This window comes from Lathamus discolor, chromosome 4 (genome assembly GCF_037157495.1).
Source record: "Lathamus discolor isolate bLatDis1 chromosome 4, bLatDis1.hap1, whole genome shotgun sequence".
NCBI lineage: Eukaryota > Metazoa > Chordata > Aves > Psittaciformes > Psittacidae > Lathamus > Lathamus discolor.
Genome location: NC_088887.1, coordinates 63,889,953 through 63,962,041, shown reverse-complemented (window position 1 = coordinate 63,962,041; position 72,089 = coordinate 63,889,953).

Sequence of the window (72,089 nt, the reverse complement as noted above, 5' to 3'; positions counted from 1 at the left end):
TTGCTGATTTCCAAGTTTTTGATTTGGCAACTTATGCTGAAGAGTTCTTTCACTGTGAGGCTTTGGAGCTAGTATAATTCCCTCTGTTGTTTTAGTAGGAGGTAATAGGAAGCATAGCAACACAACAGCACCTATCATCATCTGAACCTGAATTTTCCAAATAAACTACTGCCATCTGATATTAACACTAACCAAAAGAGGAACCACCACCCTGCACCATGCCAGGCTGCTGAACCTCATGTTCCCAGAAAGCATGCTGCCGTGCTGGGCTGCTCCTCCTGACCTTTCCTTGGTGGCTTTGTGGACCCTGAGGAAGACTGGAACATTTATGCTCAGCTTCTCTTTGCCATGAGTTGGGTTCACAATGCAAACAAGACAGATTCTACTTATTTTTTCTTAAATATTATGCGGCAGCTTAACCTGAAAAGAATTTCACAGGGTGTTCCCTGGGCACAGAGGCTACTTGCTGGTTTTGAGAGCTCTGCCTAATGCCGGCAGTAGGAATTTCTCCAGAAAATGTCCTGAGAATGTCTTAAAAAAATCCTAGGCAATTATTATTTATGGCTTGTAACCATCTTTTCAGTAAGAAATATGCTGTCAAGAAATGGAGTTATCCTGGTGTAAAACTGGAGGAACATAGTGTCAAAGAAACTATTTGTGATCTTGCTCACCACTGATGTATTACACTTTCGTAAGAAATATACACTGCAATCGAAACTAAAACAAATCAGTAAATACTCCTGTCTAAGTGTGAGGCTTAGAGCTATGTTTTCTCCAGCAGCTGTAAGTCAAACCCTCTTATGCATATGAGCACTTCCTATCATTGCAAAGCGTTAACTTTTGTGCCTTTAAATTTTATTTTTCAGCTATTCAATTTTCAAGATATGTATATCTAAGCTTATGAAAACAGGTTTATATGAACACCTGGTTCCACATGCCACAGTTAAAAAGAGAAACACTATTGCACTGGACAGAGAAAAGTCTCCATCCAACATTCCCACAAACCCAAAACACATCCTTTCTAGTGCTGTGATTTACCCAGTCATCTTGCCTCAAGCAAAGGCAGAAAGATAAAACCTTAGTTGTGTCCTGAAGGTCAAGATTTATCATTGCTAACATTCAGCTAAAATAGATTTTTCGTATCTTTCTGTTTCACAAAAACTAGGTGATATCTTTTAACCTTGGAGATGGTATTGGATACAATGCCCTACCTCCTGGCCATTAAAGATTGCTATGTTAAAATGTTTGGATTTCTGTACTTGCAATTACTATATAAAATACAAGCCTCCACAGGCTCTGTCTGGATGACAGATTTTTTACAGAAAGTATAACATAGACAGCTGAGGTAAAGTTCTGACGCAGTCCTTCATAGACTTATGAACAACAGCTTAATTTTAAATTCATAGTAACCAAAGTTGTTAATTGGAAAAGCATTGGATTTTAGATGGTGTTTAAAATGGGTAAACAAACTCAGTATTCAAAACAAAACAGAATAAACCAAAACAAAGCAAAAAAAAAAAACCAAAACAAAGCAAAAAAAAACCCCTCTTGCTAGTTTTTAGTCTAAGCAAGGCTCAGTGGAATATGGCTCTATGGTGATGTAGATATATCCAGATTACAACTGGAATTAGCAGAACTGTAGCATACTAAGACAACTAGTTTGCTTGCAGACTTGCTGGCATTACTGCTGCTGCTATGATGCCTTATCTGAAGTTTCTCATTCGGATCAGTGCAGATGTGCACTGGTGTGCAGTAGCTGCATTGCTGAGTGTAGATATCTTTATTGGTACTACTTGTTTCAAATAGTTATTCATGGGAGTCAAAGTATTATAATAGAAGATGATCTGTCCTCTGATGCACTGACAGTATTAGTTAATAAAGGACATTAGAAAGTGAATAAATAATAGCAAAACACATTAAGCTAGATGTATGCATATCAGGTTGAAAAATTCTTTGCATAGGAAGTAGGCTTTTTAAGGAGATTATTTTTGTTACTGTGACATATGTTGCCAAAATACAAATGTGTAAGACCATGTTTGTAATATTCATTTTATTGTATGTTTAAAGGCAAGGTTAAAAGACTTGTCAGGGTCTTGAGGACACTAATATGCTTTACTGGACCCCAGTCAGCCTCACCTGGGGCTTTCATCCCTTTTTCAGACCAGAAATCCTTCAGCCTTGGGCATTCATTCTCTGTCCACTGTGTCACAGGAGTGTTGGTCTCCTTAGCCACAGCCATGCCTCTGCTTGGCCATGGGACCCTCTGATCTGGACTCTGACCCATGGAATGATATCTGATATATCCCTTGTCACTATGAGCTTCCCTGGGAGATGACTAGGCTGTGTCTGGCTCTGTTTACCGTCTTCAGACCTGATATCAACCTTTTAATTGACTTCACAGCTTGACATGTACCTATCTCATCACCTCAGCTTGCCTGATGATCCAGACTCTTGGTCAAAGTTGTCTGTTGGCTCTGGACTTACCCTGCTCACCTCCATTGGGTACCTCAGTAGGCTTTTACAATACTAGCTGTGTTGTCAGCCTCAGCTCCCCAGTCCTTAGGGAGCATCAAGCCTCCCTGACAGCATGTCGGTCAATCTGTGGTATTTAAAAAATGGTAAATAGTAAAGAAATTTCATTTTACAAAATTGGGTTGTTTTTTTCCTCATGACAAAAGTATTTGATGTTAGGGACGTGAAAGTGAATTTTCAGTCACAATTACAGAATCAGTACTGTGAAGTTATAATCACAATGAGAGCAATTGTTACATAAATCCTATTACACAGGAACTCATTTGAGCCAATTAATTGAAGAAAACTGTTGAGCTGAAGAATCAGAGCTTCTGTTACGAAGCTCAAACCAATCAAATGTTCAGAGTTTCTCTGTTTACTTTCAGCTTGTGTAGTAGTTTGGACACAATATGAACCTAAGACATTATATGAAACATCCAGGCAGGATGCTTGGTCATTATCAAAGTGGGTCAGACTTCAGCCATCAACCTCATCCAGTCTTTCTAGCTATTCCTTCCTCAAGAGTATCTTCAGGATGAAAATTACTGGTGTTTTTTTTCAAGCTAAAGCTGACTCTCAGCACTACCAGGTTCTTACCATCCAAACAGCATTGCAAAGCCAGCTGCAGAACCCATCACACAGCAGTCACTGCTGACATTTTGAATGAAAGATCTAACAGGTTTTAGTTATTTTATGCTGTGGGAGTTACAGAAAGAGAACCACAGCCCACTGCTCAACGTTTGCCTGCCTGTTCCCAAAAGGCACCTAGATTATATTTTTTTTAGCAGCTGAAGTTAAGTTTTCATAACATCTTGAAGCTAAAGATATTCCAGTTAGCTGCAGAGCAGTGGCTGTTTATCAGTCCTACTCCTTCTCTCTGCTCTAGCTTCTGGCAAGATCACTATCTTCTTACAGTGATGAAAGAGAATATTAAGTACATGTATCAAAATGAAAGACATGATAAGTTAGTTTTATCTTAGCCTTTATTAAGACTCTTCATCCCTGATTTATTAAAAGTAGTACTTTTAATTGATAGCAGTGAAAATTAAAGCTCTGTCATAATAGATTATATCAGTATCTCCTTGTATCCAGTACTAAAACCTAAAACCCAATTATTTACTTCTTGTAAGGAACACTGCACTGCATGTTTTCATATGGGAAGCCAGCCAGTCCCTTAGGTTGTACTTGCAATCCTAGAGCAGCAGGTAGAAATGTGGGGTGATAATTCAGATATTCTGGTACAATGGGAAGTCATATAGCAGTTTAAGAATTAGGTAGGCTGATGAAGGAATGCTGTGAGAGAGAAAGAGACATAATTATCCGGCAGATATACAGAGAAGCAGGTGAAAGCCAGCGCTCTGTCTCTTCACACCCCTATAGGAGCAATCCCACTTCTTTCTGTTAACACTTCCAATATTCTCCCCTTGGATTTTAAGTTTTGAGTCTGTCAGTAAGAATAGTGCATTGAGAATAGGGCTTGAGGAGGAAAAAGTGCTTTGAAAAACATCCAAGATACTCAGGTATCCAAAGATTTGTTTTGGCATCCAAACTGCAGTCAAAATTCCGAGCAGTAGACCTGTGTTCCACATGTGAAACCTCACTTCTACAGAAATGGCAGGTACTTCCACTCATACTCACCATTTGGATGCAGTAAAATGACCTTGTGGTTTCCAGCATTGCTCCACTGTGCCTGCAGCTCATTTGGACTTGACTTGCTCAGTGTCCAGCCCTGGATGACAGCTGGCTAATTTATTTTTTTTGGATAAGACAAAGGTGGTTTTCATGGGCCTACTAAACATTTGGACAAAATGATGAAAGTATCACCTCTTCCCTGGGAGATCAGGGAAAGTTTGTACCTCCCATTAAAAGAAAGCTAGGTGATATCATGTAATACATCTTTAAGCACTAATTCATTTATTCCCATCTTTATCACTTCCGCACTACCCCACCATTGAGCCCAGTCAGTTTCCTGAATGCTGCTTGCTCCCTCAGAGGCTGAAAGCTGTTTTATATTAAATATATTTTATATCTGTATATTTATAATTTCTTTGTGGGCATTACCATGGGACTTTGCTAAGCACATGAAGATACAGGAATACAGCAAACTGCAGCTTCGAAACAGCACTCCCCCATACATTTTAAGGAGCAGCAATGTGCATTATTCTGGATGACTTTTCTTTGCTTTGTTAGATACAGGCAGTTCTGAAGAAAGACTCAACTTTTATCTGAAAGCAGATTTCTGTCCAAGTACTCAATTCTTAATGAAGGGTAATAACACTATAGGAGGAATGAATAGTTGCTAGTGAAAGTTATCTGTCCACAGGAATAGAGCAATTAGAATTAGAAGTGAGGCCCTCCATCACCACATCTGCTGCCTTGCTGTTCCAGAAAACTATGTCATTGAAAGACAGGTGTGCAGTACAGCAAAAGTGGCACAGTCCCACTGATGGTTTTACCTATGTGTGGCTTAGAAAACCAGATTCGTTTCCAGTACACTTGCTGCCATCAAGAAATGGAGTTAAAGTATTTGGCTCTGCTACAGTATCTTCTTGCAGAAGCAGAAGTTTTACCTTAACCCTTTTCATTTCCCAGCAGGGGCAAAGACAGCAAGCCTTTCCTCCTAATGACTTCTTCCTTTCTAGCACATCAAGACCCCACCTTGTGGTTGTCCAAGTCCCTTATTCCTAAACAGTTACATATATATTTGCTTACCCTGCAGAGCAAACTCAGCTAGGCAGGTGAGATCAGGTACCTTCCCTATGAGCTTTCATGGTGTAGGATGCATATTTGGTTCCAATACTAAGTACCAACCAACAGATGTTTTCTGGTCCTGCTGCTGCTATTAGCAGCCATTGCAGGCAAAAAGAGCCTTGCCTTGTACAGTTTTTACTTCATTTAATCTTTCTGACACAATTAATTATTGCCTTCAATTAACACAAACTTCGATACCAATTGGCTCTAGCCAAAGACAAAAAAAAAAAAAAAAACAAAAAAACAAATGAATGCAGTCAAACATTTAAATAAAGCTTTCACAGGCTCAGCTTTAGTCCTACACTTCTCTCCCATCCTCATGTCAAATTCCCTTATTTTTGCTGTGGTTACACTAAGACTTTCCCAATTCCTCTATGAAGAGGCACACAGCACAGGAGGTTTGGGGTTGTGTGTGTGATGGTTTCTGCTTGCTCCTCCATGCTTTTTGGTTTCTTTTGGCTAATTTCTGTTTCTTAATGGCTTTCCTCTGCTTTGTTGTGGGTCACCAATGGCTGCAGTCCTTCGGGGCTATCCTCACCTTGGCATATTTCACAATGGCGTTGTCACTGGCTGGACACAATATGAGCATCCTGGCCAGTCCCCAGCCTCCTCTCCCACAGGCATCTGCATCTCCTGCTACTCAAACCTGCCAGTTATACCCAGCAGAGGAGGTTATTCCAGAACAGCATCCTCCTAAGGGGTGCTTTTTTGCTTCTCCTTTTGCTTAGCTTTGTTGATTTCTAATTTGTTCCTCTACCAACATTGCCCTTTAGCTTTAAAAGTTACCCACCCTCCCAGGTGTTCAGCTGGGACTAGAACCAAAAGAAAAAGATTACCAGCAAATACCAAACATTATTTGTATGTCAGGTCTCAGTGTTAATGGCTGTTTTTTAAAGTATTCACACACCGTGATATCTGAGTCATTAGCCATTTTCTGTGCCCGATATTTAAAGTAGGTATTTATGGTAACTCTATGGTAAGAACTTTTTAAGGCTGGCCTTTAATGAACTGGTAGGGAGGCCACAGTGGAGACTACTGCAATACTTGAATGGTTTTAAGAGCAAGTACTTATGATGGAAGGATCTCCAGTAAGAACAAGTCGTGCACAGAGTCCTTGTGGCTTGATATAAACTGATTGAAGCATTATCACAGCCAAAATTTGAAAAAGAAAATTCCCAAAGAACAGATTACATAAAAACATGCCTTTATGAAAATTGCATGCTGACAGAAACAACCCATGGAATGCCATGACATTTCTCCTTTCATTCTTTCAGCTTTTCAAAGATATGTATTTACACATTTTGCTTTTTACCAGTGATTTCTTATACATACTGACAATAAGACACAACTTATGTGTCCCTGTCTGCCTTGGTTTTGCTTTTGTATTTCATTTTGCCGTTGTGTTTGAAGTGGAATAATATACACTGGCATAGATTGTGTTTTCTGTTACTTGTGATTACCCACCAAATCATTCTGAAGTGTAATTTATTTTTTTTTTTCCTAATTACTAGTTTTGATCTCTGCTTTGGGAATAGGGCATTCTTTGCTGTGTTGTCCTGAAAATAATTGTGTTTGCAGTGATTGTTTTCTAATAACAGTTCTGTAGAATAAGTGCTCTGGGGCCAAATCCAGCTTTACTTATGAGAACAAAATAATTTTGCCTGAATAATAATTGAGTAAGGACTTTGTGTGTTGGGTCATTATTTGTAAAATATTTATACAGCCCATGACAGATGCTATGTATCTCCAGTGCAATAAAGAACAACCATCATGTCAAAACAACTATTATAACATCATCCACTTTGGGCAGCATAGTGCCTTGATTTGGACATGAGGCTTTCACAAATATTCATGAGAGCTGATGGCTCAGTCAGGAGAGAGGTATTTAGAATAAATGTCATTGTGTAAGATATGCCTTTATGTTTTTTCTTGTAGTAACAAGAGAGCTAGTTGAGGGCTAGGTTGTGACCCTTTTGGCAGCAAATAAAGAGCTACTTGCTTTCCTCAAAGTATTCTCATTTGTTTTATACTGGAAAAATTCACGCTCATATAGAAAGCTAATGAAAAAGAATGAGAGTATATTAACTGGGTCCTCAGCAATTATTTCGGTTTTGAATAATGCCCAGTGATTATTCAAGGTATTCCAATGGCTGGTGTCTAGGTATCTTGCAGTGCTCCTCTTTCTGACATACATTTCCAGCACAGTTCATAGCAGCAGCCAAAAGCTTTCCACTGATACTAATAGTGGGTCTGTGCAAATAAATCCTGCATAGTACAAAGGCATTATCATGCATCAGCTCCTTTTTATTCTGATACTGCAATTAATATTGAAAGGAATATTTTCCATGGTGTAGTCTTATTTTTTTTTTTTAATTTACACTTTAGGGAACATTGAATATTGTGAGGCATGCTCTTTCCAAGTTTTTTTTCTTTACCGTGTAAATCTAACACACAGCTCTGTCCTCAATAATTTATGTCATTCCAGTGCACCAGCATAATTCTTTCAATATACCCTGTGGGTTTAATTCGTGCTTTCTGTATTTCAACTGTAGGAGTACAGGTTCAAAACTTTAAAAAATTACGTCAAAAAATAGTTTTTGCTTCTGTGAGAAGACAAGAATCAAGTATTATGTTGAGTATTATACCTGGAGAATTACAGTTCTGGAGAATTATTGTGACATGCTGTAAAATAAATTAGTAAAGATTAAATACCTGGATTTTGAATACATGAAATAAACCCCATGCAAACAGCTGCAATGGCTCAGTTCTTCAGGTGGTGTCAATTAGTCTGGACAACTACAGTTATTTAATTCTGCACCATGTGGAGACTGAGTATCCTCACGCTTTTAGGTAGTGACTGTCAAATTAACATGCGCATACGTACATATACAATAAAGAAGTTTACATCCCCACATTCACATTGCAGCCTGAGTCGAAATGTAATTGCGGTTGAGTGATTCTCAGACACTTCAGTGACAAACCCATTCTGAATGCAATACAGTGATCATTACCCTGACATCTACTAACTCATCTTCCTGCACATCCAAAATCCAGAGATGTCATATTACGTGGATTAATGTGTCATCGGCACTCTTTATTAATGTGCTTGTTCAGGTTATCAGAAACCCAGAGAGAAATATAACTTAGTACATCATTAAGGTTTAATGTTAACCATAGTCTGTGTCTTTTCCTCTCCCCCTCGATAAATTTGACCAGTCCTTTTGTTTTGTTCTACCATCTTTTACATGTGTTTCTCTCCCTCTTGCTCACTTCAAAAATCTATTTTTCTCTCAGCCAGCAGGAAGTTACAGTCTGTAATAAGAGCTGCTAGTTTGATCATTTGATAAGGTAACTCTGACTAATGTTCATAGGTGTTCTGCAAAAAGGAAGAGGACAGAATATGCCCCTGCTATTAGGATAAACAATTAAATGCTCAAGTATTTAAGTATTAAGCAAGTAAATCTTCCACAGACATAATTTATTACTGAATAGATCAACCGAACACAGAAGAAGAATATGAGGGCTGGATTCAACATTAGTTGTTTCTCCTGGCATGACTTATTACTGCTGTGGTCAGAGCTCTGCTCATGCTTACTTATTGATATTCACCAGTCTCCTGGGTTTGGGCCCTGAACAGCGTGAAACATGATTGTAAATTCCCTTAATTGGGGCCAAGGTCTTCTTGGGCTCCTTTAGCACTTCTCCTTTAGTTATCAGTCCTGCATGGAGCTGAGATCATAACCTCAGCCTTTTTTACCTCCCAACTTCAGTCGTAACTCCTGGAGACTCCCCAGGATTGAAAGCATCTTTCTTTTACTGCTTCCTCCTCCTTTTTGTAGCTATCCTATCAAGAGGGATTTAAATAATGTAATACAGAGAATTTGTAATGATTTCTAACATGTTTGTTCTTCAATTTAGACAAAGCGAGAGACTTAAAGGTCAACCAAAATAGCAAATTTCTGTGTGCTTTTGCTTCAATTTCCTTATGCTTTGAGCACTCCTTGGGTTACTGTGGGAGTAATTTGTAGTATCAGCCTTCATTCAAAGAGAAATGCCCAACAATGGGCATTTTCCTTCTCTGAAGAGATTATACATGTCCTCATATGTGTCCTCAAGATTAAAGAACCCCTAGTACATGAATACTTTTGTAGCCGAGTATATGGGGGTACAAACTCCTTCTTTGCTGAAGAGGGCTTTGGTTTGAATAGCATAATGTTGGAGTGTAATACTCTATTGTAAGCAATGGCTAAGTGTAAACATGTCTTTCCAGATCTCTTGCATACTGCAAAACAATATGACAGGTTTCAGCTCTACACTCAAAATAGTATCAGAAAACAAAATGGGGTTTGAAATGTGAAGAAATACTGAGAAATACACTAATCCATGAGATGACTTATACTGAAACATACTGAAGAAACAAACATACACTTTCATGTACCTCAACGAAAAGCTAAAATACACTGCTCGTGAATTTTTGCTGTTGCTGTTGTTATTGAATATTGTAATATATTCTGCAAATATTTCTGGTAGGTTTTGACCATCTCTCTACCTGTTCAATTGCTATTCACTGAATAATTTAATCAAAGATTAATGGCAAAACAGATCAAATTAATTATGTGATTAATATTTTTTCAGTGTAGTCAGCTGGCCTAAAAACCTATTACAGGCTTTCATTTATAATACATACAGTTCTCTATATAATAATTTAACAAGCACTGCAAATTACAGAGCTATAATTTTATCAAAAGACTGTGGGGACATCATAAACTTTGAAAATGAGTCTCAAACAGATAAGAGAGACGCAGGTATTCCGAAATGGAGTGATAGCCCCATAACTCAAAGCACTCTCGTATTTTAATTAACACTGGGATTTGGTGTAATAGTAAATCTTCCTTCTCTGTCACTACATCCCCTTATCCCTCCTCTTTCTACTTCAGTTCCCTTCTGCATAACCACTTCTGTTCCTCCTGGTCCTGACACTGCTCCCACCTAGCTCCAACTTCACCCTGTTAGTAGCCTTCAGCCTGTGCTGGAACAGAGATAAGTTCCACCAGAAAAATGCTCAAATTCTTGCTTATAAAGCAGTGGAGTTGTCCTGCTGAAGCATAAGAGACAATGACACACTTAAAGGCCAGCAGTGCTGATGGGACTTGGAGACCACCTGAGGGTGGATGCCTGAGCGACCTTATTGTCTTGCCTCTTTCTATGTCCCTTTCACAGCGTGCATACACTAGATTCCCAATGTTATTTACTCATGTGCTATCTTATTACAGAAAAGGGGGATAAACATCTCTCTCCTACACCTCTCAATGCAATTGTTTTTTAGTAAGTCTGGCTGATTTTACCTTTGGCTAATAAAAATGATTTAAAAATGGAAGGTAGCTGGTGTTTTGCTGTTGTTCAGAAAGGATTATTTTCTCCACTCTCTAAATCATTTTAGGTTTCTGAATATCTGCCATTTTTCTCCTAACTGTCCAGGAAACATTGCCATGCTCAAGTTTTGATTGTTTACGTTGTCATTGTACTCACAGAATTGTGAACAAAGATTGGAAAGGAAATCATGTGCCCTGAAGCCTACTAACTTGAAAAGACAACGCGGTTCCACCACATAAAGTATACCTGTCTTGAACACATCAAGGAAAGCACTTTGACATTACTGACTTCTGAAAAATTGCACTAGACATTTCCTCTCGTATCCTTGTGTTGTTTTTTTTTTTTTTTCTAAAAGAGGATTTAAAACTATTTTGTGAATGGAAAGTCTGAGGCACAAGAATGAGAAGAACGTCCAGATTCTAGCAGTTGCTTTTGGCACTCCCTATTTTTCCTCCTCCTGCTCCTTTTCCCTAGACTTTAAACCCATGGTTGCTTCAGCCTCTCTTTTCTTGCAGACTGAGGCCGAACATGTTGGGGAATCAACACATGGTCTCTTGACCACAGGTACAATGTCGCAGGCCCAGAAGACACTTCTTTCCAGACTTAAAATATCACTTCAATGTTCCTGCAAAAGAGAGGACTATCTAGAGGTCAGAACTGCCAGAACAGTTTAATTCTGTTTAGAAAATGTGCTCTTTGTACATTGAGTTTAACCACTAGCTGGAGTAATGCAGACAGTGATGTGATTGCTTCCCATGTTTTTTGCTGGGCTCATTTTGTAAAAGGTTGTACATAGTTGATGCTGTTACTTTGAGAGTGTGTCAAGTTGGCAAAAATAGCATCTCAGGTTTCTCTCCTTCATAGCTTTCTAGTTAGGAGAATTCATCTTCCAATTAGCAGATTTTAGCAGTACTTGAGCTCCTGTCAGAGAGTGGCAGATTCTTAATATGACTCAGCTTCCAGATTAATAAAATTACTGTTTCTAATGAAGTTTATCTTCTCTTTCATTCTTCAATATTCCAATTTTGCTTGCAGTTTTGAGCCCTTGGAAAGTGTCAGACATTTTCTTCTTGACTATTCTTAAGTTAATTCTTATTCTTAAGACACATATTTCCTTTAAAAAATCTGAGATCTGTCTAAGCACTGTCCAACGTAAACGTAAAGATAAAACAGTTTTGGGTGATGAACCTTCCAGTGTTTGAGGGAGGGCAATGTTCTGATCTAAGTTAGACCTACCCTGAATGGTTTGAGCCAGGTGACCTCTCAAGTTCTCTTCCAAGCTGAGCTGCTCTGTGAGTCTCTTCCCTACTAAGAAAACTGCTTCCTTTCAATGACAGCAGTCACCTTGAAGCTGGCTCCTGGGATGTACGAACTTGAATTTTTTTCATTGTGGATGAAGCTCACAGGTACAACACCACTCTGCTTTGGAAACAGATAAAAATCAGATAGCCCATTGTCTAAAGAATATGAAAAGAGTTCTTTGTACCACCAGTACAAGAGAATATGAATAAGGTACCCTGCATTTGTGATATAAAAAATTAAATGAACAGTGCTTCATTTTCTAAAGAACAAGATCCAGTAAACTGAATAGTACCAATACTGACTGAAAAGATAAAAAGATGCATATGTCTGTCACAGGGCTCTGGCAGCATTTTATCAGTTCCTCTATCCTGCCTTTTCTCTGCACAGGAAGAAGGACTTTAGAGGGGAAAACTATAGCAAACTTATTTACAAGCTCTAAACAACAGCAGCGGGTCTTATTACTACAATACACTCCAGGATCACTGCTGCCTACCTTTAGGAATTTGTGATGGTTGACATTTTTAAAAATAGCCAGAAGGAAGGGTGTTGTGCTTTGCGGTATCAAAGTTCGTCAGCACCAGGCACTGTGAGAGTAGGTTCCAGCTGCAAAGGTGTGAACCTAAATTCTTCTGAAATTATTTTATCTTCTAATGGATTTTTCTTCTCTTTATATCCCTTTGCTCAGTCCTTTTCTTTTTTAAAGCCTGTTTCCTGTCATATGAAATGTAATTTCACGAACTGACTGGCAGCAGCCATTGAATCCTAAGGCTCTTCCACCCAGAAAGACAAAAATAAAATGGAACATTCACCCCAAAGCCCCTAAACTGCCATAAAAAGATTGTGACTGTGGCAGCTGTCTCTTATCTATTGTATCTTTACAATAGTATGCTGAGTTATTTTCTTGAATGTGTAAGAAAGCTCTCGGGCATTTTAACCTTCTTGCCAAGGTAGCGTTTGTTGCCATTACTGGAAGTTTCAAATGAAATTGTATGTACCCTCCAGCAGTGAATGGGGTGCTTGAGAGAAGACCAAGATTACAGGGCTGGCTGTCCCAGTAAACCTTCACCGTGGCTCCTGGCTTATCTAAACACCAAGAGCTCCCATGTAAGGGTTGAATTGTGATTTCTCTCCTGACAAAAGCAAGGGGGATTGAGTTTTGATGAAAGCCAGAAGACATTCCATTGTTACCATTAAAATCATGTTAATAACATTGTCAGAAAAAAAGTACACCTGCACTTGCAAAAACCCTGAAATAAAACAAGCCCAAAAAAACCCCAAACCCAAAACTTTTAAACCTTAGCAGTATTCCAGCTGTTAAAGAGTTCAGGAACAGAAAGTGGTTTTTTTTGTGGGTTTTTTTGTTGTTGTTGTTGTTGATGGTTTTTTTTTATTTTTTTGATACAGCTATAAAGGTGCAAATAAATCAAGAAAGGCACACTGATAAATTAAGGGTATGGGACATCTGTGTATCACCCTCCTCAGAGCCCCTTCTCAAAACCAGACTTGCCAGCCTGTTCCATGTTATGAACTCACAAGCCTGTGTTAGGAGACTGCTTCAGTTCAAGACCCAGAACACTCTTAAGGGACAGAGTCGAGGTTTCTCTCAACAACTTAAAGAGGGCCTTAACTTTTGCTCACGAGGACAAAAAAATACAGCCTAGGCAGGCCTGAATGTGTTGTCTGCCAAAACCAGCAGATTTCTTAAACTGGGCTATTCCTAAATACAACATAAACACTTTCAGGCTGAGTGCAGGCATAGGCTGAAAGCACCTGGCCATGGGGTCCTAACGCTCACATTGATTCTTGAAAGCCTAGTCACAGGTTAGGGATAGAAAGGGTAGCATCCTTGAAGGAAAGGGCAATGTCCTCAGAGTCAGGATGAGAAAGGCACTATTGGACCACGAATCTGCAGACACTAAAGAAATTACTCTAAGGGATTATTACTTAAAAGTTCATTTTCCAAGGCTGTAACCTGGTCTAACAGCATCAAACTGTAGTCACAGCTAATTCCTCAGATTAGCCTAATGGGAGCAGGCAGCAGTAAAGCTATATGACTATGATGCCCTCTGAGTGAGGATCCAACAGGAGGAGTGAAAGTTCGACATTTGCATAAACATCACATTGAAAAAATTGTAAATATGAAACTGGTTTCATACAAAGGAAGTAAAATAGTAATTTAAGAGATTTGTGATTCAATGAAGAACTCTGCAAATTACTCTATTAATGTTAAATTGGGGTGAAAATAGATCTCATACATAGTAATGAAGTTGAAGTTTAGCCTGCAGAGTTAAACGGGCAAGCCCATCATTTTGTGTTAGTGCGGGTGAAAATCAGGAGACAAAGGATGGGCAGACAAAATTATAGCATTGGCAGACAAAAGCTGTGGCAAGCTGTTTACCAAAATTTCAATCTCTGCTGAGCAAACTCATCATTGGCTTGCTCTGAAAAGCTCACAAATTCCCCGCCTTTCACCTTTTGGATCGGATGAAAGACATGCTGGCTACCCTCCAGCTTCTGATTCAAACGTTTTATCTAGGAGTATGGCAGCAATTCAACCAAGGAGAGACAAGGAGTTTGTGTGGATCCAGAAAAGAGTCTTCACATTTTTCCAGGAGATTTCTCAGTTGACCCTAACTAATCTCTTCTTACTGGATTTGCAACCCTAGAAACCTTTCTTTGAAGAAATTTGTTCAACAGAGAAAACTGCCCAGACTGTCACAGATTTGAGACACAGTCACTGAAGGGAAAAAAGGTCTTTGCTGACCAATGAAAATTCATGAAAGCTTCTCTAATGCCTTATAACAACACGTCTTTTTAGTACAGCAATGCTCATAGCATGCAGGGCCAAATCTGGTCATCCTCATCAAGGGCTCCCTGGAGAACATGGAACATTTTGCTGCATGTTTGCTCAGGCTTTCCTATTCCTCCTTAACTCCTTTTGCTGCCCAGGGCCAGCATTCAGTTAGGATAAGAAGGCAGCCAATTTTTACCACAGATAATCATCCCCAAAGGTAGATCACAATGGAGTGTCAGTGATGGGCTGTAAGCTCCAGCAACAAGAGTACAGAGACCAAAAGGAGGCAAATGCTACCTCTTTCTGGTGCCTGAGGATGGAGGGAAGGAGCTTTAAACCCTCTGAAGGGTTAGGAAGGGCCTGGGATTAAGTGCCTCAGGTTTGAAATCACTTTATTTTACTTCATGTTTTTAATTCTGAGGGGGGTAGTGGGAGTTGTGCTCCTTGATCCTTGACTTCTGTTTTTGCTTTGAACTTTTTCTTAAACCTCAGTGTGAGCTGGAAATGCTGATGCTCAGATGTTTTTGCATGAAGAAGACACCCTCCTCCCTTGCCCCAGTTTTACACATTTTGTACACAAAGCAGTTGACTGAGTTTCTATAAAGCTGGGACCTACACATTTCCTAACTTTCATAAATCATCAATGGAGCAAAACCTGGTGAGCACTGTGCTTCAGAAGCACTATTTTCTGTTGCTCCATTGACTTTGTAAACAGCCATCTGCAGCAAGCTGACTGCAGCCTTTTTCTGGCATATTGAGGAGAAAAGGGTTCTGGGCAAAACAACCACCATTCCTCTATGTTGTATACTTTAATTTGCCTTGGAGCTAGTTCCAACCTGTTCTCTGCTTTGTCTAGGCAGATATGTCTGTGCAGAGAGTGCTTATCCACTGACTGGTCAGAATGTGCAGAATTTTGCATCCCTTACATATGGCAGATTTCACATCCCCTTTCTTTCTTTACTCTTTCTTTACCTGCCTTTCCACAATTACCTGCAGTGCAAGTTTGGATGAAATCATAAAACAACACATCAAAATAAATACAACATATCAAAACAAATATACTCTTCAAGCGGCAAAACAGCCAGATGTGGCTTTTGAGTTAATACAGAGCACGTTTATGCTAACCAACTAATTTGCTTGTTCATCTTATGTTATCGTCCTGGTCTGGGTAGATGAACAGGTAGTATGAATTATTAAATATAATTTTCCTTCCAAACTTCATGCCTTGTTCCTACACTTGTACTGATGTGCTGTGTTTTCCTGACCTTGCATTTAGAACTGACAAAATATGAATATTAAATTTGTATGACCTTTACTATCCTGAAACACAAATTAGGCTCGTGTTCTTTCCTCGTGCTGGCATTTGAAATGGGTTATTTTGTCTGCACTGACAATTGCATAGGGAAGAGATAAGGCACCAGTGAGGTACTGATGTAAACAGAAGCATAATTGTCTTTAAAAAAATTCAGATAAAAATTGTTTTAATAAAAATTTCAAATAAAAACATTGAGTTCATGTTTTAGGTTTTTGTCCTCCCTGAAAGTGGTGTTTGGGAGCTGTAATCTCCAGTCATTGTTTTCCAGTCCAAGAAGGATGTAGAATAAGAGAAAATAACAGGTCAGCAAACAGAAAAGCACCCCTCACACCCCCTAAAAAAAAAGCCCAAACCTACAAACCCCACCTCTAAATACATGTAATTGCATGCATGCACACCAGTAGAGCTTTAAGTTTATTTTAAATACCCACATGAAAACTTAGAGGGACTCTGTGTGTTCATGCTGTCCCTCAACAGGAAGGTGTATTGTGACATCATAACTGCAGCTTTCAAGTAAGTTAGTCAATGTCTCTTGCATCTTTTTACAGTGTTCAAGCATTTCAGTGACCTCTTGGAGTTATGATTATAATTTAGCAGAGCTGTAGGCTGTCACATCTCTTGGATCGAGTATATATGTCTCTTATGTCAAAGGTGAGTTTCTGAGTCTTGTACTTTTTTTAGTCTGATTTCCTAAGGAAACACAAACATGTTCCTCAGGCGCATGTGTCTACAGACTTTCTTTCAAATCCATTAGTTCATTTCAATCAAATTTCACAGAGGTAGATAGTTGTCTCAGACATGCAAAGCTGATCAAGGTGAGTGGTTGCTTAGAGGAGAGACACTTAATAATTCTCTCACTGAGGTAGGATGGAGAGCACTTACTGTTTCTCTAGGCTGCTCAGCTCAGCATCCTGCATGCAGGACTGCCTGGGCACCCACAGCACACACGTAACCCTGGCTAGCAGAGTTAGTCAAGTTAAGGTTGGATGTGGAAAATATCTGGGGATAGCAAAGGGGAAGGCGTAGGAGATGTAAAGTGCTTCCTGAAGGAAGTTAGAAGAGGTCTGGAAAGCGTAGGAGTGCAGGAGGAAAGGTCACTGCTCAGTGCTCAGTTCTCCCAGTTTTGCTCCTTACCGAATAACATTTCCTCCCCATCTTTTCACTATCCTACCACTCCACAAGAACTTTCCTGTGGCTGCCTGAGCAGTTGCCCCTCTGAGATCTGTGATTTATCTCTTGTTGTGACAGAACCCAACCATTTATCCTCACCTGATTTTCTAAGGAAAGGTTACCTATGCCCTTATGCTGGCTGTGTGAACACAGTTTTGTTTACCTTCATCTCCTTTATATCTTTTGAACTTCATGGCTGATTTCAGTGAAAGGGTGGAGGAAGAAAAAAAAAATCCTCAAAGATTTTAGTTTCTTATGCCTTTCATGAAATTTAGCCATAAGGGAGAGGAGAGACATCTTTGAGATGTCCTGAGCAAAGAAAGGGACTAGGTTTGTCATCTAGTCCCTCAGGCAGGGGGGAATCTCTGTTATTGAACGAGACTGTAGGAACCTCTCCTATGAATGAAGGGTGATAGAGCTGAGGTTGTTCAGCCTGCAGAAGACAAAGCTTTCAGTACCAAAAGTGGGCCTACAGGAAAGATAGGTAGGGACTATTTATCAGGGAGTGTAGCGATAAGACGAGGGATAATGGTTTTAAACTGAGAGTAGATTTAAATTAGATATTATGAATAAACTCTTCACTATGAGAGTGACAGATTGCCCAGGGAAGCTGTGGATGCCCCATCCCTGGAATTGTTCAAGAGCAGGTTGGATGGGGCTTTGAGCAACGTGGTCTAGTGGAAGGTGTCCCTGGCATAGCAGGGGCGTTGGAACTAGGTGATCATTAAGGTCCCTTCTAACCCAAACCATTCTATGATTCCATGATTCTATAATTCTATATCACTTTCTGCTGCAGAAAAGTTCCCACAAGAACTGAGGAAGCTTCTGTGGACCCAGTGCTCAGACGACATAGTGTTTCTTCAGTTAAAAATCAATGCTGAGGAGATCGTTTATTATGGAGGAGAACACACATCTTGTTCTCATGGCACTTTTCTTTCTCAGAGCACTTTTCTTTCTTTCTTGTTTTGTTTCCCTTGATTTGAAATGAATCATTCAATCTGTGTCACTTGTCCACATTAGATTGTACCAGTTTGATTTTGTTTGATGCAGCAGAGAGGGAAAGGAGCGATGGGATGTGACATGCACTTTATCTTGAGTATTATTTGTCTCTACAAGAGTGCAGTGAGATGAAACCTCAGAAAGGCCAGTGCGAAGGATAGTCGTTACTTTGTAAGTGCTTATGCAAGCGTGTTGGAAGATTGCATTTGGGAAAAAGCTTTTCAGGCTTCACACACATTTTCTGTTTGAGAGATGAGTTAGTCAGAGCACACAGACAGATGAGTGGGGACGATGCAAATTTACAAGTTAGAGGCTTGATGGCTGACTGGTATAACACATAATACATGAGAGTGCACAATATGAGAGCAGGCTCCCCAAATTTGCAGTACTTTGGCTAGGGATGAGAACATAATTTCAGCTTTATTTACTGGGAAGACCTCTCGTAAGGGATTTTAGTACAGTGTTGCTTATTTTATTGAATGAGACAGAAAATATTTCTTTCTGTCTCATTCAGAAATGAGGGGAGAAAGGAGGGAGGGGACTGCCTGTTTCTTGGAAGGTGTCAAAATCCCAGGTAGAACACAGTACTCAATATCACCATTATGCAGTGACTGAGAAGTCACCTTGGAAAAACTGGAAGACAAAGTTAAATAGGCGCACAAGTATGAAAGCATAAAACCTGACATTTTCTATTTAACCAGAAATCTGTACCAGACCTAAGCATGGCAGGAATAGGGGAATCTGTAGGAGTAGCTTAAGTAGATCTGCACTCTAAGATTCTTTTGAAACTTATTTGTAGTGATATTTACAGTGTTTTGCACCATTTACAACATTTTCTCTGAGCACTAACTTTTTCTAGGGAGCTACGAGAGTTTCCTTCTGACGCTGACTCACAATAACCAGATCCTGTTAGCAGGTGTTACCTATAACACTTCGGGTTTAATGTTAAATAATTTCTAAAAAAGTCCTGAAATTTAGGAAGGTTGGACTTTATTTTAACAAAGAGATAAATTGAGACAGAAGTAAAATGGTTAAATGGACAGTTAAGTTGTTAACCCTATTCTGCATTATACCTACACTTTGTCACTTCAGGTCTTAAAATTTCCTGGTAAGTCTCCATAGAATATTCACATTTCTCCCTGTGAAAGTCTCAGCACTCTAGTATTTTCTTTGGCATGTCTCCACTTTGTAAAGGAGGTGTATTTAATCAAAGAGTAAAAAAAAAAGTACTATATGACAGAGCTGACAGGATGAAACCAGGGAACTTTAATAGCAAACACTTGAAGAAGTACTTGCTACAGTCAAGCTCACATGTGTTTGGAAAAAGCTCTTCATCAACCAAATAATAAAAGCCACGATCAGTTCACAGATACTTCTGCAGCAGGAAAAGGGTCAAATCTGACAAATGAATTGTTCATGGAGGCAGTTTTGATGAACTATAATTGTATGAGCAAAATCCAGTCGTCTTCTGTCTCCTGATTGCATGATAGCCACACAAAAAGAACAGAAAGGAGTTTAAGTTCTCACAGTCAGTAAGAAATGTTGTATTGATTCTAAGTTGTTGCTAGGTAAATAATTAAACGATGATTTCTGTGTTGATTTTGTTTGTCTGCTGTGTGTAAAGGCTGCTTAGATTCATCAGTGAAAAATTAATTAATATATTTCTACCACTGCCCAAATAACGGAAATCCATAAAGATGAAATTACTGTAGTGGTTTGAAACCACTCATTAACGATCCGTCTCAGCTTTGGAAAATCTCTGCAAAATCTAATGGTCCTGACAGATCAGACATCTTTTTTTCTGGGTTTTGGGGGTTTTATTTTGAGTCTTCATTATAGTTCCTGCAATAAATAGATATCAATGAATGGAAGATGTATCTTAACCAGCCAGATATTTTTTTTCTTTTTTGTCTGCTGATTTTCACCAGGGTTATATACTCACCTAATCTGTTCGTTGTGCTCCCCCACCTCAACAGAGCTCTTGCGTGTGTAGATCAAAAGCATTAGCTGGCAGCATACACTGCATCAAGCAAGGGCAATGCTAAACAAGCTGAGGATAGCACACAATGGTTATCGATGAGATCTGCCATACTCTTTCTTTTTCCACAACAAAACTTAGCTGCAATATGTCATGTACCTACAAATTGAAGGAAAAAGGCAAATGGCAGGGAAGGTCTGAATAATGAAGCTTCTGAGTAATTAGCATGGTAATACCTGAGGCATATTTGTACGCACCACATCCATGCTAATTGCCCATTTACTAGGCTAATTTAACATCAGTTATTTCTGGGTTCATTCCATCATCAGAATATTTCTCTTGTTACTAAGCTACTGTAATTTCAGCCTCAACTGTGTTTTGACTGACTTACACTTGTAACCCTTCAGTATCCACAGGGGAGCACAGTTTGCGCTGAGCTTTTCAGCTTAAATGCCTTACAGATAAAAGTTGGGGAATTTGCATTTCAGACCCCAATGTGCCCATTTCAGACCTGCATCTTTCAAAGATGCCTGGTGTAGAAACACCTGATCACCACATGGTCGCCCAGTTTTGACAGTTCCATTTTCTGCAGATTTCATACTATTCAATTTTGCCCAAAGTTCAATCATTCGCAAAGGTCTCTCAGTCATCAAATTGATTAGTTTCTTCCATACATCTGAATGGTTGTAGCAAATAAAAATTAGAAAATACGAATTATATTTTACAGGGAGTAATAGCACCTCATTTGCAAGGAGGTTAACTAATTGAGCTGGTATTTATTTTTCATTTTTAATGTGTATGTTTCTGTGATAGATATAGATATTTGTATTTTTCTTCATTGTCTACCAATAGGACTACAAAAATAATTGTTATTTTTATTGAAAATGTTTTGTAGGCTGTTGAGTTTTGGGTTTACTTTTCTGTGAAGATAAATGGCACTCTCCACATTTATGGAAGTAAATAAGGGATTTGTAATGATTTTGATGCTAAAACCTTTGCCATCCTGAAAACCTGAAAACATGAAGAGGCTGCTGGATTTCTTGGTAGATGTGTCAGGGAAAAATGAACAGTGTACAGACTGGGTGGACTCACTGGACATCATAACTGCTCTGGGTATTTCAGTACATAAGTAAACATATGGTGCTTCAATGTAGTGTAAACATGATAGCTTATCTTACTGTTAGTTTCCAGTGCTGAATTTCATGCCTGATTGTAGCACTTCTTGCTGTAAAGAGTGATCAGTGAGAAATACCACAAATGCATGCTTAATATTGATTACATACCAAGAATCAGGAAATGTATTTCTTACTTGTATGCTTAAACATGAACAAGAGATGAAAAGCTCAGAATGGATCAAAAAAAAAAAAAAAATATAATTGATTTAGATAGTTTACTTACATATCAAGCCACGTACATGCTCCCACAGGCACAGAAGTTAGACTTACCCTGTTCAAACGCTGCCTGTTCCTGGAGACATCAGGAATTCAGGGTGTTCTCATTTTTGTTAACAGAAACCTATGCACTCTTAAGCACTCACTAATGAGGGACTCTGAGCTGCCAGCCTGGAGAGCATGGGGAAACAAAGTGCCTGGTTCAACCTAAGGTAACTTTTCTATCCTCGAGAACAGTGGATGGTGGAGCTTGTTGCAGCCCCCCTGAGACATTGATAAGACATGGGTTTTGTCACTGCTTTCCACAAGTCATGTTTCCGCAAAGTTTGTCAAACCTGCTGGAATTCAAAAGTTACTTACTCCTGTAGTTTCCATACGTAACCAGATGAGTCATTCTGTAGAGGTTTAGGGAGCACTCCTATCAGACAGAGGTGACTACGTCTTAGAACCCCCACAGGAGACCCCAGGCTACTTGAATGTCTCACTGTATTATAGCAAATGGAGCAATTTTGACAGAAAAAAAAAATGGAATGCCTGTGCAAATCTGTCCTTTACTTGGCAGTGGAGCACTCTTTTGGCAGCTGGAAGTCACTGGTTGTCAGCTGCACTTTCCAAAGGCAAAGGTGTGTAACCTGTCCCAGGCACATACAAGAGGAATGTTCTTAACTCCTCAGCAGAGTGGTACAATAATGAAATGTCACTGTTACATTGCACAGTTGCATTTCGTAAAAAATGAGTTTTGTGTCTAACTCCAGCTTCAAGAGATGAATCCTGAAGAAGATGGGCTTTGTCCTGTATATCTATGTTTGTCTATGACTTTCCAGTGACGGCTTCTTATTCAGCAACCTACAAAATGTATTACCTTAATGTAAAGTATAAAGAACTATTAGATATTAGGAGGCTGGAAAACCCCAACAGAGAGCAAGGTACTTTGCTGCTAATCATAGAATCATAGAACAGTTAGGGTTGGAAAGGACTTTAAGATAATCTAGATCCAACCCCCCTGCCATGGTCATCTTATTCTGTTTAATGGACTGTGGGCAGTAGGCTTAACTTTCTTAGCTTTACGGAAAACAGTGGTCATTACTTTCAAAAAGAACTAAAACCTGAATAATTCCCTTGTATCATTTTCTCAAGTGTTTGAAATAGAAGAATGGGGAGTAGGGTATGAAAGCAATTAATGACAAAGACAGACATTTTTGAACTATTGTTTTATCTGCTCATTTATATTCCTGACCCAAGTTTTCCTTTGTTTTATTAATAGCAGCTTAATTTAAGAAAAGCTGATGTTCAGCTGTGAAACTAAAAACTGAATATAGAACAAGCTTCAAACAAACAAACTGGAAGGGATCAGTTGGCCACAAAAAGAACCTGAAAAGTAGAAACCAAAAAAGTTACAACCTTTTCCTGTGTTAACATTATCATCAATACAGCACAAAAATGAGAAATGTGAAGCAATTATTGTAGCAGCAAAAAGGCACAGAGATGTATTAGAGAGCATAGAATCTGTCTCTACATCTGCATATAGCTATCAGAAGTGTCTTGAAATTTGCTGTGAGCATACGGAGGACTTGATCAAAACCAGAGCATATATTTGACACAACAAGGGGCTTCATACAGATGCACTAAATTTACAAAGGCAACTGAAGGACATTTCAGACAGCCTTGACAGATTACAGGCTGCTGCTGTTACTGTCACAGTCCCCGTGTAAATCTGTTTTAACAACAAGGAACTGACATCACACAAGGACAAAACTGAAAAACAATTTAGAGGTGTTGTAGAACTTTTCCTATTACAAATACCAAGGAAGATAAATACAAAGGTCCTTAAGTACAGGGGTCACATACTACATCTAAAACTGGGAAAAACCTACATCCGGCAAAAAGTCATATTTTGCACTATGCTTTTTATGCATGGAAATGGTGGATACATGGAAACATATGACAGTTAAGATTTCCCCTCTCTTTTTAAAGGATTTATTTGTCAGCTCAGAATCACTTGAGTGATTTCAGCTATTTTGACTGAAATTTCATAGTGGGTGAGAAGATGAAAGATAAAATAACCTGGCAAAAGTATAACCAATATCAAAGAAGTGGCAGTGACAGAACTGTGAGGCTAAATTGGGCAGGGACTTAAATATCCTGTTCTTGTCATTGACTTGGTTTGAAGTATAAAAGCACATTTGGAAGAGATTACAACTTTAGTTACTGGAGGATTTTATCTGTCATATTGCATGAAGGCATGCATGGAAGTGTCTGAAGACCTTAGACTTTATAAGAACTTTAACAGCAAAAAACACAGTCCTTCTCCTCAGCTACTGAGCTGCATCTGCTCATTTTAATTTGTCACAGTAGCACTTCTGAGAAGCAGCGTTATGTGTACTGGACAGTTGTTTTCCTTCTAGGCGGTATCCACCACCCCCAAAGCCTGTGACAGCCCTTCTGTCTTCAAATCTCTCTTTTCCCTGGGAATCGTGGTGCCTTTCCTGAGTGCTCATCTTTCTAAGGCATGGCTTCTTGAACAGTGCTTGGTACCCACAGCCAGCCACAGCCTGGCAATGTCAAGAGGTCACGGAAATATTTCCATTTTCCCACCAAAAAGCTTGATTACAAGTCATCAGCATGCAAGGGTGCTGAACAAAAGACTGGAGAAGCAGTGTTGCTGAAGAACCTCACATGTTCGCTCCCTAGGTGGAAAAGGAGATGGGCGGTGGTGTTAGAAATAGTACTGGACAAACCAGGGAAGCAGACTTACCTGTGTGAGTCACTGGATGGACTTGAGGCACCAGCAGAGGAAAGCATGGTGGTGTCAGGAAAGAAGCTGATGGCTGAACTGTGACTGAGGGTTAGTTTCAGAATGATGGATGTAAGAAACTTCTGAAAACCTTTTCTAATATCTCCAACAGTGGTGGCAGTAAATAGGTACCATGCTCAGTGCAAATGCCAGTGGCTCCTCACAGCATTAATTTCGCAGGAGATTTTTCTGGTTTGTTACTACTGCACATGGATTATCACATGCCTTTAAAGATGAATTGATCCAGTTCCCTGTTGGGCCAGGCATTTAGAAGACATCAGCATAACTTCACTGCCTTCAGGAGGGGCAGTAACTTTATAACAGCTAAAGATTGACCAGCAATGTATAAACACACTGTATCTGCAGCCTGAAAAAACTCGTAGGTATTTGCTTCCCCCTCTTTCCTTCACCCCTGCTTCTTCAGTGTGTTTTAGGAAACAGTTGTACTCAGACACATATTATATGAGTGCAGAATAAGTAAAGGGTGTCCCATTTATTTATTTTCTGATATTTATTTTGCATTCATTATTGGAAAACTAATCTGAAGCTAATCTATAAGCCTTCTGGTAAGAGTTATATTCTTCACAGGCCATTTACACAACAAAAGGCCCTAGTCCATACAATCTCTATCCTCTGTCCCAGGCATTTCTTATAGTTACGGTATTTTACACATTAAATACAGGTAAAACAGTCAAGATTAAATGAAAGTTGTAAAAAATATTAACTCTTTTCCAGACACAGTAGCAATAAAAATGTGTGGGAAAATACTTTGTAGACACCATTGTCTGTTGCCTCTGCAAGATGAAAAGCATACCAAACATCTCAAAGTCTTCTTAGGGGCATTTCACTAGAATAATTTCGCTTCATGCTGTTACTCTATGTGGCTCTCCAGTATACAGTACAATAGACCAATTGGATCCTGATGCAGTGTTTGGTGAGTAATTTCTGGAAAATGAAAATGTTCTAAATGGAGGCTAGGAACCTCTCTTGCCAGTTTACCACTTCATAATATTATGCAGATTTTTGGTTTCCAATGGATGTGCATGACAAAAATGCTGACATCTTTCAGGTTTATATGAATATTGCTACTGTGACAAAACATTATTGGAGTTCAAAATTCACTCTTCTTTAAGCAGCGCCTACTCCTCAACATTTTGGGCAGTTTCAATGTAACACTAAGGCTTAAATTTCATGTTGCACAGAGTTTTGTTAGCCAAGATATGACCCTACTGACCGATGAGATCCAGGAAAATAGCAATGTTGGGCTGCAGTGATACTTCAAATGACAGAAAAAAAGAATCAAACAGATCTTCCCTTAGTTCCACTGAGGTAAGTCAAGAAAATGCTTTTAATCCACAGATTAAACCAAGCAAATGACATTGAAATGGATCTTTGTTATTTATTGCCATTTTGCTGAAAATTAACACCGTTGCACTATCACTTTTGTTCCCTCACTTTTATCATCGAAGGCACTTTGCAGTTCAGGAGAGAATTTTGAGTTTCCTTGCACTTGGTCTCTACCATGTAAGTGCTCAGCAACTCCTTAGCTTATAAAACAGGGCACCTGATTATGAACCTCTCTTTGACTATTTATATATTGTTTTCATTCCACTTTGCTTGTCCAGAAACAGACTGTGCAAAGAGAAATTTTGCCATGTTCCTGCATGCTGCAGTGAAATTCCACAGAAGGTCTGAAGAATCCAGCAAAAGTCAGGAATGCACCGTTGGCTTTCTTCGGCCATATACAAACCCAGCTAACTCATGGCCAAAGACTGAATATCCTTAAATGAGATATAGTCATGAAGATTCACTAGATCCGTGAACCATGCTGAAAGTTGCCTCAAATCTCAGCTTCAGAAGCAGTGATTTCACTGGAGCTGACTCTAGTTTCATTACTGGTATGTACTGCAGACAAATATCCCAGTGAGCTCTTTCATAACTTTCATAACTTTCATAACTGATTGTTATTCCTAATGTGCTTCATCCAGTAATGACAAGATCCAGGCTTAGTGCACAAGAGTGACTAGGAACTTTTCTTTACACAGGTTTTATAAAGAACCTGATCTACATTTCTGCTATTAGCTACCACTGCACATTGCTGACCTTACCAGTTGAGCTCAGACTGAAAAGCAGCTTCATTAAATAGATGTTTGTTCACTAAGAATTAAAATAAAACTCTTGAACTCATCTGCAAGGGTCGTCAGAATGAGCTTTGAACCACAGGACTGCAGAATTGAAAGATCAGCCTTTTACCTTATTAGCTATCTATATTCTATTGATTTCTGCCCTACCTTCTCCCCCACCTCCAGCAAATGGACTATGCAAATCAATAGAATTGCTCTGCTGTTTCCAGTGATGTATCTTAACCATGTTCAGCAGTGTTCTACCTTCCTCCCTGAAAAAAGACAGTGTTAATTTTTATAGCATAAGTAGTAAGCACTAAACACATCAGCATGCATAAAGTTGCCCAACAGAAAGTTTGACATAGACATTGTGGTCATGTAGGGGAAGAAAGAGGGAAGAATATGGAAAAGAAAGAGAATAAAGTTACAGACACTGTACAGACCATATGGGATACAGGATAAATACTACTTCAGAACAGTCTGTATTTCCAAAACAATCCTTACTCCCTCATTAACTGTAGAATATTCACTTATAGATAAATATCTTTAAAGGATGCTTGCATTGTAATGCCACACAGTAACATTTTGGATACTGGAGACCACAGTATCTCAGGAGCAGGCAGCGATGAGCCTACTGGCAGGGTTTATTAGTCTGAGAACCATTATCTCATCTATCTCCCTAGACCACTGTTGGAAGCAAGCTAATGTATGGCTGTGTTTCTGTGTGCTGCACAGATCCAGCTGCTCTGATTGGTGGTAGCTCTCAGCATGGTAGTCCACCACACAAGGCAGATAGTCTCTCAATGATCCTCAATCCACATTTCCAGTCACTTTCTTCATCTTCCCCCACTGGCCCATATTATTTCATCCATGAAGAGTTTCTGAATTGCACACCTCTCCCTCAGTTCATGTTCCACATCCTACATTTCAGCATCCTTACTAGCTCTGTTTTTAAGTTCTGGAATTCGGTTGCCAACCACATGAAGGCCAATTGTTTCTCAGTATTAGTAATTAGCTTTCTTTGGTCCAGCTGAGAGTTATAAAGGGCTAATGCCTAACTAGGAGCTGGATAGATCAATAACCTGTTGATATTCTACATATAATGGTAAGTCACTAATTCACACACTTGGAAACTTCATGAAAAGATGTAGAAGCATTTGAAGTATTATCAAGCTTCAAAAACCGGGCTTTCAGCTGGGCTGAATTTGGGATTTAAATCTATGTAGTTATTAAGGATTTCTGGAGTGTATGAGCAGCTTCTAGCCAGTGATAGATGATTTCTGCAGCTTCCCTTCTTGCTGCCTATGAAGAGTGCATATTTTTGGTAACTCGTGCTAATGATTGATGAGACCAATTTCCCAGGCATAACTCTTTTAATTCTTTTTGCAGTGGCTCAGTTTGCATGCCTATTACCAAACTCCAAAGTGAAGAACACTGTGTGCTTGAAAGCTTCTCTGCTGTTTTTCACAATGACCTCACTGGTCCAGTTAAAGCTGTTACCTCCCTCTGTAAACCTAGCATGGCTTATATGCTTAAACTGTCACCATTATAACATTATTACTATACTTCATGTATATCAGGCACTTCACATGAATAATTTTATTTTACCATAAATTTCCTCCAAAACTTCATTTGTTCTTTGTTTTAGTACACAAAGGGTGACTGTCTGTGTTCCCGAGATAAATCTGAAATGGCTTCACCAGAATTAGTGCTGCTATCTGATCACAACACCAACGTAACTGAATTACTAGACTTTAAGACCACCTGGAAAAACATCCTGTTGCTGGTAACAACTTGCTCCTTAACTGTCTGTAGGTCTCAAAGCATGTAATGGATGAATTTATGGGGGGAGGAATATCAGATGATTGACTTCGATGCTGAGATCTGGTAACAGTTGTCTAACCTTGTGCTTGTCACTGGAGTGTGAGGACTCACACCACCTCAGCATGCCTCTTCACACTAGTCAGTGCAGCACAGGACTCAATTTCCATTTTAATTACACAATCATTTATCAGCGCTTGCCCATAATAAGCAGATAAAGTCCTTCATCTCTGCTTAGCAGTGGATAATTCACTCATGTCTGCTAGCACTGATACAGTCTTTTCCAGGGGCCAAATCTCAAGGTCTTTACTCAAGTTCCTGCTTAGTTCCCACACTGAAAAATTCCCTGGAAAAACAAAGGAAAAGAGTGAGTTTAAGTCAGTTAGAGGTTGCTAGTGTTGTTCCAAGTCACCATAAAAAAATACTTTTCCCTCCTGAGTTGTGGGGTTTTTTTTCATCTTTGTTTTAATATCTGGTTTAAAGGCTGTTGTCTTCTACAGTTACCCTTTTCATGGCCATCCTACAGTCAGCTTATTATTTTTAAGGTACATTGTCTGGTCTGGTATTTTTCACATGTGCTTTTCTATGCAGTTCTGGTTTTGCCAGGTCAGTGTACTGGTTTACCACTAACAGGGCTGGAATGTACAAATGTCATTGCACTCACGTAATGTTGAATTAATCCCACTTGTTTCATCTCCTAATCTAGGACATATCAACAGGTCGAAGGAGGTGATCCTGCCCCTCTACTCTGCTCTTGTGAGACCTCACTTGGAGTATTGTGTGCAGTTCTGGTGTCCTCAACATAAAAAGGACATGGAACTGCTGGAACAAGTCCAGAGGAGGGCCACGAGGATGATCAGGGGACTGGAGCACCTCCCGTATGAAGACAGGCTGAGGAAGTTGGGGCTGTTCAGCCTGGAGAAGAGAAGGCTGCATGGGGACCTAATAGCAGCCTTCCAGTACCTGAAGGAGGCCTATAGGGATGCTGGGGAGGGACTCTTCGTCAGGGACTGTAGTGACAGGACAAGGGGTAACGGGTTAAAACTTAAACAGGGGAAGTTTAGATTGGATATAAGGAGGAAATTCTTTCCTGTTACGGTGGTGAGACACTGGAATGGGTTGCCCAGAGAAGTTGTGAGTGCTCCATCCCTGGCAGTGTTCAAGGCCAGGTTGGATGAAGCCTTGTGTGGGATGGTTTAGTGTGAGGTGTCCCTGTCCATGGCAGGGGGGTTGGAACTAGATGATCTTGAGGTCCTTTCCAACCCTAACTATTCTATGATTCTATGATTCTATAACTTTATAATTTAAGGACTTCTGGTATCTTGTCCAGCTGTAGCTGAGTTAGCTTTTATTTGATTAGCTAACACATAAGTATATACTTAGGTTTTGATATCTCTAACAGCCCAGACCAGGTAATTTTCCATGAAGGCTATGCACAGTCTCTCAGGACTGCATACAGACACAGGCAGCAAAGTGCATGTTTAGCAATTTCTCGTGCTTGAAAAATGTCACTGGGTTGGTCATGTCCACTTGTTTGTGATGAATTTTATTGCCTGACTCCTCCTTCTGATGTTCTCTTTTATTTCCAGTTGTCACAAAAATGCTAACTATTTTATAAAGATTATTTCCCATTTCTTGTTTCTAGTTACCTTGTACTTCTGTTTAAGAAAAAGAAAACAATCTTAGGTTTAAGAGTGGGGTTATTTTTTTGTCAAAATTTGATAACAAATTCCCTATCTCAAGTATTAGAGGGAAAAAAATAAATTTGAGACCCACAAAGCCAGCTGTATTATCATCTTAACTTTCTTTGGGTCATAGAATCATAGAATAGGGTCACTCTAGTAAGAACATTTAAAGCTCTAATCTTCTTAAGAGAGATCTCCTACATTATTCTAAACCAATCTTACGAAAATTGCAAGATTATAAATATTTAACTTAGCATTATAATTTTAAATTATATTATTGCCATGTTATTTGACTGTAATTCATAAAGTCCCCCCAATTAATTTGCTTAAGCTATTACTAAACAGCACAGTTCATATGATGATTCTTAGAACTGAAAGAAAACGTTCTGCCTTTTTTCCCCAACCTGTATAAAGTCTGAAAGGTATTAACAGCATAATGGAACCTATACAGATGGTTTTTCAAAGACTTAAAAAAAAAAAAAAAACCAACAAACCAAAACCAACAACAATAAAAAAACAAATAAAAAAACTCCCACAAAACCAAAAAACCCCAAAAAACGAAGTCATCCCTGATTGATCAAAAGGATAAGTGGATTTTCCCCATTAAATCTTAAAAGACAAAAGCTTAATATCCAGTATCTTACTGAATCATCAACTCTAAAGGAATACTTTTCCTACTGTTTCACTGATTAAATTCTATTAAACTCTAAATCTGTATGAGGTTACTATTTTTTATATTTGGCATTAGTCTTCCCATAATATGTAGCTACTGTCAGAGTGAAATAAAGACAGTGTCTTCTTATTAACTGGATACACTTTTCAGTTTATCCCAAGATTTCTTATTTGTCACCTTCTGTTATGCAGCTTTCATGGTCATCATCACTGAGTGAGGAAGCACATATTTAAGTTTTTTAAGGTATTTTGCTGTGTAAGAATTCCTCTAATTTTGCATAATTTGCTTTTTCTCCTTAAAAAACCTTCTTCCTACTATGAATATTTATCTAGTAGTGACATTCTTAGAACAGGAGAAGATAGTGCATCGGCACAATCAGAGGATAAAAAAAATTTGCCTTTGTTCCATAAGCTCTGAGCTGAGCCTCAGATCATAATCAGTTTTTTGTTTCTGTGCCATATTGCAAGAACAGCTAATCTGCTGTACTCTTTCTCTTCAACCTGGAATACGCAGTTGTTCTGATTATTCTATAAAATCATGGCTAGTTGCCATAAATTTTTTCACATAAGGCAGAGACTCTAATATGGTTGTTGCAGAAGAACTTGTTTAGTGAAGAAATTAATTTGCCATTCAATTTAATATGAGTTTCTGTTTTGAAGAGAAATTTGGTGATGATCATGGGAGAGAGTGATTTCTAATTTTTCTGGTTTTTACCTTGCAGAGGCTCGTCCTAGTTCAGCCAAATCAAGGGCAGGACTGACTCCACTAGAGAGCTTTAAAAAAGAAAAGAGTATGCAGAGTTGGTTGTGGAGTCTCCTACACTGGAGATATTCAAGGCCCGCCTGGACAAGTTCCTGTGTGATGTACTGTAGGTTACCCTGCTCTTGCAGGGGGGTTGGACTAGATGATCTTTTGAGGTCCCTTCCAACCCTTGGGATTCTGTGATTCTGTGATTCTGTAATCTGTCAACAGGGCAGCAACCATCAGTTTGCTTATCAGTTAGGAGAGTCATATAGAGAGATGGGATTTGTTTCTTTCTTCTATTAGGAAATGTTAGATATAGATGGAGAGGGCATCTACAGTGCCAGTGAGGGAAACATCAAGTATGGCACAGGCTATGGATGTGACTGGATGTTGGGAGCTGTGAGATTAGCACAATTTTAGAGCTGGTTTTTCATACAAGATATTTCCTGGCAGAGCTGCTGAAGGAGAAATTTCAGGTCCTGAAGGTGTAAATGAACACAACAACAGATTTCAGAGCTTTGTAGATGTTATAGAAAGCTGAGATGATATGCAGATACCTGGCATGCAAAAGGAACCAAAAGAAAAATCTACATAAAAGAAAGGGGACCACTGTCATCACATGACTATGAGCAAAATGCCTCTCTGTGTGCAAGAAAACCCAAGCACAGGGCTCATTCTGTTAGAGAAAAAAGCCAGCAGCATGATATAAGGGGATAGCAAGGAAGAAGAAAAGAACTAGTCTGTAGTGAGCAGAAAACAAGACAATAGGAGCATTTAGATACAGTGTTCAGGAGAGACAGGTGAATGCTCCAGAGATGTTCAGAGGCAGGATGAAGTACAGAAAGAAAAATGAGCAGAAGAAAGAATACCAAAGAGAAATAGATATGTCTCTTGTTAGTGTCAGTGCATCACTTGAGCCTCATTATCGAGAGGAGTAAGTAGGCATGTTATGAAAGCGAACTAACAAGGTGCTGTCTACCAGGGAGCAAGGGCACATTAGTAGACTCAGGACTGAAGAGGAAGCTGATATAAAGGGGAAAAAGGCCACAGGCTGCTTTTCATTCACATCAGAGAAGCCAGCCAGGTTTTTGCCATAGACAACAAACTTGTGACTGTGTTTATCCTAATCTCATGTAGAAAAAATAGTTCAAGAATGAAAGGAGCAGGGATCATTCCTGTCCGTAAAGACAAATGAAAAAGATTCAAGAGTTTGAAGAGCAATCAATGATTTCTCTATGATTACAGTATGTTCAAGCATTCACAAGTACACTATGTTTTCTTAAAGGAGATTGTGTTTGATGTTATTTTTCCAAAAGGGTATGAGACAGGTAATGAATCACAGAATAATAGAATGGTTTGGGTTGGAAAGGACCTTAAGATCATCTAGGTCCAACCTCCCTGACATGGGCAGGGATACCTCCCACTAGACCTAGTTGTTCCAATCCCCATCCAACTTGTCCTTGAGCACTTCCAGGGATGGGGCAGCCATAACTTCTCTGTGCAACCTGTTCCAGTGCCTCATTACTCTCACAGTAAATAACTTCTTCCTTACATCTGACCTAAATCTCCCTTGTTTAAGTTGAAGTAATTGCCTGACAAAGTTGAATGAGTCTCAGATGACCTCTACTCCCTGTACAAACGCTATAAATAGTTGAAACAGTCCATATGCTGTGATTGTATGACTTTGTATCAAAGATCCATCTAGGAGTAAAGGAACTTACAAGTATTCATATATTCTATCTGGTCGGGTTTGGTGGAAACCACTGAAAGGTTTGTTTTATGCTTGCAAAGAGACTGGGATTCTTGGAATGGTTGTGAAACTAGATGTTGCAGGAAAAGTGAGAAAATGGGGAAAAGGTAGGGTTAACCGGAATGAAAGCATTCTTACATTCAGAAAAGAGAAATGAGGTTGTTGTGCTGAGTATTTGTTAAGTAGCTGATGGAATGAATTGCACTGTGGCAGAAAGAATAAAATGAAATATTTTCTGATAAAAATTACCCTAAGAAGAATGGTAAAAACAATACTACAGACTTTTCAGAGCTGGATGTGGATCTAACTAGTAATGAGAGACATACATACAAGGAAACCATAGTAATAGAGGAAATTTCAGCTTCTCAAATACATGCTGTGGCCCATACACAAGAAAAAAAGAAAAGAAGAAAAAAAAACCCAAAACAACAGAATGAAACAAACACAAAAACCACAAAGCACCAAAAAATGATAAGGCTTAGATATCTGGAATATTATTTTTAGCAAACTTTTTGACAAGTAGTCAATGAAACAGTAATGCTGTTTTAGACTTTGATTTAATGAACAACAAAAAAGTCATAGAATAAATGCTCATAGAAAATAAACCTGGATTAAATAAATGTGACAGATTTTGATTTTTTGAACTGAATGATAGAAAAATTAAGACAAAATAATATATAACTTTCTAAGGGTAAATGTAAAGAAACAGAGGAATTTACTTTGTAAGGCTGATGGGAATTAATCTCAAGGATTTCATTGGGAAGGAGTGAAAAGGGTAGAATTGCTTTAGGTCTGCAGTTCAATACTTTGAATTTTTACTAAGTAATGCGGAAAAATAGCAAAGAACAAAAACAGTTTTCAAGGAAAATTATAGAAAACGAATGTATTAACAAGAAAATTATATTTTTATAGTTAAATGTACAGAAAAGGATAATGTAAAAGAAAATGAGGTGGGATTTGAGAGGATAATGAAAATAAATTGCTACAAATAGGGGAATAGGAAATAAACTTCAGGCGGTTTCGCATTAAATATCTTCTGAAGAGCAATTTTGGAGGCCAAGCTTCTGAGCCAGATGGTCCCTTCAAACTCTCCCTCTCCTTTCCACTCAATTTCTACACTTTCTGTCTGGCAACAAGAGGAGGAAAATACTGGAAAATTAATTCTAACATTAGCTAGCTTTTGTCTCTGTGTCTGGCCCCATTAAGTCTGCCTGCAGATGTGAATGTACCAACAACTTAGAATAATGTTGCTAGCAGCATTGCCAGGAAATACTCTTCTATTTAGGGACAAAAGGTTCATTCTGATGTTAATGAATCCACTAAGTATTCAGCAGAGCTGTCTGCCTGATACTCAGGTACACAACAAAGCAGCTGCCTGAAATCATGCCATGCCTTTCTTTCAGACAAATGACCATCCATGATGGTCAAAAGGCACATTCTGAGTTTCTTCTATATGCACAGCAGTTTCACAAAGTTGAGTGCTATGTCTTTTCTTCTTTAGAATGTACAGTGGCCCTGTCGATGAAATGGACATTCCACTTTCATGTGTGCACCAGCAGGGTCCATCCTCATATCACCGGTAGAATAAGGGTCATGCCTACTTGTTGCTACTCCAAAAAAGGGGTCGGTTCTTACCAACCTGCATTTCAATTCAGTATTACCCAGTAAAGCTTGTCTTTGTAACAATTAACAGGGAGACTTTTAAAGTAAACCTTTTTGACCATTCCCACGAAATATTGAAACCAGGTATCATTCTACTTGATTTGTGATTCAGATTAGCAAGCAGCCAGAAACGTCCTGATTTCCCTTTTGATTGACAAGAGGACTGTGCATTTTCACCATACTGAAATAAGCACATTATATCTGTTACTCATCAACTGGGAAACTGCTACCTCCAGCTACCGTAAATTTATGCATGTATATACTTTTTCCTTACGGTTACAGTGATCAGAAGCATAACATCAATTTTCTGGAATTAATACTGTTTCCACATACAATATGGATGCACCATATGGTCATAATCTTAATCATTAGTAGACAAAATCCTAGCTGCTGGAATGGATTTATTTCAAGCAGCCTTCTGTATTTCACCAAAGATATTGTGCCCATTAAGATTGGTACATTTCAGAGAGTTTAGAGTGAAATTATTTCTAACTGCGGTAGGATTTTATCAGTGGACATAGGCCTGATAGAGTCCCAAAACACAGTAAGAGAAGCATTATGAAAGATATAGGTGGTTATTAAGGAAATGTCTCACTCTGCATTGGAGAGTTTAAGGCAAGAAAGTCTCTAATTAATAAACTCCCCCAGTTTCTATTTTTGTAGACTGAGCAGTATCTGACTGTACTGGCAAATCTGTGACTTTATTATACCTATTTAAATAAAGCCTGGATAAAGACCTCTTTTAAAACTATAGTTCAAAATGACAGCTGCTGTTTTGCTGTTTGATTTACCCTCAACACAAATTGTAAAACTGAAACTAGATTTTGAGCTGTAATGTAACCAGACAGCTCAGATAATAAAAGATCATCTTCATTAACGTCTGTATCCTTGATTAGTCTCCTCAGTGAAAGAAAGGGTCATGACTGACATTTTGAAGTGAATAAAGGCACCAGCTAGGTAACAGATCAAATAAAAATAAATACATTCTTCTGTCTTTGTGCCTAAACAAGCAACAATAAATTTGAGATGAAAAGTCACTAACATTTAGAAAATTGATTAGGGAATAGATGCAGTGGCAATTACTTTGGAGAAAGACTATCACCTCAGCTGGAATCTACCACCTCTATTCATATTTGATTAGCAGTGAGACTATATATGGCATAAAATACTTCCAGTAAGTGTGTTTCAACTGCCCTTGGACCTCTATATTCACCACGGACAAATTGAGCTGAACAATTTTAAGAGAGTGCATTTGCTGCAAAATATTTACCACTAGTTTATATAGCTTTGCCAGTTTATTTTAATGCATTATCATTGCCATAACTTTCACTTCTGGACTGTCTCAGAGGCACTGAATAATGACGTAGTATGATGCCAAAAGTCATGTCTTAATATTAACAGCTGATGTTTCTAATTTCTTGTTTCCCAGAACACTTATACGGTTATTCAAATCTTCTGGGTCGAGGTTTGTTTTGTTAGTATATGTGGCTCACTCCATTTCAGAAAGACCTCCTCCACATAGAAACTGAATTTTATTAATGATATTTTTATGGGGGACTTCTGTCAGCTTCCATTTCCATTCATGGCTGAAAACACTTTAAAATGGCTGAAAGAAAGCCAATCAAAGCCTGTGATAATTCCTCTCCTCTTTTGTCAACAGTTGAATGCAACTGAGGTTTTTCCATGTTAGTACATTTTGGATAACACAACTTTAATCCTAAGAATATTCTTTGTTGTAGTACTACAGCAAGTCTTTTGGTTTTCATTCTTTACACAATATGTAGGAAAGCTTTCAGGAGAACAGTTTTGCATCTTTCATGTGTGCACCCAATCGTACACATTTCACAACCTTAGGAAGAAAATGTATTTGCTTCTTTCCCACTGGTGAGCAGTAGGAGGTTCTGATTTCATTTTCTTTTTCCTACCATTGAATAGTGCTTATTGAAACTAAAAGGCAGCATAGAAATTTAAATATATAAATTCTGAACATGTTAATATTTTGTCATCAAATCCAGGCTTGCTGACACAGGCTTGCTATTATTCATATCCAGGATTCTGCACTGTAATAGCTATTTCATATTAAAGGTAAATTTCTGAATGTGTGTCTCCCTGCAAATCTCTTGCTTCTATATTGCTAATGCTCACTAGAAGCCATCTTAATTTAATCTCAAGCACAGCAGAACTTTCTGTAATGCCATATGAAGAATTTGTCACAGTGACATTCTTGATTCTTTCTGACAGTTGAATGACACACAGCATTGCTAATTCACAAAGTAATGCTGGGCACTTTTATGCAATGTGACTTTTCATCTTCCCCACAATCGCCTGCTCACATATTTTGTTCCATATTAAATTACTCATATGCATAACTGATATAATCTCCTTTCTGCATTCACATGTGTCTACAAGATTTAGTTATTATCCTGTCTGGAATGAAGTCTGGACTCCTCTACAATTAAACAATTATTCTGGCATTTTATATCTCCCTACATTAGGTGCAAAGAAACACATTATAAAAATTGCTCTAACCCATATTAAGGGATCTTTCCTAATTTCCATTCCATTACCCTTATATTCTGGATGAAAGCTAGATGTCTTGGGCCACACCCAAGTAAAACAGAGGTGGTGATTACTGGCAGGTGCATACACATGGCAGAATCAATATACTTTATTAGTGGCTTTCCTTAGCTTGATTTCCTGAAGGTAAAGTTTTGGGCATTTTTAGCACATGAGGCAAGATCCATTTTCGTCTTCTTTACTAAGCACAGTGCCTGGGACCTCCCTGGTGACTAATCTCTGTATCTTCACTCATAGTCCTTGCGGTGCTGCTTATTGGATAGCAGAGCAGATGCGTAATCTGCATGGTGATATTCTGGAGAGTGCTGAACCTTGGAGAGCACATTTGCAATCACATCTGAGGGGAAACTTGAGACACACTTCCTGTGAAAGATTTGTTTAGCTTTCAAGACATGTCCACTTTTTTGCGGGCTGTGTTTGTATGTCTCTTAAATATTCCAGTGATTTAAATTAACAACAAGAGCAAGCCCAGAACCACCATGTTCTAAGTGAGCACTGCATCCTAATAAAGAAAAAAAGGTTTCATATTAATAAGGTTTGGCACAGGTAAAGAGCTTTGAAAAGCCCTACTTGAGCAATCAAGGGCCAGAAAATATTGAACCATGCTAGACACCTATATACGAAATAAAAATGGGTTGGATTTAGAATATTCCATGTGAGCTACTCATAAATCAGTCGCAAATGCAGAGCTCTCACTCAGTTTGCTTAACTGGTTTTGAATGACAGCATACTGAGGAAAATCACAGCATGTGCTTTCAGCAGCCTCCGTCATGCAGAGTAAGTATCTGCAAGGTACCTTCACAGCAGCAATCCGAGACAAGTGATGTGTTCATTGTAAACCCCTTGCTCTCCAGGAAGAGCAAAGGAGAGTCAGGCAAATCAGGGAAACCAGGGTCTCCCCGTCAGCGTAGTGGGCTTGGTGCTGAGTGAGAGGGTCTTGTGTGTAGAGTGAAGGGTCTCTGGAGCAGTGGAATATAGGCTTAGCTCTAGATACTGATAGACTCTGGGACCAAGGAGCATTTCCCAGCTTTCAGGTCTGCAATGAATAATGAGTACCAGTGGCGTCTTGGGACAAGCTCTTCATGTGTGCCATTCCTCTTTCTCCATCCTTCCTTCCCCCATCTACCCTACCTGTGGAAGGGAATATTATGATACGGGCATTCCAGTCAGTCCCCTGGTTGGCTTCTGCTCTACAATAAGTGAGACAACATGTAAGTTTCTACTAATCAGGGTTTCAATTGAGGCTTTGCAATATACATTAGTACAATCTCTCTAGCATATCCGTATTTATGGTTTCTTTTAGTTAATCATCCTAATCCATCCACCTGTTTGGACGAAAAAAGACAGCAGGATCTAAATCAGGCTTTAAAATGTCTGGTCATGGTGGGAGAGAAAGAGACCCTAATACCATCTAATAAGATCTCACATATCTGGGCATTAAGAATCTCAGCAGAGCATATTCCAGCTGCACCACGTTACTCCACAATGCAAATCCCAGAGTTGTTGCCTTGTCTCTGTGTTGGCTGCCTTAGCATTTGTACTTGACTGAGATTTCTGACTGACTAAAAATCAGCTATTTCAAAACACATGGCTCCCACAGATGGTCTAGTAAAGCCAAAGTATTTTCTTTCTCCTAGAGTTTCCTCCAATCCCACCAAGGCTGTGTGTGACATATGCAGTTACAGTTGAGATGCTTTTTAGTGGTTGCTATATTTTCACTGTCGGCACCAGTCCCTGCTGTGCCACCACATGTAACTTTTCAGTGGCTCCCTTTGTGCAGTGTAGAGTTCATCAAATGCAAAGTCATGTTGTCATGAATGAATAATGTCCTTATGGCACATGGTACTCTGTAATTTATTTTGGTTCTCAATGAGTAACTCCTGTAAAGGGATTTTTCTAATGTACTGTGTTTGTATATTAGGCTTCTCATGACAGTTTTGAACACATGTAGTCAATTTAATTGATTATGCTCCTATTAAAAATAGTCATACACCAGTGACAGTCTTGACAGCCCATCTGCAAACAACAGAAGCTATTTAAACCCAGTACTATAGTGTTAATTGGTAAAACACTACTTGTGGCTGTATATGAATCTCTTGAGTAAAATCCTCATGCATTCATTGTACAGGATGTGTTAGGGGAATGGGCATGAAGCTCTCCTTTAGAAATCCTCCAGGCATGAGGAGCACCTTTGCAAGGCAGGAGCTTGTGATAAGAAGAGGTGCTTTGGCTTTGCTTTCCTGGCTGGTAGCCTTACGCTTATAGAAGCACAGGCTGATGATTGCAGCAGCATATGCCCAGTACAAGCATTGCCCTTTCCCTTTGGCCATTTCCAACCCCACATGGCAGCAGTGAGCAGAAGGGCAGGAATACAGCCACTTCCAGCTCTGCTTGACTGCTGCAATTTCCAGTTACGCTATGGTGATCTTTATGAGCCAAGTAAACAGACTTTGTATGGAAAATTAGACTGGGATTTAGCAAAAGTAGGTGCATTGTAACAGTAAAACTTGAGCATCACTCCTGCAGCTCTCTCAGGTACAGTATAACACTTTAAAGGGATAAGAGATGCTACAATATGAAAGGGCTGGACTCTACAGAGCTTTAATTTGACATCTCCTTTTCACCACTGAACAGCAATGATTTACACAGACTGAGGGTGTAGGACTCTAAATTCTTCCTTGCATAACTAAAAGATTTTCCTTCTAATCTAAATCCTTCTTCCCTCTTAGCTCTCCCTTCACGCTAGAGCTTCTGCTATGAGAGGGTTTTAAGGCTTATTGCACATAAAATGCAAGTGCACAGACTTCATTTTAAAAAGAAAAGTTGATGTCAAGTACCAAGCAAACACTTATGGAAAGCTACCACTCTGATTTGTGGTCATAAGCTAAGGGACCAGCCATACCTTTGAGCCCAAGACTCAGAGGTGCTGAGTACCTGTGAAACCCACTGAAGCAGGATGAGTCAACAGCAACTTCCAGGCTCCAGCCATTATTTCCAAAATAGCTGTTTTGAGGGGTTGTCTTCATTTTTCTCCAAGATGCTTTTCAATGTTGAAGAAAGCCATAGTTCAGTGACACTTTGAATTTTCAGGTTTTAATTTAATTTTGGTTCTTTGAAAATATATTTGACAAAATCCCCATGTGTGATTTATCTGAACTAAATAAAGGGAACAGTGTCTCATATTTAAAGGAAATCCTTCAACCCCTGTCAGGAGGTACAGGCTGATGTTGTTGTATGAATCGATACTTCTATTACCAGTACAGTATGAAGTGATAAGCCATTTCATCACTATGTTTTTACATGTCTTTTCTTTTGAATACTGGTCACATTACTTATAGAGTCACCAGTTACAATATGTATTTATATAGAACCATCTCAGTGGGATGCATTTTTTGTATCTCACACAGAAGCCAGGATAAACCAGACAAGTTTTTCTGTTTTGGTTTTTTTTTTTTATGTATTATTATTATTTTATTTAATTATTTTTTAGGAATTGGAGCACATATTTATTTCTTTTGATTTTTTAATTCTAAAGCATCAGAGATTTCACCACAGATCACCACTGTAGCGTATCATTATGCTTAAATCCACTTTAGCTATCATAGGGACTTATTCATCTATTAATGGCTGACTGCAATGCATGTGCATTGACAATTACAATTTCTGCTCACTTCTCTCTTTCAGTAACGACTTCATTCTGAGCCTTTTCACAGTATAGAATTACTCAGAGTAAAAAAACCCTTTTCAATACTTGTCCAGCAGTTCCTGCAGTCTATCATCACAGCATATGCAAACTATTACATTTAAAATGTTTATAGACACAAGTGGCCTAAATCTGTGCTTCCAAGCAGTGCCTAAACAACAGCAAAGCTCTATATCCTTAAATCCTTGTAGTTGCAACAAATACCTAAAATGTAGTATATGTGTGGTACTATACCTTTTGGTTTAAAGATTTTGCTGAGACATGCTAAGAACTCTAACAGTTCCTCTTATTTCTTTTTCTTTTTAGAAGCAAAATTTTTTTCTCTGTATGATGAAGCTTTTATGATGTTTATCAAGATAAGCCTGAATAATTGACAACGTATTTTTGGTTGATTGGTTGGTTTTTATTTTGTCAGTAGTCTGTAACACCTAAGACTGTTATAGGGCATGTGATATGTGATGACTGAGCAAAGAGTGTTTTCTCTTGATGTCCATCTAGATGCTTTACTCAACACAGCATTCATTAAAGCTTATATGTCACCTACACTTTGCCATTCAGATTTCTATTTACATTTTGGCACTTAGCCCCCACTGTTCCACTTTATGCCCCTGCCGCCTTTAATTACCGAACTCGTCTGTCAAAGGGCTACAATTTCTATGTTTTAAGTTGAAAGCTTGCTCACAACTTCTCCCTGAAAGCGTACTTATTGAAAACTAAGCCAGTATTTTATACAAACACCACCGGCAGAGGCATTTCTTGTAGGCTATTGCCCAAGGGGTGGACCAGACCATCAGGCAGCCGGCCAGGGCTGGCTGCACTGAGGTGAAAGTTTTCAAAAGTGCCCTAAAGCTCTTTAATCCAAATTAAGATTGCCTAATTAAAGGGCATATATTTGCCTTTTTTTATCCTTTGAAACTCCAGTCTAACTGATGTATTTAACCAAAATTATTTCTGAAGGCCTACGTACACAAAAATAATGACATTGTATTTAAATGGGCACACTTAAATGTGTTTATATAGATTTAGATGGCTTTAGTAAGGCTGTCAAGAAACAGTGTTCATTCTTCTACATCCAGCCCCACCAGTAGAAGGAGTCGGTTACTTCCTCCTTGCTCCTCATTACTCCAGCATATCTGACGGAGTAGCTGTGTCTGTCCTAGCTGACATTTCCTACTCCTATGCCAGGAGGATTTTTCCCCTCCTTTTCTACCGCTTGTTCACTCTAGCTTTGTAGCTGCATCCCTACTGTATCCACCTATTGCCTAAAGGAGGCTTTCCTGAATTACCCTGAGAAGGGGGAAAGGAACTTGAAGAGTTAGGGAAGCCCTGAAGTGTCTCAAACATAACTGCCTGTGCCTCGGGGTAGGGCTTTCTGTATTGTGCCTGCATGCACAAGGCTGTGCACTGCTCTTCTTCTTGTTTGCTGTGTCATGTTTAGAAGAAATCTGCTCTGGATCCCGGAACCATTGTGTAGGTCTCTTGGCTAAGGAGAAGCTGGGAAGGGAGAAACTGGAAGGGATGACTGAGTATAGGCTGAGTTGCAGGCTGTGCAAGCAGTGTGTTTCTGCCTTACATTCAAAACCTTATTTTTCTGACCAGAAAGTCTTCACTTCTCCATATCCTGGATGGAGTAAAACTACATTTGTTACCCATCTCTGAACAAATGAGGTCTCTATGGGAAACTGATTAATTCAGGGCATTCTTCCCACAGGGACAGCTAGTCTGTGTAGCCAGCAGGGTGGTCTGGGATGGGTCTGTCATCCAGCCTGGGCTGTAGATTTGAGGCATACACTATGCATTTACCATTGCATCATGGTATTATTCATACAAGGCAGTAATCCTCCCCAATGTATCATTATACACAGTCTGCTGAGCTCCCAAAACACAATTACCTCTCTATGGGGCTGGTTATGTTTACAGGCTGAGCCAGGGCATGACGCTCCCTTTCAGGGCCTGGGTGACCCATATTCTGCCAAGATTTTGCTTTTTCTTCTGTTTCTTCTTGACAGGTAAACAGGGGAGTGAAAAATGAACATTTTCCTGACACAGGCACCAGCTGTACATCAGCTGGCGCAGATCTGAATAATATGGTCTTCTGCCCTTTACAGGCTCAATAAGCTGCAAAAAATGTGCCATGGTTTGCAATGTGAAAAAAAAAAAAGATACCCACATAGATTTCACTGGCCTCATTGAGTTGAGAAATGGGGCTTGGGCTTTTCCAGGGACCTCAGACAACTTCGCTTTCCAGATTATGGGATATAGAGTGCCGGCTGCAGGGACAAAGAACATTATAAAAGCCTGTCGTTAAAATCTCATGGGGGCAACCTAAAAGGTTTCTGAGAAAGAACAGGGACTCTGGTTGGATGCTTCATTGTAACTTTCTCCCTCCTGATGCTTGTCTCTGCTCCTGAACTCTGCCCATGCCACTTAGCTACCAAAGGAGGGGGATCTGTCAAGTTTCCAAACAGACACAGGTAATTCTGAAGGGATTTTTTTTTCATATCTTCTAATAATTTGTCCCCCTGAGCACACACCATTCTTGGCTGTGAGCCAGGAAAATCCTGAGCGTTTCCAGGGAGATTTGAGCTCTGCTGAGTGCCGTATATTACAGTAGGCTCAAAGAGAATAAATCGAATATTTTTTATGGAATAGTTTAGATACAGGAACAGGCAAATTGCCACACTAACATATTCCCTGTCTCCAAGGGGAGGCAAGTAAAGTACTCACTCATCCTTTGATGAGCCTCCTATCCTACATCATGATGAAAACCCTCCAGTCAAGAAAATCTGCATGGTGCTGGGCCTTAGCTGCTCACCTCTGCTGCTCCTCAGCATGGATGAGCAGGCAGTGCTGAATGCATCCAGTGCTGTCTTGAGGCCATTTACCCTGAGCAGAGTAGGCAAGTGTCTTGCCAGTTGCTTGACTGCTTTGAAGATGCAGATTTGTAATACCATTAGCCTTATAGAGGAGAGAGAGAACACCCTGGGTAGGCCTGAGCTGAGCAAGGCATCTACTTGTTACTCAGGTTGATTACTCGAGATGATACAGAGAGCCTCACTTGCTTTAGGGGAGCCAACTGCTTTGGCAATAATTAGGGCATGAGGTTTTACCCCTGTACGAAACTGTTATAGATCAACACCTTCTTAACACAAAACTGGACTTTTGCATTTCACTTAGCCAGGGATACAAATGATGCCTGCAAATTAAAAATCCCAACTCCTTGCTTTAGATTCTTGGTTTTTCTTTTTTTCTTTGTCTTACCCCATATTACAAGCTTTACGGTGAAAGATCCATTTTGGTAGTCAAGGTGTGACTTACACAACTGAATCTCTGAATATGGAAGCATTTCACTGCCATTTTCAAGGTTAACAATTAAAAGAATGATTAATTAGTTCAAGAAGGACAGGGAATTGCTTGAAGGAGTCCAGCACAGAGCCACAAAGATGATTAAGGGAGTGGAACATCTCCCTTATGAGGAGAGGCTGAGGGAGCTGGGTCTCTTTAGCTTGGAGAAGAGGAGACTGAGGGGTGACCTCATCAATGTTTACAAATATGTAAAGGGTAGGTGTCAGGATGATGGAGCTAGGCTTTTTTCAGTGATATCCAGTGATAGGACAAGGGGCAATGGGTGTAAGCTGGAACATAGGAAGTTCCACGTTAACATCAGGAAGAACTTCTTTACTGTAAGAGTGACAGAGCACTGGAACAGGTTGCCCAGGGGGGTTGTGGAGTCTCCTACACTGGAGATATTCAAGGCCTGCCTGGACAAGTTCCTGTGTGATGCACTGTAGGTTACCCTGCTCTTGCAGGGGGGTTGGACTAGATGATCTTTTGAGGTCCCTTCCAACCCTTGGGATTCTGTGATTCTGTAATTAGAAAAAAAAAAAAAAAAAACCAACCAAAATTGTATTTGATCCTCAGTGAGCTATACTGAGCTAGTAAAATGGCAAAACCTGAAAACTCAGCTGGCAAAAACCTCAACATGGCTTAATATCAAATGCATCAACTCCTCCCTACTATTTTTAACGTAACCAATAAGGCTTTGATGTGTTACATGCTTCAGCCACAGTGTAAAATCTGTCGTCACACATTTTTTACTACTGGGTGTCTGGCCTACCCCTTCCATTGGATTGATGAGGACTCTTTTTTTCCTGCTTCTGCTCCTGACAGAGCTAAACAAGTGCAGATCTATTAAAAGGGCAGCAAGAGGCCTCTGCGTGTTCCTGTGCTTCAGCCTGGGTGGCAGGCAGATGTCCTGCTCAGGCTGGCTTGGTAGAAAGGTTCTCTTTGCTAGTACAGCAGAGGTGTACTGAATTCTCTCGATATTGTACCATGTCCCTAAGCGCATAAGAAACTCGTATGATTCATCTCTATTGTTCTGAGACAAGATTCTCCAGAAGGTGATAACTCAGCAAAAGATGAGCTATGGGTTGTTCTGAGGCTGCTGGCTCTCCCAGTGGAGTGCTTCTGCTGCCTGATGTACCTGCATACTCCGCAACACACAGCAGACAAACCTGATCTTCAAGGTCACAGAAGTCATCATGGATGTGGTATTCTGGCCTTGAACAATTCTTCTGCCACCACCATTCCTCCAACTTCTCCTCTTCCTCTAGGCAACGAAGGTCAAACTACAGGCAAGGCAATTTTCTGCTGCTACATTTTGTATCAGGCTGTGTATAAAGACGGTGGCTAAAATGAAATAGCACTTGAAATGGAAAATTTTCAGGTCTCATTTTTTGAAAGTTTACAAAGCTCCAACCTTAAAAAGCTCCTTTTTGGTTATTGCTGCAGAAATATCTTTTTAGCAGCCCTGACAGCTTTCAGAAACAAAAGAGCCTTCCAAGAGAATTTTTAAGAGTTTTTCGAAAACACTTTTGCCTTTGTATTTGAGAGAGGCTTTGGCAGCACTGTAAAACAGCAGTGCTTCTCTTTTGCTCCCTTTTCTCTTTGTCAATCATTTGAATTTACACTGCAGTTAGAGTTTGCCACATAAAGTACCAGAGACATGAAAATAATTCTTTCTAAACTTGTAATTTTTATATGGAATATCTTGCTGTGAGGCCATATGAAGTTGAATCAAATAAATGAATAACTTGGAGAATGACAAAACTCTGAATGTAAACATGTTAAAGAGCAAGCACTTTCTTTTCCTTCTAACAACAGATTTTTTGTTCTTCTACTAAAAATAATACAACTGATAGGCATTGCTGAAAGAAACTGCCAATAAGGTAACCGCACCTGTTTTTTTCAAGAAATGGATTTTTGCTGCAAAGAATTTGGTTGAAATTCCCATGTGAAAGCAAGAGCAGAATTTCTGATTGACTTCCGTTTGGAGACAACACAAGCGAGAAGCAACTCCAGCAATTCATTAGTGAGGGTGCACCAGGGTCAGTGTTATGTATGCAAGAGGAAGCCAGAAGAGGTGATACAAGCAATCAATTGCACTCAGTAATGTAAGTGATGTATTAGTAATATGCAATGTATTGAACTAAAAGCCCGTCTTACAGTCCAGTAAGGAAAACGTACGTCTTCCAGGAGCAAGTCAGTCCTTTCTTCTTTGCTTTCCTGCCTGTAAGTGTGGAACATTTCTGTACCAAATCTATAGAAAACAAAAGTATAGTTCAGCTAGCACATCTGTAAAGTAACTTCATATATATCACAAAGCAAAGCAAAACTTTCTTCCTTTGTTCATCTGTACAGCCTTTATTAAGTATACATTTAGCAGTATTTTATAGTTGTTTACAACAAAAAATATTTTATGAAGCATATACAGCTCCTGACAGCATGAACAGTAGGTGAACTGGGTCTGTAAAGCACAGGCATTTAAGTGATTGCATGGAAAATGTAGTAACTATGAATGCACATCTTGACACCACTAAATACATTAATATTTATATTTTAATGTTTACATATATTTCCATAATTTTTAACAGTGTTTTGGGTTAGTGTATTGGTATATTGAAAATACAGCTTTTATGCATAATTAATAAAACACATTTAAAATATTTTTCACATTCTGTTTGTGGCTAATAAGACAAAATTAGAATATCACACCAAAAATGTGTATAGCCAAACAAAATAATGTTGAGTTTAGCTTAACCAATGTTTCCTTTACTGCGTACCCATGGTAAGAAAACTGGAAATGTATTCAGACAGACGCATAGGAGCTGGGTTTCATCTGCTTACAGGTAGATGCTTATATATATATGCTAGCAGTTTATACTCCCGTTTTTGTAAATGGAAAGAAAAGGACATTTCTAGGATGTGATTAGTCCTTTTTAAAAGTAGACATCTAAAAAAAATCTCAGATTGATTTCATCCTAGTAATACTTATTTCTGTGACTTAACAGAAGGGGGAATTTAGTTCAAACATAAATATTGGTTATGTAAGGTGATTCTTGCCCTTTAAAATCTTGCCTGTTGCCTCCCTTGAAGTCAATGGCAAAAATTCTGTTCATTTTACCCAAAATTAATAAATCAGCATTAGTAAACCCTTAATGCCTACTAATTTTTCCTACTACTCACCTTAACTGAAGGAAAAATATTCCTTGTATTTTCTCTAATTAATTTTTCAGAATCAATGCATGTATTCTCATTCTCTCTCTCTTAGGAATATGCATTCTGGAGTTCTTCAGGAGATATTTATTGAATCCGGATGGCTTTCTGCTACCATGCTTAAAGAATACTGAAACCAGGAATGGAGGTGCGTGTCAGTTGTCTTGGGCAGGGGGAAACAAGATTTGCAAAAGCAGTAGCGTAGTTCTAGCTTCTCCACTAAAGCCCATACTCATGTGTCGGTTACTGTTTGTTAGTTTATTAGATGTCTGAAGAAAGTATTACAATGCAGGACTAAACGTAGATTTTCTGGGACATTACGTCTGGACCCCAGGTCAAGATGTGCAGGATGGCTTGGGTCCTCACTTCTCTAGAGCAGGCTGGCCTTATTCAACTGTCTCACCATAAAGCATTCCACCCTCCTCCTCCAAGACTTTTACTTCCATCAGCATAAATATTACTTCTAGGGGCTCTTTCAACTAATAACATGAGGAATGCATTTCAGCCCAACAGATAAGTAGGTTTTGGCATGAACCTGAGTTGCATACCCAGACATGGATGAGATAGATAGCCAAATACAGAACAGTCTCAGCCATAATGCCTGGCAGGAAGCGTTCAAGAAAGGAACTATTCCCAGAACCGTATCAGGGTTTGTTTTGGACATAGATTCAAATAAGAGAGTGGAAATTAATTAAATTCCCTGCACTGTGAGCAATCATAAGGCCAGAACCCAGAATTAAACTGAAATGAGACTTTTTGGCAGCATAGAATCACCACTAGCTTTGGCATTCCTGTTATGTGAAGTTATTTTTTAGTGTGTTCCTCAATTTTTGCTAGCTTGGGCTTTTCCCTTACAGGCAGCTGGCATGGGTATCTTTTAGAAGGTCTGACCAACGTAGATGCTGATTAGTGGCTGTTATGCTACAAAAACTTCTGCTAGAGGAGCTAACAAAATAAGCAGGAATCTTTTAGTGGGGGCCCTAAATTCTATCACCATGTTACAGTCAGTATAGTTGAAGCACGGCAAACACAACTTGTTTTAATGTCTGTAGGTACTACACAGGACCCTCTTTTCTCAGATGAATTTTCACACTGTGCAAAGCATTGAGATAACACAATAGATAGAGAAAAATATTGATCTTCATTTGTCTTCTTAATTACTCCTATAATGAAAGGCATGCCACTGCCTCCTTCTCTCTACTGGCTATACAAGGTGCCTACAATGATCAGTTCGCATGTAAAAGTCTACACTGTTGGCATCTTTATTAAATAAAATGAATCCAACACCTTGTTTTTCTTTCCAGGTCATACTTAAAATTTGTGGGTTTTTTTTATATTCTGCTTATACAAAACCACCTCTTAATAGCATCTTGCATTAATTTGCTGATGGATGGACACTATTATCTCTGTGTGCTGTGTGATTGTGAAACTGCACAGTGGATGCTGAAGATCAGAAGGGAGCTCTGCAGGTGAGCTGAGGAAATCCGCAGCAGTGCACAGCATGGAGAAAGTTTGCTTTCTTTCATGTAGTTCTTGAAGTTGCAGTAATACCTAAAGTACTTTAAAATAAATTAATTTTAAATATTCACTTTAAGTGAGTGAATTTGGGTTTGTTTGGGTTTTGGTTTTGGTTTTGGTTTGTTTTGGGTTTTTTTTCCAGGTGGAAATGTGGAGTGAAATCAAAGCCTGTGTTGTGGTAAAACCATTTTACAAAAAAACCCCAAACTACCTTATAAGCGCTTTCTTTGGAAGAAAACCAGGGTGCTCCAATAAAATGTTACCATGCCAATGTGATCACCCCTGTCCTACACCTGTGTTTGGCTGTGCACATTGTGAATTTTTCAGGTAGCCTTTTGGGTTGTCTGGGGCGGCTTGGCCACATTGGAAAATACTACAGGGTCACTGGTGATCACCTAGAATAGAAGAGAACAAAGAGAAGCCCAGCCCAAGTGTCCTGTGTTTCTGCAGGGTTTGTTCTTTTTCTTTCAGAGCCCTACTAAAAAGAAACCAATGCAGGATTTGTAGGGAGGGATGATACCTTTTGTTAAATGGATAGATATATGTATCTCAGTTTTGTCTGGTTTTAAGTCACAGAATCCTTGCTGTGTATGCCAAATTTCAGTGTCCTTGTTATTGCAAGACATGTAGTTGTTCTTATGGAAATAATCTTTTTCCCAACAAATTAACTCACTTATCACTTTAGACCATCACTAATCAGCAAGAGGTAAGAGCGAGTATCATTTAGCAAGAATGCTTTTTCAAACAACCTCACACTTGGTATTAGCATTGTTACCTGCTCCAGCAGTGAGAAATCTGAAACGTTACCTCTAAGGGGCCCACTGGGTACTGGGAACAGGCAGTGGTGAGCTGGTTGCTGATCCTCCTGCTTCCATTGCAGAGACTGAAAACTTTTCTTAGAGAAGCAAACTGAACAAATCACCAGGAGAGTAAGACACAAAAGACATCACCAAGACAGTAGAATTTGAGAGCATTCCAGTATGTAGAATTACTGTTGCCATTAATCAGAACTCATTGCTGTTATTATCACTGAGCTTAAAATGGATCCCTGAACTATGTCCCATTAAATGATTTTTCTGATTAAGGGCATCCCGATTAAGCAGAGTGCACTGTATGGTACTTGAGAAAAGGCACTCTTTATGTACATATCAAAAACAAATAGAGTACTTAACAGATCCCCGTTTAGGAACCTTTTGCTGACATTATAATACTCTCTTATTGGCACTTCGTGGTGATTATAGAAGAGAAAAAGGGAATCATCTTGTCGGGATAATAAAGCTGAGGCAAAGGGGATTGTGGTTTTATTTCTCCTGTCACCTGCCATGGAAAGCGATAATTTGCAAGGAGTCAATATTCAGGGAGCCCTCGGTAGCTCTTTCAGCTGATGAAGCAAAGAATGAAATCACTAGATAATCACTCAGAGAGATGAGCTCATAGTGCAGAACACTAAAGTTTTTACTTTCAATTCTTTAGTTTTATGCACTTAGTAAAACTTTATCAGAACCTTGCAAGTAAGTTGAAGACTCTCCTTAAATGTTTGTCATAGCTTTATATGGTTTTCTTTTGGTTTGTGATAGCTTTATATTTTTTGTCCATGCCCACGGCAGGAGGGTTAGAATTAGATGATCCCTAAGGTCTTTTCCGACCCAAACCATTCTATGATTCTATGAATCTATGGCTTTTCTAGCAGGTGATTTTTAAATGACTGCAACGGCTAACCTGCTATTATTTTCATAATGCATTAATAATATCTATAATGGGAGGTAATAAGCTTTTCTCCTAAAAAAAGGTTTAATTAATGCATAGTATCAGTCTGCATGCAAAGAATGGGAACAAGAAACACATTATTTCCCAGAATATTTTTTTTGGGTGACGTCTTTAGGATTTTACAAGAAGCTATTTACAGGAGCTTAACAGCTTTGTGTAATGAGTGTGACATTTACTTACCTTTCTGAATACAGGTTCAGCTGGGTACCTTACCACTTAATTTATTTACCAAAAAAAAAGTCCCAAAGACATTGATCTGTGGTTAATTATGTCAGTGAAGAAAATAATTAGAATGGAAGTTGCCCAACTTCCAAAACCTCTACATATGTCCTGTACCGATCGCCACGCAAAGTATTATTTAATTCTTCAAACTTTTCTATTGCTGGGTAACCTCTAATGTTAATGTTTTGTTGTGGTTTTCTGCAGGGAAATCATGTAATGGACATTTTTTTGGTTAATCTTGGCTGTGGTTCATAGTTCTGGAAAGACAGCAATGAGACAGTTCTGTGCAGAAGTATCAGTGGGAGCTTTTGATACGGACTAAATCAAACCCAACATATAACTTATAAACATTGTATGAATACTAGTAAGCAGGTTTTCTTCTGGAAAGTGCTGGCTTGGGGTCTGTCTGAGCAAACCACAATATTCCTTTATCTAAGTGTTTGAAATCATTGATGAAGCAGAAATGCAGTACACAACGGGCCTTTTGCATTTTCTAGAGGAGAATATCTGCACACATGCAAAATCTAGAGTTTCAGCAAATCATCTGGAAGCTGCTGATGCATGTGTTCTCAAAAGTGACAAACTAAAGACATAGCTCTATTTGGGCTCTCAGAGTGACTCTTATCTGCATGGGGAAAAGGAGCACCTCAGTTTTTCACCCTGAGCTAGATTCTGCTTTGTCTTGTCCTAGTCAAAAGACAGAAACAAATAGAGTGATATTCTGCAGTCCTTCATTCAGCCATTTCTTTAGCTGCCTTATCATACTGCAAACCACTGCTGTCTAATCACTGACTACCTTAGAGGAGAAAGAAGAGCTTTGCACAACGTAGAACTGAGTCCACCAGAAACTTTTAAAATGTCAAAAAATCCAAATATCGCCTATTGGAACTTACAATTGCAGGTCAGCTTTGTGCTTCAAAACCATTCCTTGTTTATACCTTTGCCATTCCAGTGACTTTGGGAGATATTTATGGGTAAGGAAATGTGAGCAGAATTTGTAAGATGAGGCAGAAATTATGCAAACTTTACAAATCAATTTATATCTTGAAAAATTTCTAGTCTGGTTTCTTAGGCTTGGGAGATTCAGATGGTTCATTGGGGTGCTTATCTAAACCTTCCCAATCCACTGAAGCTTATGAGGCCTGACTGCCCTTACAGTATGAAATACATGGTGCAGACAATGAATTTGTCATGGTGTAAAACTAGAGAAATTTAAGACACTAACACAGCACTAAGATAACATACTCAAAGTCATATGCAGAGTATCTTTAATTTGACTTACAGTTGCTATGGTGATGTAAGCTATATGCTTGGCTGGAGTAAAGTGGCATGATATGCCAAAGACTGCAATACAGTGTGGTGGTGCACAGAAACTTCGAATTGCTTTTAAACCTGGAAACAATACAATTAATTATCAATCCATGGTAGTACCTATGTGCAGAACCCGTATGTATGTACTGTTCTGCCCAGAACATTTTGGTATTCATAAGCATTGCTATAAATTAATCTATCTGTATGAAAACATTTTGTTGCTGTTGAGTTTTAATGTTTTAGTTATTCACATAAGAACTTAAAATACACTCCCAACTTTTTTCTTATTCTTTGACCTTGGAAATCCTATAAAAAATATGAGCGCTTCAATAGGAACCCATAGGAGTTCAGATATCTCTCAAATCCCTGTTCCACCTATGCAAGAACTACTCAGTACTAGCTAGTATGATGTTTCAATGAAATATATATGGTATAAAACAGAGCTAGTAACCATGACCTGTGTTTGATCTGAATATCTTTGACATTTTCTATGAATTCTAAGAAGAACAATTTAAGATGAGCTAAAATAAATACACTAGGAGACCTCCAAAATAGAAGGAAACCAGCCTGACAGAACAATTATCCCAGCTTTATTGTAACATACTGCGATTTTAAAAGGAGCAATGCCCCAAGTCTAATATTTTTCCCCAGAAGCTATCCTTATTTATCAAGCATATTTTGTGAACCATTTCTAAAATCAGTCTAGTAAAAAATAAGATTTTAATTCTTAGGTAGAAAAGAGTAGAACAGATGTCCTACAGTTCAGATTTCTGGAAAACAAACCCAGCAAACCAATGCTGCTTTTGAGACAGCTGTATTTTCATTAGCTATTTATTTAAGCAGTTTTTGGTTTTATTTGCTGCTGCAGTAAAAAATCCATTGAGAAAAGAAGAAAACTGAAAATGTGAAACTCTGATACTGATACATTGCCACAAATATGTATTTCAAGTCTTCTATTAATTTTTTTATAAAATCAACATATCATGTATGATGTACCATTCTCTTGCACTTGCTTCTCCTCTAAGAGGTAAAACCTGTTGTTTCGCTTACAGTAAGCTGTTATTCTCTGTGGTCTGCCTTAGAGAACAATATTTATTGGCATATACTGGTATCACGTAAAAATATGGAGAACTGAAGTAAGAGAAAATGCGTGTAATTCAATTGAAAAAGTGGGAAGTGCCCTTAGTTATTGAAAATAAAAATAGATCTCACAGAAAGGATGCTTTTATTAAGACTACACGTGTAGCAAAGCACATCTTAGATTTCTTGGCAAGGCTGCACACCACCCATGATCTTGTTCAATTCCCACTCATGTCAGTGAAGAGAAATCCTGGTACTTCATAGGTTAGCATCTGGTAGTACAGCTTCTTATGTATCTATCTGCTTTAACATCACAGAACCACAGAATTGCTGAGGCTGGAAGGCACTTGTGGAGATCTTCTATTCCAAGCCCCCATCAAGCAGGGTCAACTAGAGCTGGTTACCCAGGGCAATTTCTGGTCAAGGTTTGAACATTTCCAGGGATGGCTGTTCTACTACTTCTCTGGGCAATATGCTCAGTGTTTGATCACTCTCAACATAAAAACTGTCTTTCTTACATTCAAGTCCAATTGTCTCCAGCATCTAACTAAAGCCTGAATAAAACTCCTGCTTATATTTATTATTAGATACAGTCACGGGGCAGTGACAAATGATACAAAAATACATGAGAGGAGATTTACTGCTTGACAAAAAGCTATTATACAGCTAATGTAAACATTTAAAGTAATCACTTAAACAACGAACTTGAAGTGTGCTGCATGTTCTCTTTTTCAGTTTTTGTAATGTAGAAGGTCTGTCTTTCATTCCTGTTCACACAGGAAGAACTGAAAATACCAGTAAATGTCATGGATACAATCGTGAGATCTCCATGGTGATGTTGGTTGGGCATACACTAACTGTTCTGTACCCTTCAGCCTGTATGTGGAGGCTGCACACCTGGGTTCCAGAATGACACTGACCTGGGAGGACTCTGGTATGCACCATTTCTGAATCCTTTGGGAGGAAAACTGGGTTTTCAGAAGTATGATGTACTCCATTAACCCTCTTGATCAGATGATGACTGTGGGATTGGAACAGATCTCTTTCTGCCCATGGAGCTTTTTACCCCAGAGTTTAATCACAACCATTGAAACCCATGCTGTAAGACAAAGCTAAGTAAAAAGTTTCTTTTCTAATGGCTCTCAGAAACCAGGACTACAAGCAATTCAAGTGCCCCCCTCTTGCTGCAACAAGACCCTGAATAATGATTTCCCTTTCTCTGTATTCACAGCAGAAAAAGAAGAGTCTTCATTACTCAGACCCTGTTTGCAGAGCTGATGGATCCTGAAGTGTCTGTAATGAGTGATGTGCCGATACAACACAGGCTGAAAGGCATTTAATAAACCATTCAACCAGTAGCTAGCCATATCAATGGATCATCAAGTCAAGATGTAATAGTGCGCATAGCCATAAGACACTCTAAAATTTCATTCCTTCGTGGCGGCTTGAGCTACAAGCACATAACACAGGACTGGTTACATTTTAAAAATTGATTTAGCCAATTTTTAGCCTGAATTTACAAGGGGCAATTAGGAGGAGCCTAAGCCAAAACTACTTCAGGAAGTCATTCAGGAAAGTTATAACAGGAGATAGCTATTAAAAATAAGAGAACTTAGATATTGCTTGTCCCATTGTCTCCTTTCCAGAAGTTTTTAGGACAACAGCAAAGCTCTAATAACTTCTAGGATATTATTTTCTAATCATACATCCTCAGACAAGGAAGTAAATCAAAATCAGTGATACCTCTCTGGCACAAAATTAGTACTGGTAAGAGAAAGTGCAGCCCACCTCCTGTGTTATTTTACCCTGAAAGTTTTAGACTTAACAGCTATACTTTGATACTGACTATTCTGTCCTTAAAGTTCTAAATGAGAAATGCCCTTGTGGGTAGAGACTGCTCTTGTCTCAGGGCACTATTCCTAGGAACATGAGACTGGAAAGTTCCCCTTTAAAGCCAGTCTCTTGATCACAACTGGTCATACTTTAGGTAATGCTTTCATAAATTAATTATCTAGCTCTGTCCTAGGAATCACTTGGCTGAGTTACTCCTTCAGCTCCAGCTGGAAGCTAATTCTAGAGCACTATTGCTGTAGTGGTGGAAGACTTATGATTTCCAGTCTAAATTTATTCAGAGGCAGTTATTGTGCTTAAAGAGCTTTTCTTCCTCCCAGGGGGAAGCTTATTCAGTGATCTGTGTTCCCTTATTTACTCAGATCTTATTCACAGAAGAAAATTGTTTCATCTCCAAGACTTCCCCAGCTCACTTAAATAACCAAGATCTTTCTGCCACCTCTTCCTTGCCTTCTTTTATCAATCTCACTATAAATTGCTGAAACTACGAGGCATAAATGCTAACAGCATTTGATTTTTTTTTTTTTAACAAAATCTGGATGTGTCTGTGTGTGCTTAAAATCTGCTGAATGAGAGGCCACAGTCCGTGTGATTTCCAGTAATATATGAAGGAGATTATGGATATTTTGTAATGCATCTATACCTTTTATTTGTGATAAATTGTTGCTGGTATTCAGCCTGACCCAGTTGCTTCAGTGTACATGAATGCATTAGTATCTCAGGGACGAGAAGAAGAAAGCCTCTTAGAAGGTAAAACTACTTCTTATAGGAGGTAAAAAATATATAGCTATTAGAGGTAGTCTGAAAAGATACTTGCCAACTTTAATTTAAAGGTTGGGGTTGTGTGTCTCTGCCTAATGTAAGCCCCCTCCCCCCCCCCCCCCCCCCCCCGAAGGAGGAATACTGAGGGGATAATCCTGTAAGGAGGCAGGTCTGCAACTGCATTAAAAATCCTGTAAGGAGGCAAGTCTGCAGCTATGGGAGTTAAGAGGGATTGTTTTTGTCCCTGTACAAAACCCATGAAATTAAACCTTTCCTTTTAACTTTAGTGAAGGAGTTTTCTTTTTCTTTTTTCTTTTTCCTTTTTCTTTTCCTCTTATTTTTTCTTTTTCTTTCTTATTTTCTTTTTCTCTTCTTTTTCTTTTTCTTTTCCTTTTCCTTTTCTTTTCTTTTTCTTTTCCTTTGCTTTTTTCTTTTTCTTTTTTTCTTTTTTCTCTTTCTTTTTTCTGTTTACTTTTTCTTTTTCTTTTTTACTTTTTCTTTTTCCTTTTTGTTTTTCTTTTTCTTTTTTCTTTTTCTTTTTACTTCTTACTTTTTCTTTTTCTTTTTCCTTTTTCTTTTTCCTTTTTCTTTTTCTGTTTTTTTCTTTTTCTTTCTTTTTTCTTTTTCTTTTATTCTTATTTGGGTTTTTTTTCTTTTTCTTTTCTCTTTTTTTGAGTTACAGAATAGGAAAGTCAGATGGATTTTTTACAAAATAATGTGCATGTTTTGTTTTTTTTTTCCCCGGAAAAGGAACTCCAAGTGTCCAGTAAAAAATCAGGGTCACTGCTGATGAGTATCAAACAGCTCTACACCCACATGACTTCCATGGGAATTGTGATCACTGACAAGATCACACAGGAAAACAATATACACTTTTCCCTGCTCATGAGATTTTGGGCTGTTTTATTTTGTTCTGATCTGCTTTTATGTTCTTTTAATAAATCCCAAGGCCTTTCATCACTAATGTAGCACTAGACAAAACAAGTGGGACGGATTATAAGAAATTTGATCAACAGCAACAAAAAGCCAATTCAACTGGGGGGTTACTGCTCTGCTTGTGATGCTTTAACTTTTGTGACAGGCAGCAGCTTAGTTTACACTGGGATTTCCTGCATGATTTACAAAGCAGGAGTTAAAACCCTCACATCCATTCTGATAGAATCTCCCACTGCATCCATCAGTGCTGACAGTGCTAATCTGTGAAGAATTAGTGACCTCGAAGTTCAAGTCATCTATTCCCTTCGTCTGGCTATAACACTATTCATGGAAACTGCATATTAAAGGTACCAATAAATGTCAGTGTGCAGTGGAAACAAAAATGATGGATTGTACATTTTTGCATGAAAAAGTGTTTTAGAACAAAAAGCCCAATTATCAAATCCTCAGCATAAAAATCGAAATGCCGGAGATGGAATCTTTTGAGAAGAACTTGATTTCTGCTAGCTAGCTGGTTTTTTTTTTCTGTTGTTCTTTCCAATGGAACAGTTTGATCAGAATTAAATGGCAGCAGTTACATCGCTCCATAGACGGTGTCTACCTACAAGTCAGCTGTCTGTTTCACTTGGGACACCTGTTTCCTCAATGGAGTAAAACCATAGCTCATGTAGAGCTGGGGAGAATGAGCTGTGTCCAATTCATAAATGAATTGGCTTAGCAGCACAGCATAGACCAAGGAAGCCACGCTGACTTTGGAAACCTGAAATGTCTGTGATTGGCTCCTTTCTGATTGAACTTGGGAATATCTGCTGCCTCCAGCTGACCATTTCAAAGGGTCCTAACTGATGTAGCTATTGAAGCCATGAGCTGGAATTGATGTGCACAGCACAAAGACAAGACATATAAATCTCAGTCCTTCCATGAAGAGCAGCAGCATATTTTCTTGGCAGGCAGATATACAAGACACAGTTACCACGCTGCTACACTGAGATCAGAAATACAGGATTTACTGCTTTTCCCCTCTGTGGCTGCAAAACATACAGACTGAAGAAAAGGAATTGTTCGAGCAACATGAAGGTCAATAGTTCCTGACAGTTTTTTGTTCTTCCATAGTCTGAGTTATAACAGAACAATGAGGCTGCAGATTACACCTCACGGTCATCCATCCTTTTTTTCTGGTAATTTAGTTGACTAATAACATTGAAAGATGAGGAGTAAAAGACTTGCAGGTAGCAGTAACTAGGGAATGCAGCAATGCCAGTTCCCCTTTTCTCAGTACCCTTTTAGGCTTCTGAGGATATTTATTACCATTTACCCCCCAGTGCTTCTTTGGGGTTAATCAGGCTAACCCTAGGCAGGGGCAAACAGTGTGCTTGCTATGGGGTATTGTATTTTACAGGAGGTTCCCTGAAACCTCTAGAATCTCTTGAATGTGTTTCAGCCAACAGCTCTTCCTTCGCAGGCTTGGGTTCTGTTTCTCACTCTTTTCTGTCAAAAGCTGTGCCAAACAAAATGGCTTTGACCTTTATAGGAGGTCAGCACAGGCCTCTCTGACAGATACCTCTTTAAAACCCTGTCTGGACTAGAGGTAGGAGAAATTGTTCCTGAATGCAATTTACATGTCAGTTTAAAAAGTTCATAAACTGACAAGGAGAAATACTTCACACTGATATATAGCTCCTGCAATGCTGGACCAATGGTCAGGCCATTATTTTGGGGATAACTACAGAAAAGGACTCAAGCATGTCCCTTATATTAAGGTACTCTTGGGTTTGGAGGATCTGGCCACATCTTGTCACAGCATCTAATTGTCACCTACATCCCTTGGTGGAAGTGAATTGATTCAGGCTGCTGCGGAAGAGTCACTCGGGGCTTCTGCTGTGAACTCCTGCTTTATCGTTGCCTCCAGTAATACCTTGATTTGGTGTCTTGAATTGCCATCAGATTTTGTCTATCTGGAAGATCGTAACACTTGTGTGCTCATTTTCACAGTCTCCTGCCAATGATAAAGCATTATTACATGTTGGAAGGAAGAGATTGTGGAAAAATAGGTGTCAAAAGAGTGCTGAAAATGAGCTTGAGAACAGCAGATTCATTTCACGTGAAGAAAGGCTGTGTGGGTTGGAGGTCCTTGAAAGACAGGAGAGAGATTTTAGATGCTATTCAATAGGCTTGTCATTTTTCCTTTTTGATAAAAGATACATCACAAGTCACAGAAAACTGGATTTTAAAAGCAACAGGACAAACCTTTCTCTTCCCTACAAATCCCAATTCAGGACAAGGTAGAGGATGGGAAATCATTATCTACTGAGAGAAAATGATGTGACCAGCTTATCCCAAGGCAATGCTCACATATCAAAAGGAGAGAAGTCTTTAATGTGTTCACATATTGACAGTTACAGTAAGGAAAGGCTGAGAGCAGACAGTGTCAGAGAGCAGCACTTTCCTCTTGAGTGTGCACCTAGATAGTTTAGGCTGAAAGGAAAAAAGGATGGCTGTCTACCTGGAACAATAAAGGGTAGAAAAGGTCTTTTGTCTCTTAGCAATTAATATACAGTTTGATTTATGCTTTATTCCAGCAATGACTTCTAAAACTGTTTTTAAATATATGGTAGGAATTGGCATGAGATGGTAGAAAGGAATGCAACAGGGTATATTTTTGATATTTAACCCAGAATTAGTCCCACAAAGATGACTGTGCTTTCTCAGCTCAGTCTAGAAAGATTATTTACAAACATGAAGATTCCAAATTTAGTATAGTTGTGTGTACACAAATACATACACATACATAACAGTACTCAAACCACAGCTCCTATTTCACAGCACAACAGTCTGGGACTTGCAGCAATGATTTTATTTAGCATAGTTTTGAAATTAGGGCTTAAGGAAACAAATCTACATTTCCTTAATTAGGTCCCATAAGAACAGCAAGTATTCAGACGTTCTTTTAAGCATTGGTCATTCAAGCTCTAATCAGTAAGTCAGGTTAATTTTATTGGATTTTAAGACAACTTCAAAAATCTTTTGGATGAAAAGCGTATATGGAAATTATCAAGACAAATCCTCACAGAAAAGATACTCTGCAATATTTCCTTCAGTCATAAAAGCTAGGAGAAAATTGGACAAAAAGACATTTTGGCTGCAATTAAAACCTTTGGGGGAAAAGGCTACTGAAAAAAAAATAACTGTCTCGGGGAAATTTATGAACTAAAGCTGTGCCTCAAGGAAATAACTAATATCAGTTCCTTCATCTCCCTGCAACTCGAATCAGTTTCTGAGTGACCAAACTGGATTGGCTACATAGTGGGTGGTAGGACGGGCATATTTTTGTTGCCTAAGGACAGTTTGCAAAACTTCGAAGCAACTTTTTAATGACTGCTGCCACAACTTCTTTGGTTTGGTGCCTGTGTCTTTGACATACACAGAATCTCTCTGCATTTATAGGGCATGATCATCTCTTTTAGGTGATTATGCCACCAACTGTGTCTATGGCCTGTTTCAAACAGATGCTAAAGGAGAATGAATTAATTTAGGAATAAAATTATACACAAAAATTTATCATGTTTTTTCCTAATGTTCATAATAATGTTATTTGAATAGTAAATGACTGTGATAACAACCCAGAATTGTTAACCAAAGAGGCTGCCCAGTATTTAACTGAACATTTTTGAGTGAAGCTTTGTGGTAAGAAACACATCTTACCTTAATCTTCTATATTATTGCTAAAAACAAAAGACTGACACATTTCGGCTGCACTGCACTTTCTTCTGGGAAAGCATTCTTAGCACTTCTGTACAACATCTAATTCATGCAAATTCTCTAAGGTGGCATTGTAAGCCTCCAAGAAACACTGTGTACATCACCATACAGTTAGAACAAGACGTTATTGGCAAATTTTTATGCTTTCATATAGAGCAATGCAGTTGCAACAAATAAATGTGTCTTTAAACTTTATTCACTGTCAGGCACTACTTTCTAACCAAGCTGTCTCATATTTCTTTTTACATATTTATTTTTCTTTTTCTTTGAGACATTGGCTTATGTCACATGTAAAGCAAACAAGAAGAAGCACTTCTGCTAACATATCAAATATTCAAGTGTCAATTCACTATTTCATCTTCTAGTCATCTGAATTCCATCTCTGTCTCTACATATAATAGGAATGCATGCAGGTAATACCTATATGCATATGCAGAATTGTCTTTGAATACTAAATTTTGTCTCTTTCATTCTCTATATATGCACATGTATATATATAGTAATATTTTCATACGTACGTTCAAGATCCTAACCAGATTTCTTTTCATCAAATTCCTTGTGATCTAAGCCTAAAAGCATTCATTTCTAAAAAGAGATTCCAGAGGAGTAAAAATATAATCGCAAAGGCTTGCTGTAGGAAACGCAGCCTGAGATTTGTAGCTATAATTTAGCCTTCCACCTTAAATGGAAATTTTGAGAGAGAAAATGGCTATTTCAAGCAAAGTAACAAACTGTTGGTGTTATTTCTTATGAAGGAAGATACATTTATTGTGTAGCTAAACTTAACTGAAGACAAGAAACAAGAGCTGGCACAATCTGTCAAGAGAACTTTAAAAATCTGAGTCAATTTAATTAGGATGAGCTATGGTACAATGCAATAATTTTCTGATCTTTTATTGTGTCAGCAGACAAGTTTTGCATTGAAATTCTCTGGTATTTCCACAGCAAGAAAATAATTCTGGAACATAGAGTTTATGTCTAGAGAAGCTTAAGTGAAGTTCCCGGGAGAACCATTGTACACTTGAAACTGTGTCATTCATAGAAGGCCTCTCCTGTTGTCTAGGCTTCCTGTGTTGTACAATAAATTAAGAGCCACTGGATAGTGAATTCTCTGGCTTGGTCAGTTTGGAGGTTTTCATGATCTCTTGATTAGATGAGTGCCTTTAGATTACGAGTCAAAAGGGGACAGTTTTATCACACCCTTGAGAACTCAAATACTTTTGAAACTCATAAGGAGCAATGTGATGTATTTGCAGACTATCCTATAACAATTTTTCCAGGAGCTGGGCCATTTTGAAATGTAGTTGAAGCAAGAACACTGGTACTATATTGTGCTTTCTTCAGGGTACTTGTGGACTCAATTTGAAATGGGACGCAGAATACAGTAGTCCATAGACAATGACTGTCAGAAGATACGTTGCCAGTGAGAAGCCTTGATGTTTTCAGAATTAAAATGAAATAAACAGAGGCTTGTACAGAAGATAGGGACCACTTGCAGTGAGTAAGTTGAACAATATGATTGCTTCAGTTGCTGTAAAGGTTGAAGTCTTCTGCAATAATGGCTGATTATAAGGGAAATGTTTGACTTATGAAAATTTCTTTCGTGAAAGTTGAGCTGATTTTTCTATATTTTTATTTGATCAATTCATTTACATCTTCACCTGAGACTTGACATACAGAAGTTTGTAGGAGCTTTAATCTTAGCTTCGTTGGTCTCTTCATTTGAGAAGAGCTGATACGGGTCATTGCTCTGAAAGACAAGAGGAAATGGAAATGTAGGTGCTTCCCAGCAAGGTTTAATACTTTCAAAATTTGCATTTAAGGAGTAATTCATATACTCCTATTGCATTGTAATAAAAAATGTTTTAATTGAGGGCCTAAAAAAATACCTACATGACACCCTTTGTACACTGACAGAAAGAGGTTTTTCCTTTCGCAAAACTTAGTTCCTCCTTTGTGTTAGGTCTGCAAAGTTTGTAAGCTAGTTACTACTTAGCATTAAGAAATATATCCAGAAGGTACACCTTATTTGTCTTTCAAACCACAGGAAGTGGGAGAAAGTCTAGGCATCAGGTTTCTTGACAGCTGAAATGCTGTACTGTTAGCAACATCTAAATAAATAATGGATATTGTGGAAATTAAACTGCAGCTGACTATTGAGAACATTGCAAACACAGGTAGCAGGGGAAGAAAAGAAAACATTACACAAATAACAAAAAAAGAAAAGCAGTAACTAAAGGTTGATTACTAAAAATAAAGACAAAGCTCCTACATAGTCAGTGCAAACCTTTACGTGCTCACAGCATCCTCGTTTATAGAAAGGGTCATACACTTAAATATTTCTTCCTTTTACTAGATGTGTACTTACTTGGGAAAGAAGTTTTTTCTGGGCTATTACTTCAGATATATGTGTATACATAAACCCTGTGTCAATGTCAAATTTTTAACAAATAAAAATCCATTTTTTTCAAACAAGTCTGTTATCCACAATGAATTGCACTGGTTAATGTTCTATTCCACATACTCTTGATAAATTTAACTGTCATCCCATAACTACTCCCCTTATTGTAAATGACACGGTATTTTGCTGTGAAGGGTGGAAATTTTAGTGAGGGCTGTCTTCCCACTTAGGTGAACTCTGATTTTCATCCTTAATAATGCCTTAGGTGAATATTGCAGACAATTGCTCCTTCAGTCAATCCAGAAAACAAAAGAAATATAACAACCCCCCAGCAGACAGTGCTTAGAGTAACCTGTTGAGATGAATGAAGATCTCAGCTGGCAGAGAATCCAAATTACAACTCCAGCCTGGGAACCAAGGTGGAGGTTGTTGGTGGGGAAAAGTGATTACTGTGGCATAATTACAATAGTCAGGGATAAATCAATCTATTTCATTTCAAGTAATGACAAGACCTCAATCTTTGTATCTACAAGCAAACTGATACACCAAATCAGGTCAGGGGTAGGGGTGGAAAAAGGGAATATATTGTTAGAAGGCAACTGCTTTTATACGTATTTCACAGATAGCATCTGGTTAAGTGATTCAGGGAAATTATTGTCACAGCTTTTCAAATCCAACTGGGAAATGTCCTACTTCGTATATGTCTATGCTCAGCAGTAACAGTGTGTCTGCTATGAAATGAATTGCATTAAAGCCACACATGTGTGTTTAAATAGGATAGAATAAATGTCACAAGAGGCCACACTCCCAAGGCAGTATTTGGTTATCAACTGAAAAAACCTACTGTCACTGAGGTATCTTAAGTCAACCTTGAAAAAGGGGAAAAAGCATGCTAATTATGCCTTCAATAATATTTCTGCATCTGTTTGCTTGCTCAAATCAATGCTGTCTTAAAACCTAGTGAAGTAAATTGACATGTTTAGGAAAAAAATCAATCTGAAAAGAACTTAACACAGTATTTTTTTTCTCTAATAATCATGGCAGGAGATCGATCTTCAAGTTTAAATAGCCCAATTATTGGTTTATTACACCAGTCATCACCATGACTCTGTGAAGCAGGCACTAAGAGAAACAGGGTGGCAAATTAAAATGTATCTGTCAAAATATCTTTCACTCCAGAACTTAAAGTGATCATCATTCATTATTAGTAGCCAGTCACTGGAAATATGGTTCCCAGGCTGCTGTTCTCACAGAGTACTTTTCTGTATCAGTAAATATTGATGTGCTGTGCTGGTGGAACATGTCTCTCTGTTCCCAGCAGAAAAAAACATGGAGACCCTGGAGGTTTCATGGTTGAATGTGTGAGGGCCTGAAGTACAATAGGTGGAGCACCAATTCCTCTTCATACTCTGGCAACCATTGCCAGACAAAAGCTTCAAAAAGAGAATTTAAAGGGGTGAGAGAAAAAGGACATTGGAAAAAGAGGGAGAGAGAGATGGAAAGAGAGACAGAGGCATCTGGGAGTGGATGTAAAACAGGGTTTAGAGTGGGGGAAGCTGGACAAGGGCTGTGAAACAAAGAAGGGGAAGGGAACAAAAAAACATGAGAAAGAAGAAAGGAAAAAAATCGAACATACAGATGGGAAAAGATTCGTAGAAAAAGAGTGTGAGACATGCGATTGGGAGAAAAAATCGAAGAAGCAAATAAGAAATGGACCTTTCTGGTTTTAAACTCCTGTGATAGTGTGTTAATTACATTGCCAGTCTTCATTTTGCTGAATTTATCTTTCAAAAATTCAGACGAGTAAAAAGCAGATGGCCCACAAGGAAGTGAAGGAGGAAGAATAATTACTTACAAACATCACCTCATGTTATAGTCACTGATGAGAAGAAGAAAGTGGTAGAAACAATAAAATCTCCAGGAGTAGCATCTTGGTTTGGAAATAGGCAAGAAAGATTCCTACTGGGAGGAAAGGACTCCTTCAGCTTCAGATGAGATCCACACCAGCCACATAGCATAATTCAGGCTAAGACAAATTCCTTGTTAGTACTTGAAGACAGCATTGCCTTCAAGACTCAATACTGCTTAGTTGCCTATCTGCTGCTAAGACATGCCCTGACACCTTATACATAGAGTCCACCGAATGTCAGTCCCATCTCTGACATCTGCCAGCATTTTTACAGGCCTGAATAAAGCATAAATCCTCCTACCTGCCATCATACCTCATGTTGGTAACTCTGAAAAGCACATGTCATACACGTATGTAGAACCAGGACTAGAACTTCTGCTCTCACACTGGTTGGTTTCCTTACGATCCCAGCAAAACTCTTCTTGCTATTACCAGTATCTATCCTTGTTTCCCTCACACTGTGCAATCATTCACTCACCATGCTAGATATCTGACACTTCCTGGTGAATTTGGCAGCATAGTACACAAGACCATTGATTTTAAATTGATTGAGGAACAGAAATATGCAGAAGAAAACAATATATCTGTATCTGGAACCACCAATTATGTTAATATCACACTCATCTTGTTGTTTGCATAGTGTTACTCTTAACGTCCACACTCATCAACAGTGTAACCAAACCAAGGTAATCCTCAAGTCTCAGAAAGTTTTTGTGTTGTAATTTGCATTACTGTTCCAATGAAAGCATCATGAACTTTGAAAAGGTGAGTAGACCCTTCATCATTTGCAAAAGTGGACTTGAACCAGGTCTGAATAGTGCTCAAAGTAAGGCTAATTGCATCTTCTTCACTAGCAGCTGCATTCCAGCTTACTTTCATACCAGATCTCATCCCTCTTATGTGGAGCTCACATTTGTGAAAACAGCCTATTTTCCTGATGAGGCTGTGTTAAGGAAAACACTTGCTCCAAAGTCAAAATTCTGTAGAAAGCACCAGTGACAATGGTGTGTGCAGTGGTGGATGTGTAGGCATATGAATTAATATAGGTGCCTGTGGATTATGCAGCTGTCAAAGTGCTTTGGGAATCTGGGGTTTGGGAGGCTAAATCTTTTTGTAAATTTGGGTCTAAAAATACTGTCGATGTTAGCAACAGCCTGGAAGAGTCCTTATTTTGCCATAGCCTGTATCTCTGAGATGCAGAGGGCTCCTGATTCTGACTTAAGTAAGGGTTGTGGACTCTGGGCATGCCCCAGGATCAGACCCATGATAATTTGACTCTAACTGCACAATAGATTCTGTACTCACAGTCTTCTGATCCCTCTAATATGTCCGTTCTTTTCTCTGTGCCAAGGGGAAGCCTCGGAGAAAATTAGAGGTACAGATAATGACAAAGCCATTTAACTGAAAAGAGCAAAAGTGTAAGGACCTTTTCCTTAAATGAACAGTGCCCAAGATAGACAGCTACTGTCTTTCACAGGTGTATATATACACTCAGACTTACCATTCCTTTCTTCATTCACAGGAACACACCTCAAAGCACATCCAGTATGCTATGGCATTTTAATAAATCACCTGTTTATCCAAAATGTCAGCATCTGAATGGAATCCTGTGCCTATTCTGAAAGACACACCAGACACAGGAGCACCTATCAGCAGGAGGCAACTTGCAGACCTGGTGTTTTAATTTTTCATTCTGCAAGAGTTTGCTAAATGTCACCACTCATTGGAATGAGCCTGCTGACCTCTTTGGGCCACTCACCTGAATAATGAGTTAAGTAAGTCTGCAGGTCTTTCGGAAAAACCCAACAGCACCAAACGTTGGATACTTTTTGAATAACATTTTACTGGGAAAGAATAAAATCTTTCAGAATAACCAGAAATATTTCCACTCCCTCCCTACCCCCATATTATCTCATTTTTCTTTATAAACGCAGAGTGTTCAGTTTCCTTGAAATTGTTCTCTTTAGAAATGTAGCACATTTCGTGGAAAGTAAAAAATAATAATAAAAAAAATAACTTTAGCTAAAGGAATAGCAATTTGCCTGTGGCATTTCAGGAAATGTGGCAGTTTTCTCCTGTGCCACCAGTTTATTTCAGCTGTGGGAATACAATCAACCAATAGGTTTCTGAAGCATCGGTGCATAAAAGCCCATATAAAAAAATCCATCTGTAAGCATGAAATCAATCAGTGCTGCTGTAGTCAAAAAAGACAGATTTTTCTCATAGTTAAAGAAAGTGTGTCAGATTGCTACAGATCCAGAAGTGTGCTAAAGGCAAACACCAAGATCAATGTGAATGTTTCTGTGGGACTGTAACATATATTATGAAGAAAGCTTTTCATAGCACAGCTTAATTAAAGAGATTAACTCTAGGATAAAACACAGGCACATACATGACAAAATCATGTTAACGAAGAAGATAGATAGATCCTTTCCTTGCACCCTTAAGGATAGTGGTTGCTGAATGAGCTATCTCCTCTCGTGAACAGCTATATATCATGCAGTGGTTTCATAGACCATCTGGACTCCTCCTATCTCAGAACAGGAACATACCACCTTGTATGCTTAGATGATATAAGTCTGAGGATGGGAAGTTGTTCAATGGTTTGTCCCTCACTTTAATTGTCATGATCATTAGTCTGAATTTAGTTTTTTGTAAGAAGACATTTGTCTTATCAGAGGTACTTGAGTCTAAAACATTGAAAGTGAGATTCAGGTGCCTAAACACAGGCTTCTTCCACCCTGTGAGGTGCTCTGATATGTGACCTGGGATCCCTCCTGCATGTGACTGACCTATCTTTCTTCTCCCGCTTCACCCTTATGACACGCAATATCCTCCGCAGGAGTGGCCCAAACCCTCTTTCAGAAAACACCATACAGGTGGCCTCTGAGTGGAACTAAGAGATACCAAATTAAAGTTCACAAAGGCTGCACTAAACATCATCCTTTAGCCACTGTTTTTTTGTTCTGCTTTCCATCCATGCATTGTCTAATTGATCTGTGATCTGCCAGTACTGTAAACATGATGATGATAATCATTAGCGATTGTGTGCTGCTCTTTTTGTGAAGCAATAGCCACAGGTGCATTCTCAGTGACTTGAGTTAGTAATTTCTGAAAAAGGAAAGGTCTTTTTATTGTGTGCCTTCAGTAGAGTTGTTGAAGGTGGAAACGACTTCCCTTGGTTTCTCTAATCTTGCTTTAACCTTCTCTTGAGACCCCTAGAAATAAACATAAAAGGACAAACTACTGACTTCGTTGGGAAATGTCACCATTACTTTCAATTACAATTTTTTAAAGGGAGAAATAGGTATTTCTCAAGTCCTATGCTGCAAGGCTGATTACCAAGACTGTGTGTGAAGGACTAAACACTTCAGTCTGTTGTTGGTGGGCTGGCCTTTATACATGGACAGAAAAGTACAGAAAGGCACGAGCTCTACCTCTATTTAATCACAAGATATGGACAGACCCAGATACTACTTGGAGCAAGCTAATTATCCAGCTGTTCAGGAAACCAGCTTTTTCTGCTGTGAAAGAACTCATCTTAAACTGTTTTAGTCCGATGTTTCCAAAAAATACCTCTATGTCCCACAAAAAGGTAAAGAATGGTGATCCCTAAAAATGAATCTATAAATATTTTTTATCATCATGATGTAATAGCCAGAGCAATATTCTTGGTTGCCTTTCTCACTTGGCCACTGACGTCATGTTGAAGCTGGGTGAAAATTTCTATAGAGTTCTAATGCTTATATAGCATAAAAGTTAACAGAGAATCTGTCCCAGTCTGCTTTAGGTACAAGACACAAAAAATAAAGCTGAAATTGATTCTTTTATTTTGAAATCAAAGCATTTTCTTTATATAATCAACACTGCACTGAAGACAGCATTGCAATCAATCATGGTAGCTGGCATTCCTAAGCTTTGCTCACGTGGATAATTCTTAGATGTTTCCACTGTTCTGTTGAAATCGATGGGATGGTTTAGCTGAGCAAAAGTTGACAGGAACAGGCCTCTGGTTTTCATTTTGATTTTCTCCTGGGAGTAAAATACAAGCAAACAAACAAAGAATCCCCATGAAAAACACATCAATTCTTTTGGATTTACACTTTACATTGCTTAAAATGCTTCACGTTGGCTTGGTGAACAGCTTGATGCTTCCATAAGAGCTGTATAATAACTTTAAAAATAAGTGCATCTAAACCTGCTGTGTTACATACATGAAGAGGAAATAATAGCTGCTAGCTCTCAGTTTTTTGCACTTCTTTTCTTCAAAATCTCTTTACCTACTTTGTTTTGAATCGCCTTCAATTAGTCCATTGAGCAATAAATAGTGGGAGAAATACAGTCATGAAGCACTCCGTGTTGAGAAAATTACTTCTGCAAATACATCAGGATTTACTAGATGCAAGATGAAATAATTTTCTAGCACTGGATTTTGATCTCTTTAAACAGTGGTAATTTGAAAGTTACATGTTTTATCATCTCATAAATACTGCTCGATCTCATGGAGTTAGTGTTTTGATCCACTGAGATCTGTGTTACAAAGCGGAAATAGTTGGTCCCAACAACATTTCTCCATCTCCAAGATGAAGATCATATAGAGATGAATTATAGGAACACCTCACAGCTGACTACTCTTTTACCAGTAGGGTGTACATGAGAAGTCATATCAGTGGTGGCAGAACCATACATTTGGTTTGAAGATGTCTTGCCACTGTTGTCTTTGAAAGATGCCTCCCTTTGGAAGAGGTCACACACTTTCCACCCTGTTTTTCAGCAAGACCTCCAAACATGTTAGCCACTGCTGACATTAGAGCAGCAGACATGTTGCTTGGTCTGGGTGCCATCCATCAACATCCAGCCCCATATTTGTTGATACCTATAAAGGAAATGCTACAGGCTTAAGAGGCCAGCTCCATGACTCCTGCATGGACATCCTCCATGCTACTGCACTGGATCCCAACCAGCTCAGCTTGTAGTTTCTCAGATTTCTCATTACTTGTGCACTGGTTTTCATGTTTCATGGCTTTTTAGCACATGGGCTAGTTTTTGGTTATTTTGGGAAAATGAAATTCTGAAAGTCGCAAGTTCCCTGCCCCAGGCCAGCACAGCCGTTTCGCATTGCCATCTGCAGGTTTAATGTTATCCTCAACTCATGGGCAGTCTTGGTCCACTGGGTATAGCATCAGGAGCATTTAAAATCTGGAGTCAGTAACATGCACACGCACACAGTCTGTAGGGTGGAAAACTGAATTTGCTGGTAATGATGTTTAAAGCCAGCTAGTCTTCCCAGGCTTCAGTCAGCAGGCTGGCTTGTCTGGCCTAAATTAAGAAAGTTAGCCCTCTATTCTCCCCGGCCACTCAGCAAGGAGAGGAGTCCAACCCCCCACAGCAGCCTTTTCAAAGCAACAACTTCCACATGTCAGCCAGAAATCGTAAATTGCATGTAGTTGGATTACCCTGATCATCACATTTAATGCCCCTTTAGGTTGATATCCTCGAGGGACATTCCTATGTATACCAACATTTCCTGTCATGCCTGCAGCAGCAGGATGTGCACTCTACCACACGAGATGGTTGTCTTTGCCAGAGTGCTCTTTTGCTGTGTGAGACACATCATAGATATATCCAGACTGCATCTACTGCTGCTGGAAGGCTTTTTTCTCCTTCCCTGTACCACTGCTTATTCTGAAGCAAAATTTTGCCCTGTCTTACCTCAGTGGGCTCACCGTGAAAAATGTTAAGCAGAAGTCTTGCATTTAGAAACTTGAATTTGACTTTCTGGCATGCCTCATGTTAAGGCTTGCTGCATCTGTGCAGGTACTGAGCACACAGGAGATTTGGCCATAATTCTTTAATGCACAGCTAGGTAGCAGAGGGCATTACTACTTCTTCTGTACCATGGAATTCTATAGAGATGAAAGAGGAAAGAATCAGCCATTAATTATATTTAAAATTTACAACATATTCAATTATGTTGCTGGGGATTTATCATTGTTTTCTAAATGCTCTTATTATCTGATCTTTTTATGCCTTTTTTTCCTCTGTGGACTCATGTCTGACAAAAACAACAATCCTGCACATGAATTCTTTGAGTGGAAATATAAACCCATAGTTAAGTGCATAGCAGCATGATGAATTTAAACCCAGTCTTTACAAAAATGCCTAGAGCATTCACAGGCACTGCTGGGGGAATTAACTGAAAACAAAAGGAACAAACTGATTTAGCAGTATTTTGTCCCTCTGTTACAATTCACTCAGATACATAGATGCTCTGCTGATATAAAGTGGACTAATTTAATTTTTAGTGTTTTCAGCTAAAGACCTACTCCAAATATTTTGACTGTTGTGTATGTTCTCTTCATAACAAGGGGTAACTGCACTATTTTACTTAGGACTGGGTAAGCAATAAAGCAGGACATTTCCTACAGTGCCCTATTTGTGTAGTTAGGATAATCTCAAGTCTTCTCATGCTTTACAGGTCTTCAGGCACCTAGTAGAATGTATTTAGATTTGTACTTATTCAGAAACCAAAACCCCCCCAAGTATTAATGGCTTCATCTACATTTCATACAATAAAAAATATTGAAGAGTAGGATTTTCTGGGCTGAGTAAATGTTTATCAGCAGTTCTTGTGGTTTTGGCATTATTTCTTTTCATCCCTTTCCCTCAGGGAAACAATAAAAATAACTAATGTTCATTTTCTTCCCCAGTTCTCACTTCCACTGCTTCTGTTCAACTTTTATCTGGCAATCCGGCGTCCATGGTAGCCAGAATATGATTTTCATGCCTATTAACTCACTTTCTGGAGACTGCTAATTGTACTCTCTCTTTTGTTCTAGATCTCATCACATGGCCTTGTGCCACCACTGGCTGTATCCTGGCTAACAATAGAAGGCTTGGTT